Genomic DNA, 70743 nt, shown 5'->3' with positions numbered 1-70743 from the left:
TTTGATTTCCTTCAAGTATTAGACATGTGACAAGCAAATGAGCGATAGGAACTTTTGTTGTTATTGGTCGGACCACTTTGCAGCGGGACTGCATTGTACTTGACTTATTTACGTTTGATGCTGATACCTGAAACTGGAGTATAAAGATGGATAGCTGGCTAGCAACAGGGGGAATTAAAAAGTTCGGAGGTGGGCCGCGAACATTTTTGAGACATAAAAGTGGGCCCTAAGTTGGAAAAGGTTGGGAACCACTGGTCTAGAGGAAGACGTAGATGGAGACGGATGATTCACTGTGGTGACCCCTGAAGGGAGCACCCGAAAGGAGAAGAAGACTTTCCTTTACTCTGATCTGATCATTTTTATACTTTTTTTTTAGAGTTTTGCTGGGATCTCACACGTGTTTATTTTATTTAGATTTATCCACGTTAACCTGCTCCTTACTGAGATAAACTGATTCTGAATTAAGCGTGATTTTGGGGCAGCCCTCTCACAGAGCAGCGCTTTGACCGTACTTGTTTTCGTCTCTTCAATATCCAGTCCAGCTGTACGACTGCTCCGCCGGCCAATCAGATTGCTCGCAGTGTAGGGCGGTGCCAGAGGAGTACGGCTGTGTGTGGTGTCAAGGAAGCCCCACCTCCGGCTGTGTCTACAACCAATCATGTCCCGGTGTCCCTGCAGACATCTGTCCGCCTCCTTACATCACACAGGTGAGTCCACTGACGGGGCGTCTGTCTGCGGAAACCCTGTTACCATGGAAACATAAGCCTATGCATGTCTGCAGGTGATGCCGGTCTCTGGGCCTCTGGAGGGTGGAGTCCTGGTGACCATCACTGGGTCCAACCTGGGCATGAGGTACCAGGACGTGGTGGGCGGTGTCACCGTGGCAGGGGTTCAGTGTGTGCCTCAGCCTGAAGGATACTTGATTTCCACCAGGTAACGCTAATACCTGAACATCCTCACCACACACACTTCCTGTGACTGCCGACACAAAGCAGTTCACCTGCAGAACAGCAAACCCTCCCAGCATCTGCTTGAGTCTACGCTGCCACACATCAACACCTGTGATCTTCAGAGGTTCAGGTGTGGTCATCCAGAAGTTTCTATGATCCAAAAGGCAAGGCAGGTTTATTTGTATAGCACAATTCACCAACAAGGTGATTCAGAACTCTGATCAGACAACCTGAGACAACCACCAACAGCCAGTCATCCGTTACATGAAGATAACTGGCTGAAACGCTTTGCATTGTCCTGTAGTGGTGTGTTCAGGGTCTCAAGATTAGGGCGGGGAACAAGAACAGCTCGACAGTAAAGGGTTTCTCCACTGCCTTTATGAGCACTCAATTTTAACACCTATGATAAAGGTTTCACGAAACACCAAACAGTGCTATATGAATACTTTACTATTTACTATGTGAGGCTGAGCAGTTTAAAGGTCTGGTTTTTGATTTGGTCCTGGTCTGAGGTGGCTAGAGGTGAACTCTGAAGATGACCACTAGTGACCAGTCAGTTAATGGCTGATGTCACTGATCGGTGTGTTTGGTGTTGACGGCAGTCTGAAGCATTGAGTCATCAACAGAGGACACATAAATATATATAGTACATGAACACACCACAAGAACACACCACCAGGCGCCGGACAAACTCAAACAGTTCAGGCCAGCATGAATGTCAGTTGAACTAAACTGGTTCAATGGAGATGTGAACTCCAGCTTCACCTTTTGGATAACTCCTGTGAAAACATTGTACATTTATTTTGGCTTTTTCCTTTTTACCAGATGACGCTATTTTCGTTTTTTTTACCTTTGAGATATATATATGTATATATATATATATATATATATATATATATATATATATATATATATATATATATATATATATATATATATATATATATATATATATATATATACACCGTATTTTCTGGACTATAAGCCACACCTGCATATAAGCCGCATCCGCTCTATTTAAAAAAAAAGATATGCAAGCCGCAGATATTTATGTTGTTAGATTAGATATTTACTACATGTACAGAAGGATTTTGAACTGTAAATGATGTACATGTGTGTACCTAAATAGATCCTTTCCTAACAGTGTCTTTTAACACGGCAGCAACTTAGATTAAAACGGGACAGAACCAAGAGAAAATAACCGGTATTTATTTATCTATTTATCTGTTTGAAATCTGCTTCTACCTACTTCTATCTGCTAAAGAAGAAGTAGCATATTCTTCTTTGCATATATTTTGTCTTAGTTTTGATTCTAATTCCGGTTAGAGCACCCCCGAGCGGTGGTAGAAAAATCCACAGAATAGCTGCACCTTTGTATAAGCCGCATGGTTGAAAACCTAGGAAAAAGGTAGCGGCTTATAGTCCAGAAAATATGATATATATAACAATTAGTACCCTAGTTAGCAAAATCTGTTGCAGTCAGATATAAAAGCATTTTTATCTTGCAGAAAATGTTAGGCTTATTGTGTGTCGGTGTGTGTGTCTTCTTTCAGTCCTCTTTAACTGTCTGATCAAACATATTTTATAAAAAAACCTGATTCTGTCAGAGACAACTAAAATCACTGCCCTGAAGACATTCATGGTACAGTGTGTGCTGTATGGTTAGGTGGTGTGTTCTGGTAAGTCAGTGAATGTGTGTTGTTACAATAATGGCAGACTTGCAAAAAAAGACAGATTTAAACAAAGTGCAGCGATAGAAAAGAAAGTAATGGACACAAGCACTTTTTATGCACACACACACTCATGTCTCTCCTGTGTCTCTCATGTTTGTAGGATTGTGTGTGAGCTTCAGCCCAGTGGGAACCAGAGGGAGGGGCCTATCTTTGTCACCGTAGGAACTACTCCACCTGGCAAGTCGACACAGATTTTCAGATATCAGGTAAGACTGAATCCTGGCTCTCCAGATGTTGAAGTGGATCTGGTCTCAGGAGACTGCTTCTGGTCCACAAAATACATGGTCCAGTCCGTCGTTCAGCCCTGATTGTTCTCAAAGCAAAGACAGAACAGGACTCCAGGTTCTTCAGTTTAATTTTTTAAGTTCCTCAGAATAAAACATCTGTGTCAGTCATTATCAGCTGAGACATGTCTCTTTGACAAAAAGGGCTCAGTGGGGTTCAATCTAGCTTAGTCCTGCTTACTCTCGGTTAATTTAAGTTCAGAAATGTTCTCAGGATTTCAGATTGGATGCTTTTGGTTCTTTGGGTTTCTGCCGATCCAATAAAATGTTGTGCCTGACAAACTGAAGTTCCGCTCTGATCCAACCTGTGTTTAGGACCCCGAGTTGCTGGATCTGGTTCCTGATAAAGGTCCGGTCTCTGGAGGAACAAGACTGACCATCAGAGGAAGACAGCTACTGACTGGCCAGAAGTCAGACCTGAGTGCTTTCCTGGGCCCACAGCCGTGCTACATGTGAGTCTGACACCTGTGTCCCCCAATAACACCAGTACCCCCAATAACACCAGTACCCCCAATAACACCACCACCACCAATAACACCAGTATCCCCAAAAACACCACCACCACTCACACCACTATCCCCAATAACACCAGCACCATCAATGACAACTCCGCGCCATCCTGTCCCCGAAAGATGCCGAAAAATTGGTTCACGCCTTCGTCTCCTCCAGGCTTGATTACTGCAATGCACTTCTCATCAGGATCCCAAGCAAGAGCCTTCAAAAGCTTCAATACATACAGAACAGTGCTGCTAGGATCCTGATGAGAGTGCGCAAATACGACCACATCACTCCCATCCTCCACTCACTGCACTGGCTCCCCATCTCCTCCCGGACAGATTACAAAATCTCCCTTCTTACCTACCAATGCATCCATGGCAACGCACCCCCTTACCTCAAGGAGCTGATCCATCCTCAGCCCACCACCCACACCCGTTCAGCAAACAAGAACAACCTCCTCAAACCCACCAAAACTAAACTGGTCACAATGGGAGGCCGAGCCTTCTGCTCCGTTGGCCCTAAACTGTGGAACGCCCTCCCCGCCCACCTGAGAGAACCACAGACAATTGACTCTTTTAAGAGAGGACTTAAAACCCACCTTTTCAGCAAATCATACGCCAGCTATGATCAATGATCTGAAAAAATGTTGTTGTTTTTTTATCTTATAACTCTTTTTACCTTTTTCTTGTAGCACTTTGAGATTCACCAAATGGAAAGTGCATTATAAATTAAATTCATTATTATTATTATTATTATTATTATTACTAACACCATTATCCCCAATAACACCAGCACCATCAATGACACTAGAACCACCACTAACACCAGTGTCCCCAATAATACCAGCACCACCAGTAACACCAGCATGTCCTGCCTCCTTTTCTCCTGCATCCTTTCAGAGTTTCAGAGGTCAATGCCTCCCAGTTGGTGTGTCAAACTGGGTCGAGTAATCAGACTGGTGGAGTCCCAGTGCGGGTTTTCTTCGGTAAAGCTGAGCGGACGGTTCCTGATGTCACGTTTCATTACCTGGCCGACCCCGTCATCAGTAACGCCTTACCTGGGGAGAGCTTCTACGCGTAAGGACCAATCATCTCACCAATATTCATGCCAATAGTGCACATTCTAATGCTCTGCTGTCCTCCGGTCCTCAGAGGCGGACGCGTTGTCATGGTGACCGGCAGGAACCTGGATGTGGTGCAGCGGCCACTCATATCCGTGTGGGTGGAGCCTCTGGAGATTCAAAGGGTGAAACGGAAAAGACGGTTGACTATTCTGAATCCCAGGCAGCAGCTGGTCTTCAGCAGCACCATGACAACGGTGAGAAATGTTAACCAATCAGAGGGGACTTCAGTCCAGCTTAGCACCTGGTTTCATCTTCCTGTCCCCTCACCCGTCGTCTCCCAGGTGTCCGAGCAGTGCTCAGTCCTGTCTTCCTCTCAGATGACTTGTCCCACCCCAGAAGTGTTCCCAGAGCTCAAAGTTAAAGGCGTCTGGTTCCAGCTCGACAACGTCAGAGTCCACTACGAGAGCATCAAGGTACGTGTTCACAGCCTCACCTGTGTGTGCGTCCTCATTTGTCCTTCTCCTTACCTGTCTTCCTCACCTGTCTCTCAGGGTAAGAGCTTCAAGTATTATCCAAACCCGCAGTTCTTTTCCTTGAACCGAGAAGCTCCAGACGTTCCCTACCGATTCAAACCTGGAGGCGTGATCGCGGTGGAGGTACGATGACGTCATACGGTGGTCCTGATGTCTGTAGACTCAAGCTCTCCTCATCTGATGTTGTGATGTGATGGCGTCCCTCAGGGCCAGGATCTGACCAGAGCCATGTCCAGGCAGGAGGTCACCGCTTGGCTCGGGGATCAGCAGTGTGAGGTGAAAACTCTGGACAGCACTCACCTGTACTGTGAACCCCCTGAGGTTCAGCCCATGAGCAGCGACGACAGCAACGAGCTGCCAAGCCTCAAGGTAACACACACACACATACACACACACACACACACACACACACACACACACACACACACACACACACACACACACACACACACACACACACACACACACAGTTATGAACAAAAACACACAGCACCGAGCCAGAACCGGTAGGGAAATGGCTGCCACATCCTTCCATACTAGACTAGACTCAAGACTAAAGAACAAATCTGGAACTCTAGGAATGGGCGATATTTTACCGGTCACGATATACCATCAAAAGAATTCCCCACGGTAAGAATTTGTCATCTCCCGGTAAAAACGATAAATTCCCGTTGATTTTTTTTTTTCTAAAGCCGGATCTATGGTTCTGCGGTAATACGACGCACAACGTACGTGTGCGGGAAAGAAAGAAAGAAAGAAAGAAAGAAAGAAAGAAAGAAAGAAAGAAAGAAAGAAAGAAAGAAAGAAAGAAAGAAAGAAAGAAAGAAAGAAAGAAAGAAAGAAAGAAAGAAAGAAAGAAAGAAAGAAAGATTCCCGTTGATGACGTTTTTGTGTAACAAACATGGCGGATCTGAGTCATTACAGTTTTGCAGTACAGGTGTACTAATTTAATTGTTTTTTATTAATTCAATTTAATTGGTGTAGTTTAGTAGCATTTAATATTCTTTTAGAGCAGTGATTTGGGGGCTCCAAAGACTGAATGTGGTGATAGATTTATAGTTACAAAAGTGGAGTTGAATTGGTATTTTTTTTATCGTCATTTTTATCGTTATCGGGATAAATGCCAGAAATTATCGTGATACATTTTTTAGTCCATACCGCCCATCCCTAACCTGAACTTCTTCTGAAGGGATCTTTGCCATCAGAAGACGTCGTGACTCGGTCAGGCCGGAATAAACCTTGGTTTTACGTGACACGTATTCTTTGTTTGACATAAACTAAACCGGTTCAGTCCATACAAGGAGACCAGCTGAACTAAAACACTTCGTATAAATGTGTTCAGTACGTAGAACGTTGTTACTACAGTCCTTTCGGGTCGCTGTCGTTCACCACATTTATCCACTCAGAGATCCACACTGAGGCGTCTCACGCTCTTTCATCTGTCCCCCCTCTTCCTCAGGTGTTCATGGGAAACCTGCAGGTGGACCTGGGCTCGGTTCAGTACGACAGTGACTCCATGCTGTCTCCAGTCCCGTTGGCTGCTCAGATCAGCTTGGCGGCCGTAGCGGCCGTCATCATCCTGTCAGTGCTGGTGGTCATCCTCATGTACAGGTGGGACGCTGCCTCTCCACGTCAGGTGTAACCGCACAGATAATTAACGTCTGAAACCTTATTAACAAACTCCTGAATGGAAGTCCTGACCCGGGCGTGTTTCATTTAGTAGGAACCAGACCGGAGAGGAACTCAGGAGAGTCCCGGCTCCTGCTCCAGGTGTGTGACGCGCTGGTCATTAACCGCACGTGTGCATGTGTCTCTCAGGAGGAAGAGCAAACAGGCGCTGCGAGACTACAAGAAGGTTCTGGTGCAGCTGGAAACTCTGGAGATCAACGTGGGAGATCAGTGTCGCAAAGAGTTCACCGGTACGCCAACTCAGCTCCCACGCTGGTGCTGACACACGAGTCAGATCGGCCTCTGGGAGGTCGTGGGTCTGTATGTAGACGAGCAGGAAGATATGGGTTCAGGGAGAATGTAGGAGATAATCATAGGGACGTACGCTGTAAATGAACTTCAGCGGAACTCATGACGGGGAATAGGAATGCTAAAGCGGGTTCATCTGTACATCACGTTTTGTTTTCAAAGGGAGTCAAAGGCTTCACAAACGCACGGCGATGGAAGGTTTCAGTTTAACCTCAGTAACGAAGCAGGAACCTGGTTCTGACGTCAGATCTGGACTCATGCGCTGGCTTTCTTGGTTCTGGGTACAACTCTTTCTGCGCCACATTCTGTCAGTGCCCAACTATAAAACAGAAAAACTCGCTTTTAAACACCTACATTTGTTCCAGGTTTGAAAACAACATTCTTCACATTTGGACACGTATGACTTGTGCGGAACCACTTCTGGTTCTCCACAGATGCGTGCATGCGTACAGTAGAGGATGTGAGATTTCCAGCGCCCTCAGACGGACTCAGGACAAAGCCAGACTCCGGTCCAGCGGGCCGTCAGTCCCCCTGGGGACGGAAACTGCATCCCGTTAATCAAACTTGACTCTTTAACTTTGGGGATTATGGAGCTACCAAGCACCAGATGCAAAGTTATACATTTAAATCTAGTGCTAGGTAGCATATTGTAGATCTGAAGCTGTCTTTCCAAATTAAACAAATTAAAGGCAAATTAATGTAACTTCCAGCTTTTACTGTTACCTGTAAACCCTCACCTGCAGTTGAACCGTATTAGCAAGCGGTTTGTTCAGTCATTAATTTATTTTCCATACCAGCGTGAAATTCACAGGCAATTCAGAATCATCAACCTGATATCAGTGTTTCTGGACCGTGGGAGGAACCTGGAGAACCCGGAGAGAACCCACACAAGCATGAGGAGAACATGCAAACTCCACACAGAGATTTATTTCTTTATTCTTTATTTCTCTCCAGTTCATTTTAATGTTCCTCAATGAAAGATGGTCCTTTTGTGTCCAGAACTATCTGGAACATCTTGACTTACTAACAGTAACTGGCTAACAGTACATGTAACTGGCTTACGTATAAGTCAAGTGGAAGGCTTAAAAAGTTCCCCATCTCTCATCGTTTTTGGGCCCTTTTCAGCGTCTGAAACAGTTACCCTCCAAACATTTCTCACCTGTTCGACCTTTCAGATGTAACCGTTTACATTCCTGAAACAACATCTCCCTCTCACAGACCTGATGACAGAGATGATGGACCTGAGCAGTGATGTGGGAGGCCCCGGTCTCCCTCTGCTGGACTACAGGACGTATGCAGAGAGGGTGTTCTTCCCCGGCCAGCAGACGGCGCCGCTGAGCCGGCAGCTGGACCTGCCCGAGTCCAGGAGGCAGACGGTGGAGACGGGCCTTCAGCAGCTCAACAACCTGCTCAACAACCGGCTCTTCCTCACCAGGGTGGGTGCATGTGACACAAGGTCCAGGTGAGTTTGGTGGATGTCCAGGTGAGGCTGACTCCAGGTTCCTCTGTGTTCCTCTGCAGTTCATTCACACTCTGGAGGCCCAGCAGGGCTTTTCTCAGAGAGACCGAGGATACGTGGCCAGCCTGCTCACCATCGCGCTGCACGACAAGCTGGAGTACTTCACCGAGGTCATGAAGAGCCTGCTGCAGGACCTGGTGCAGCAGTACGTCGCCAAGAACCCCAAACTCATGCTGCGCCGGTATGTACAGCAAACACACCCTCAGATGATTCAGCTGCCCTCCTCAAAAGGTAGAGAGAAATTGAAATTGAACTACGTCCACACCATGAGCAACTTGGTCCAGTGCTGATCCAGCTCCGACTTGTAAACGATCAGAACTACATGCGGCTAGGCCTGTGTTTCAAAAAATAGATTTTCCCATTCTAAATCGATTCTCATATTAATTCCTAAAAATCGATTTGTATGTCTAAAGATCAATTTTTATTATTACATTTTCGCCCGGTGAAGTTTATTCCCAGTAGTCGCCTCATATAATTCACACATGAGCTGTTGCAATTTCTTTTTTTTTTGCACTTTAAATGGATATTGAAAGGCATATTTGAGTTATTTATTTCTTAGTTATTTATTTCATACAAATAACTTTTGGTATTTTTTTGTTTATGACCAAAAAAAGAATGTTTTGTTGGACACGAGAATAACTATTGCCATGTTTTTGCCTTTGAATATGTTTAAAAGTATGAAAATATTAAAGTTTTCAGTTATCATTGCTTTATATACTTTATTGGGGTTAAATGTGCACAAAATGCTAAAAACCAAATTCTCAATAATGTAAAACCTAAAAACACAGAAAATGGAAAAAAAAAATAAAATGGAATGTGTTAAAAAATAAAAAAACGATTTCATACGTTTGCTGCCCTGGATCTGTTAAGTAATTCTGCCACACGATGTTTCTGAAAGCAGTTATTTCAGCATTCTGGGAGCTGATTGGTCCTTACAGCATCATTAGCTGCCAATACTTGATGTTGAATCTCAATATAATACTAGTATTAATATGTTGCATAACTACAGTCATATAATTCATGCAACAGCTCAAAAAACATTTTTAATAACACTAACCCAAATCCATATCGGATCGGATCGAATCAAATCGTGATAATCGATTCTGAATCTTAAGAATCGGAATCGAATCAATTCTTGACATTTGAATCGATCCCCAGCCCTACATGCGGCAGCCCTTCATGTGAACTTAGACAGCCCTTGGATTGTCTACCTGTCCTGATGATGTCTCCCGTCGTCTTTTAGGACAGAAACCGTAGTTGAGAAGATGCTGACCAACTGGATGTCCATCTGCCTCTACTCTTTCCTGAAGGTGAATCCTGGCATTTCTACCTGTGTGCACCTGTCTCTGCTTACCCCTTCCACCTGTCTCACCTGTCCCCTCCCCACATGTCTGTCTGCAGGAGGTGGCAGGTGAGCCCCTGTACATGCTCTACAGGGCCATCAAGTATCAGGTCGACAAGGGGCCGGTGGACGTTGTGACGGGAAAAGCCAAACGAACGCTGAATGACAGTCATCTGCTGCGAGAGGACATTGACTATTCTGCCATGGTAACTAGATACCCGTCTGTGCCTGCCTGTGCCTGTCTGTGCCTACCTAAACATGTTACTACCTTCCTCTACCTGTCTGTGCCTGCCTGCACCTGTTTCTCAGACTTTGACAGTCCTGGTGAAGAACGGAGTTGAGGTCCAGCCGTCTCCTGTTAAAGTACTTGACATTGACACCATCACTCAGGTAGGTACCTGTCTGTCTGCCTGTCTCGTCTTCGCCTGTTTCCCTGCTTCTCACGTAACTCGACCTTCCCGGCGTGCAGGTGAAGGATAAGATTCTGGACCAAGTGTACAGAGGAGCGCCGTTCTCCCAGAGACCAGCGGCGGACAGTCTGGACCTGGGTACTCACCTGCCGACCTCACCTGTCCCACCTGCCTGTGGTCGACAGACAGCTCTGACTTCCTGCTTTCTCTGTTGACAGAGTGGCGCTCAGGTCAGGCCGGTCACCTGACCCTGTCAGACGAGGATGTCACAGCGGTGGTCCAGGGTCGCTGGAAGCGGATCAATACGTTGCAGCACTACAAGGTAACTGCTTGTGACCAATCGCAGCAGGTCTTCGCCTCCTGCCCCGTTCCTCTCCCCTGTACTCTTGGTGCTCGTTCACGTTGCGCTCTCTTCCTCCTCAGGTGCCAGACGGCGCCACAGTGGCTCTGATTCCACGATCGCAGAGTTCAAGTGGAGTCAACCAGGTGTTCCAGACCGGAGAAAGTAAGAAGACCTTGATCATCAGAACAATTCAAACATTTGGAAGTAAACATAGCTGAATAAGCAAAGAGACAATCTTCTACAAAAGGGTTCTGGATTGGTCTGTGGACGGGCACGCTAATAGGGGGGCTAGGGGTTCCTCCCCCATGGATCTATTATAAAACTGGATGGGATATCAAAAATTGCCGCCCATTCATTTCAATGCATTCTGCTCAGCCAGCGCATACGCCAAAAAAATCTCTGACTTCCGGGTTTACTTCCGCATACAGCGGCCCATAGAGCATGCGCAGTTGAGTCACCTCCCATGATGCTCTGGGGCCTCCCATCATGCCCCGGGGCAATGACGCGAATATTAATATAATATGTATTAATATAATATATTAATTAATGTATATTATTACATGTATAGTATTACATATATTATTAATGTATTAATATAATATAATTACATAATATATATTAATATAAACATCCGTGGAATGCACGGACACGGCTGTGACGTCAGCCGTGACGTCACGCCCAGAAAGAGACTTTTCTTTGACTTTTCTGGCCGTTATAAAACATCTTTGACGGATATAAAGTCCATGACTTAAAAATATAGAATACAAAGATTAGTAATTGCCGGTGATTACAGCTGGAGGTGTCCTGTGAACAGTTTTAGAGGCTTCTCTTTTAGTATTGCGGCCTATGGGAAAAAAGCTTTCTGGGCCCCATGGGATTTTTTGTTGCAGTACCGCGGCTGGCCACTGGAAAAAATCGGCGTGCCTTCTGAGCGCCAGACCCGGGGGCTGGTCCCCCCCCAGAAAATCTGCCATTTCCTGCATTCAGGTGCATTTTAACTGCTTGTTAGACACCTGTTTCAAAGGAGCGGCCTGGGCCCCATTCTTGGCGTTACAAAAGTGTCTAAAACCAATCACTGATCGATTAAACATGAAACAGCAGAATCTTATTCCCCATTTACTTGCACAAACCTGGCCAACAAGGCAAAACAAGGCAAGGCAAAGCTTTTAATTAAAGAATATTTCCTTTAATGTAACATGAATGTAACGTGTCATTGGGCTGACGTCAACAGAAGAACATGGCTGTAGTTGGACGTTTGGAGATGGTGATTGGTCGGACCTTACTGGTTGATGAATCAGGTCTTAAACTAGCTTTGAGACCTGGAGGAGACTTCCGGCGTCTCGTCTTGTCGGTCAGGTGGAGTGAACCGTGGTGACACCGATGGTTGGACTAATATGTTCACCTGGCGACAGCGCTGGCAGCTCGTGTGTAAGGAAGCCTGCTGTTGGCCGGCCTAAAGGTCGCTACAGGTTGCTAAATGACGTCATCTAAGTTGCAGAATTCACAATTAGCACACAATTGGGATAGATGATGTCGCTGAGAGAAGTGAAGTCTGAGAGGAGTTTAAAAGGGGTCAAAAAACACCCTTAATATGTTTGGATCTACCGATGAATTTTCTTCTCTTGATAGTTTTTTATCTTAACATCACAGTTCCGACCCCCCTCTGTTTACTGCTCTGAGTACAGGCCAGTGCAGCTCCATTCAGCAGTTGCAATAATAATTCAGTGCAGAGTTAGAGCATTGGCGTATCCTGCTGACTACAGATGAGAGGGGCTGTCTGATCACCGTCCACTCACTCACAGCGAGAACAATATGAGCGTTCACGGTAGTCTACAAAGGTCTCCAATAACACCTGAAAAAGTGGCCAAATTTGTCCCCAGTGGCTTTTTTGGGGAAACAAAAGTTGCTAGAGGGGTTTGAAAACTCACTAAATGTGGCAACAAAGTTGTCAAGTCAGCAACGCTGCCTGATGAACATGGGGGGATCAAACCAAAACGGGGAGGGGGGCGTCCCTCTCACATATAATGGTTTGCTGTAGAGCAAGACCTGGGAAAACCAATGAGACACCCACCTTAACTTAAGCACTACAACTTAGCTGTTTGAACTGGGGTCCTGCTAATAGATGCCCTTCTTTCTGAACAAATCTGGGCTCCTCATAGTCCTCCAGACCAGGGGCCTCAGGTACAAAGAGTGCATGGATTTAATTGTGAATCCCGGCGCAGAAATCTTGCATACGCAATAAAAATTCAGATGTTCAAAACTGTGCGTACGCCAAATTCACGTACGTTTAATTCGAGCATGACAACCAAAATGAAATTGAACACTGATCTGTGAGCACGAGACTCTTCCCTGTCTCCTCCCTAAAGTAGATCCATTTCAATATGATGATGAGGATAAATATCCATGAAAAACCGCTCATCTAAACAAAGAACTTACGAAAGCAATGTCCGCCAAACTTGATGTGTGCGTAAAGGACCGCAACTTTTCCCTTTCATGTCACTTTTTGAACCGTGAGCGTGGAAAGTGGCGTACGCATGTTTTTCGTGCGCCGCACTCTTTGTACATGAGGTACCTGGGCTCCCCCAGACCAGGTTTAAGTCTGACAGGTACCTCCAACGGTTTTCTGTATTAAATATTTCTCCTCTGAGCCCTGAGCCGCTGCTCCTCATCCAGAGGAGCCAGGGGAGGTGGCTCGGGCATGTGGGGAGGAGGCCTCCTGGAGCCTCTCTGGGGAGGTTTTCAGGGCATGTCCCATTGGGAAAACAGATTTTCATAGGTACTGTCTGTGTGGTTGCTATAGAAACACCAATGCTGGAGGGTGAGGAGGAGGAGGGATTTCGTCTGTGGCACCTGGTGAAGAGCAGCGAAGATCCAGAAATCCCCAAACACAGGAAAAGCAGCATGAGGGAGAGGGAGCGGGGCAAGGCCATACCTGAGATTTACCTGACCAGACTGCTCTCCATGAAGGTAACACATTCAATTCAATTTTATTTATATAGCGTCTATTACAACACAAGTTGTCTCCAGGATCTTTCCAGAAACCCAGACCATGACCCCCGAGCAACACACACACAGTGCAGACACACCTGAGCTGCTGACAACACACCTGTGCCTCTCTGCAGGGAACGCTGCAGAAGTTTGTGGACGACGTCTTCGTAGCCATCCTCAGTACAAAGCGTGCTCCTCCCATCGCTGTCAGGTTTTTCTTTGACTTCCTGGATGACATGGCTGAGAAACACGGAATTGATGACCCTGAGACTGTCCACATCTGGAAGACCAACAGGTGAGACGCACACCTGGACAGCTGACAGACACCTGTCCTCACACAACCTAAGACCTGCCTGTCTGACAATAAACTAACCTGAACTTTAAAGAACAATCTGTAATAGCCAGACCGACCTTTAGTAACCTAAACTAACCTGAAATAACCTTAAATAACCAAAACTGATCTAAACTAAGCTGAAAGAACCGAAACTATCCTAAAATGACCTAAAATAACCTGAACAAACCTACTAACCTAAAATAACCTGATCTACCTTTAATAACCTAAACTACCTAAACAAACCTGAAAGAACCTAAAATAACCTGAACGAATCCCAACCAACCTAAAATAATCTAAATTACCCGGAAAGAACCTAAAATAGCCTAAAATAACCAGACCTACCTTTAATAACCTACCCTAACTTGAACAAACCTAAACTATGGTTTTTCTGCAATTTGACATATTGTTATGTGTCCTGTCAGTGTACGTCTATATTGTCAGTGTCTTGTCCAAATGTATATACACAGTGGGCCTGGGGAGCATTGCAATTTCGAATCCTATGTATAAACCTGTACATATGGTTTTGACAAATAAACTAACTTGAACTTGAACTAAGCAAAAATAACCTGACCTACCTGAACAAACCTTGTGCTGTTCTCTCTCATGTAAGTCGCTTTGGATAAAAGCGTCTGCTAAATGACAGCAGTAATAGTAGCAGTATTAGTAGCAGTAGCAGTAAACTAACTTGAACGAACCTAACCAAACCAAGCCAAACTAACCTAAACTAAATTAAACTTACCAAACTAACCTGACAACAGCCGCGTAGACAAAGACAAGCCTCCTGCTGCCTTGCATTACATTTCCCAGAGTTATCTGTTTTCCGTGAATCGAACAACACAAGTTAAATTGTTTCAGCTCTGGTCAGATGAATTGATTATTGATTAGCCGATCCCACAGCACTGCTTTTGTATGTTTCTCCTGAACATACCAGCAATTCTGGTACCGGTCAACTTTTCCTCAACACAACAGCAGAACCTGAATCAGGTTTCCATCATGGTTCAGTGTGACTCCAGTTTCTCCCTGTTTAAATGCAGACTCCACTTATATGGTGCACACACCCACACGGCCGGGTGGGTGGAGCCTCTGTCTGTCTCTGACCCGTCTGTCGTTCTGCAGTCTCCCTCTCAGGTTCTGGGTCAACATCCTGAAGAACCCTCAGTTCGTCCTGGACGTCCAGGTGACGGACAGCATCGATGCCGTCCTGTCGGTCATTGCTCAGACCTTCATCGACTCGTGCACTACCTCTGAGCACAAAGTCGGACGGGTAAAACTTGTCTTGTCTGTCTGTCTGTCTGCTCTGTGTGCTGTAGTCATGTGACTTCATGGTTCCTTTCTGTCCAATCAGGACTCTCCTGTCAACAAGCTGCTGTACGCCAGAGAAATCCCACGTTACAAACAGCTGGTGGAAAGGTAAGACGTCTTCCTGTCACTGGTTTGTTCCCGTAGCAGCAGTGAATCTCCTGCTGAAGCCTGTGTCTTTTATCTTGCAGGTATTACAGCGACATCCACAGTGCTGCATCAGGATGTTACCAGGAGATGAATTCCACCCTCACCGAACTGTCTGGGGTCAGTACACCGGAACCAGAACCATCTCAGATATGCCCCACCTGGCTATGAACAGTACTCAAGTTGAGGGGGGATGAGGGGGGATGGCATCCCCCCCTGAAATAAAAACGGTCAAAATCATCCCCCCTGTAAAACTGCCATCCCCCCTTTCCATCCCTTATGTCATTTCATCATGAATGTGGTATTACTGCTATTTCCACATTTAGAGTCATCACCAGAAAAATAACTTATTTGACAATTTTCACCTGTTTCAAGTAAATTTTCACTTGAAATAAGTAGGAAAATCTGCCAGTGGGACAAGATTTATCTTCTTATTACAAGCAAAAAAATCTTGTTCCACTGGCAGATTTTCCTACTTATTTCAAGTGAAAATCTACTTGAAACAGGTGAAAATTGTTGTTTTTTCCAGTGACGAGTCTTGTTTTAAGTGTAATGAGATTTTTTTTACTAAAACGAGACATTTTAACTAGAAATAAGACAAATATTCATGTTAAGATTTTGAGTTTTTGCAGTGATCCATTTTACTTATCCTGTGAAGGACAGAGTCATATTGATAAGTTCAGAAAACTGTTTTTCATTGTGTTTTGATGTATTTGATGTAAGCCCAGTGGATATGTAAAGCTTACAGAAGGCTGCATTTAACTGCTGCTATGTCATTCCTGCAGTATTTCCGCAGGTGTTTTGGTCAGTGCTATTATTTGTAATATATTATATTATTTGTAATCAGCACAAATTATCTGTCCCCATATGATAAAATCCACCATCCCCCCTGATTTTTTTTCACAACTCGAGTACTGGCTATGAATATGAACATGAACCCACATACCTGTCTGTGTTTATTCCTACTTGTCTGTATGTATTTATTTCTACCTGTCTGTGTTTATCTTTACCTGTCTTTTTACCTGCAGAGTTTTGCCTCAGAGCTGAACGGTGTTGTTGCTCTTCATGAACTTTACAAATACATCAGCAAGTATTATGACCAGGTAACACACACACACACACACACACACACACACACACACACACACACACACACACACACACACACACACACACACACGTAATTTTGGCTTCTTTGCAGGTACAAACATTGTTTCCAACCATCTTCATATAGCACCTTTATTTGTTCTTTTTAAATGTTTTCTTGTTACTTTATTGAACGTATTGTAGATATTCTGTAAATGTAATTGTTGTTGCTTCTGATAAAATGTTAACCTGCTTAACAGAAAATGCTCTCCACCTGTCTCCCTCTTCCTATCTGTCTTTCCACCTGTCTCCCTACACCTGTTTTTTTCTACCTCCCTGCGTACACATGTCTCCCACAATCTCACTGTCTCTACCCGTTTCCCTCCACCTGTCTGTCCCCCCATGGCTGTCTTTACCTGCCTGTGTCCACCTGTCTACCTGAACATGTTTCCGTCCACCTGTCCCCCTCCCTCCGTCTCAGATCATCATGTCTCTGGAGGAGGACTCCTCAGGTCAGAAGATGCAGCTGGCGTATCGGCTGCAGCAGGTCGCCGCCCTGGTGGAGAACAAAGTTACTGATCTCTGAAGAGGAGGGGATGAAGAGGACAGCTATTATCACGTCTTCCTGATGTTTGTGTTTTTACAGTCGGACTCAGGAGATCAGCAGCAACAAATCACACAGATCTGATCTAAAACTGATGATGAACTGATGATGAACTAACCCGAACTAACCAAACCAAGCTGACACCAGCCCGCATAGACAAAGACAATCTAACAAAACGATCAGGGAGCTTCATCGTCGCCTGCTGCCTTGCACTACAGTTCCCAGAGTTCTCTGCTGTCTGTGTGTCGAAAAGCACAAGTGAAATTGTTTCAGGTGTGGTCCAATCTATTACTGGTTCTCCTGAGCATCCGAACAGTTCTGGGATTGTTCAACTTTTCCTCAAGGCAATGCCAGAACCTGAATCAGGGAGCGTTTCCATCACGGTTCAGTGTGACTCCAGTTTCTCATTTTTAAAAAGCCGCCTGCACTTATACAGCCCACACACCCATACCGCACCATGAAAGTGCTCCACCAGGAACAACTCTGGCTTCAACAAAGAGGGACGACTCTGAAATTCTGTGCTAACTCTTATTTGCCCACTTTACATCAGTGGGCACATTTCCAGCCCCAGACCGCCTGGCTGACTCCCAGAGGTGGTAACCGCCCTGGCGACACCGCGACCTGACTCCTGACTGTTGGGTTGTGTCAACCTGGATCACTTTAAGATGCTCAGGCTATGTTGAACCTGCAGGTTCTACAAAGTGTCAGGAGAGCTCAGCTGTTGGAGCATCTTGGTTGATGTTCAACAGATCTCAGAACACACAGAACAGAGCTCTGCACAAATCTACCATCTACTAACTAGAACCAAACTGGGCCCAAGTGGTCAGGAGGATGGAGCTGAGGCAACAGATCAGGTTCCAGAGTTTCCTTGCTTCTCATTGACTCCACATGTCCTCAGGTTCTCTTAAGAGTCCTTCTTCAGCTCTGTCTTTGGTCTCTGGGTTTGTTATGTTCATCCATCCATTAACTCCCACCTATCTGAGTTTGGGTGACGGGCGCAGCAGCTTTAGCAAAGCACCCCAGTCCTCCTCCCCAGTGTTCCGGGGCAACCCGAGAAACATAACCCCAGCACTGTGTCCTGGGTCTTCCTCGGGACGTCCGTCTGGTTTTACATGCCTGGAACACCTCCCCATGTGTCTAGGAGGCCTCATAACCAGGTGGCCGAAACACTTTGGTTGGTAGCGCCTTGACCCGAACCTGAAGAGGGATTTCTTTTCCAACTGAGAGTCAGACACTGGGCTGTGAATGCACCAGTGAGGGGTGAATATCTTCACTTGATGACCATCTCTTACTGGAAACAAATAGAGATGCAGAACCCTCCCGGATGAAACTGCAGTCAGCGCCTGTTCACGAACCCAGAAGCACAGGGAAGCTAGCCTCTGGCCTGCTGGGAAAAACTCCAAAGTACATGCTCCAAGTTGGGGGAAGTAAGTCATCCCTGTCAGCCGTTATCATGGGCAACTCTAGAGTGGATCAGGGTCCAATCTCTCTTGAGGAGGTTGGTTCCAGAACCCATGCTGTATATTGATGTGAGTCTGACTTTGTGTAGTTGGTAACTGTCTCCATCTCAGGCTCCGTCCCTCCGAGAGTGAAGGGGCCATGTCAGAAGCATTTTCGTGGCTGAGGGTTGGGACATTGAAGCCAATAATTTCGACCGCTGCCTGTCCTACATAGCTCCCCACTCTTGTGGCCGCTCCTGCAGGTGACGCGTCCACAGAAAGTCAGAGCCACTTTGTCAGTCAGGGTTGGGGTTAGGGTGGAGCACCTGTTGGACCCTCTTTCACTGGTCAATGGTGGTGCTGTTTTATCTTGAACATGAAAATAGGAGGCGGAGTCACACTGAATGTGAAACGGAAACATAAATGTCAAACCTGCTGAGAAAACAAAGAGCTAATCGATGATAAAAACAATCAATAACAAGTAAACAGAGTGTGTGTGTCAGGAACGCATGTGTAAATACTGTAAGTCTTCTTTATATTTATTTGTCCCAGCTGTGCCTTCACTCCTGCAGCTAGGTGGCGCTGCCCGTTTTACAGGCAGCTTCCTGTGTCCCAGTGCATGATGGGACGATAAAATTATGAACTTTAACTGAACAAGGGAATAAAAACAGCAGCAATAAACCCAAACCCTGATGGGCAGGACCACCGGTGTGCAGGTGGGAACCGTCTGGGTCCAGTAAGAGCTCCTCTTCATCACTCTGGGGGTCTCACAGACTCAACTCAGAGAAGACTCACCAAACTCTTAGTGGTTTCCTGCTGCTGGTACCAGGCTCACCGGAGAACCTTTTGAGACCGGGGTAACTGGAGCGGGCCATCTCCAGCAGCTGGGCCAGAGTCATATAATAAGCCAACCCTATCTCCAGGGTTGGGCTCGACTGCAGTGGACCCTCCTTTTCCATCATGGACCCTCCTGAACTGTCTTATACCCTTCTGGGCCGTCTTGAACCCATGCTGTTCCCATTTCGGACTCCCCATGGAATGTCTTCTACCTTTTTGGACTGTTGTGAACCCTTTTGTCTCCTCACAGACCATCTTGGACTATGCTGGACCCCCCTGGATCATCTTAGTTTTTACAGGACTTCTGTGGACCCTTCTGAACCATCACATATGCTCCTTTACTCCCATGAGCCATTCTGGACTTATCTGAAGTCTCATGGGCCAGCCTGAATGACCATAGGCCCTCGTCAACTACCCTGTACCCTCCTGGACTGCCATGGACCACGTTAAACCACTACTGACCTGCCTGTTCTCCTGTGGCTCATCCTGGACCCTCCTAGACCCCCCTGGACTCTGCTGTGTGTCCTCGCTGTAGACTGACCAGCCGGACTGAACCCAGCAGACTGGCTGTGGTGGTTCCTGCTGTGAAACTGAAGCAGAGAACTGGACCAGGTTTGGCTGAACGCTCTTTTCCCTGCTGGCAGATTCTGGATTTTCTTCTTCTTTTCTTCTCCGGACCGTTCTGACGAGTCTTCTTTCCATACTTTTGCTGTGTTGGTTCTTGATCCGGTCTTAGATCCGTTCTTGTAGTTCTTAGACTCCTGCATGCTTGTGATGATGATTTCTGCTGCTTCTTCCTCATCCTTTTCAGTGTTTACGTTTAAGATAAGGGCGTGGCCGTGCCCCTGATGATGCGCTGGTCACCTGAACTGTGTGCAGTCTGACCCTCAACTCTGATTGGTGGAGCTGTTTGTTACTGTTTTCTACGGCCATGTTAGAAGCTCAGCTGGCTTTTCTACTGAATGTGTACAGTTTGCTAACAATGTGTAAATGTTATCTGTAAATACCTGTCTGAGGATGAGGATGATAAAGACCAGCCAGTCTCCAATGAAAATGTGCTTTTATTGTGAAAAGGCAGGAAGCCAAACACAGTTTGTATTATGTAAAAATAAAATTTTAATTTTAGCGCTCCTCTGTTGTGTCATCATGTCAGTGGCTAGTTTTGTCTTGACCAGGAACAAAAACATGTGCTGAGAAAGTCCTGCAGGGGGTTCCCACCGGGGTTCTCACAGGGTTTCCGTGGGGGGTTTCCTAAAAACAGAATTCTTGGGTTTGATGCTCCGGCCGGAAGATTTTTCCAGATATTTGGTTTGACTTTAGGGGGAATTCCCTGAAACTCTTAAACACTGTAATGTGTGTAAAGCTAAGTTTTAAGTTACTCACATTGCAATGATTGTAGTAGTAGACAAAATAAATAAACCCATACAAAACAACTGTAATGAAAATGTTACTGAAATAATATTTGTGTAAATGTGTTTGAACACCAGGAACATTCGTCGTAGCTCACCATGGTGGAGGCTAGTGCCCCTCCGATCGCTCCGGTTTGAGGGAATTGTTTTATTCTTTAATTGAAACCAAAGCGGGTGGTGAGCTCTGTCCAATGACAATGTTCTATGGTGGTCCAAAAATGCTCCTCTTTTCTACAACTCCTGTCCTTTTTTTTAATGGAGTAATTAAATCTCCTTTTAGTTAATTTTCTGGACACCAGAGTTCAATTGTAGTCAGAATATCCAGTTATCAGATTAAAAGATTTTCAGGTGTATTACTGAACCACAAAACCATTAAACCATCTCTTATTTGTTTAAGAGTTGTCCTGATTATTTTGTTTTATATTATTATAACGTTTCCCATGATGATCATTTCCTTCTCAGGGCAACATTCACTACGTTCAGTATAGCTCAGAATATTTCACAAAGACCGTTGTTTAGAGATGGTTGGGCGTTAATTACAATAACAAGGAAAGGTGCTTGTAGTGATATATAAATCCCATTCACTGACCAAACGAGTTTTGTAACACTGGAAGCCTTCTTTAATATAGACCACCTCGGCCTCAACTGGGGAGACCTCGAAAGAAAAGCTAAAAGCTGAGTTGACATTTGTCAACGGCCTATGCAGCCTAGAGGAGCAAAGGGCTTAAGTCAAGTAAGTCAAGTCATGACACCACCTTCCTTTGATATTACCCTCACCAAAACTAAGAAAGTGGACCACATCAGTCCGGTTCTGAGGTCCGTATACTAGCTCCCTGAACCTCCGAGAATAGACCTTAAAATACTTCTGTAAGAAAAAAGGTCCTCAACTGATAACATGCGAAGGCTCACACATCTGATGCATATGAACCGCTCTAATCCGGTACCAGTGGCGGCTTTTTCACTTGATGCTGAGAAAGCTTTTGACTGGGTGGAGTGGGAGTTCCTCATATCGACTCTCTTGAAATTTGGGTTGGGTCCTGGTTTTTGCAACTGGGTGAAGATACTTTACTCTAACTAACCCAAGAGCAGCTGTGCTGACAAATGGGCTGATATCTGATCTTTTCTTTCTTTCTAGGGGACAAGACAGGGATGTGCCTTCTCACCATTGCTGTTTATCATGGTTCTTGGTTAGCTGTAGCAATGATGTGAGGATTAAAGGTGTGCAAGCGGGGGCTATTTATGTACGCCGATGATATCTCAGTGTTAACGGACCCTGGGGACTCCCTGCTGGCTTTACTTGACTGTATCAAGTCATATTCTAGATTATCAGGTTATAAAATAAACTGGCATAAATCTGAATGCATGCCGATATCGCATACGTGTCACTCTGGGGTTATCACACCATATGGTTTCAATTTCCTACCTTCTGGTATGAAATATCTAGGAATTCAACTAAATCAAAATCTGGATGATATAATGCTCTCAAATATGGAACCGCTCCTCCAGAAAATAAAAATGAACCTGGATAAATGGGGAACATTGAAGCTCACACTGTGGGGAAAAATTAATGTAATTAAAATGGTGGTTGCACCACAATTCAATTATATTTCCATGTAATGATACTGTCAGTTAATATAGCACCACAGCTGTTTAAACAATATGATGGAATTATTAAAGACTTTTTATGGGATTAAAAAAAAGACCAAGGATTAATATAAAGAAGATGTGGTCACCTAGGGAAATAGGAGGCATGGGTCTACCTAATGTAAGATTATATCGAGGGCCGAGAACATAACCTATCTGAAAATTTCACTTTTTTGGGAAAACACAAAAAACTGTGTTGAATGCTATTTTGTTTTAAGGATACCTATATGGGTGGAAATAACGTACAGACAGGCTGATTAGGTGCAGCCCACCTTGTGATGTCATCTAAAGTGAAAAACACCAGTCAGACAATTTTGCAGATAGGAGGTTATGTTCTTCGGCCCTCGATATAATCTATCATTTGAAATGTCTAGATTGATAAAACATTGGAAGGGGATAGATCAGGTGCTGAGCTGGATCAAAATTGAACAGGAGCTAACTAGCCCATTTGAACCTCTGGAATTCTCTCACATGATTCAACAACTTCTGGACATACTTTTTTTCAAACCCAGGGCTGTATATATCTAAAGGGGGTATAGAAAATGGATGGATGGATGGATGGATGGAAGAATGGTTCAGGACAAAAAAACATCAGACGTGTTGTTGCCATAGCAACCATACAGATCTCTCAGGTCTTCTGGTTCAGGTCTGCTCCATGTCCCCAGAACCAGAACCAAACCTGGTTAGTGGTTTTTAGGTGTAAAGACTGAAGCTCTGTGGTGACCTGTAATCGTTTCTCTTTGCTTTTGTTTAGCTGAAGAAAGTTGTGGCACATCTAGTCATTAATCTCCTCAATGGGGAGCCTGTAAAGGGCCTCAGTGTCCTGGTGACGTGATATATACAGGGCGCTCAAGTCTCACGCATTTCAACAAGTTAACACGCTCTCACACCACACATGACATTTCTCACGCTGAGAAATTAACTTCACTGCCCAGAAACTCCAACAGCCCGTCTTACGAATGAGAGGACTGCTGTGGCTGAGTGTTTGTGTGAAGGAAGAGTCAGGAGACTCGTTTGTGTTTGCTCTGTTAAGTATTCATCACATAAAAAATGATCTGCTCTACCCATCACTCACCATGTCTGTATTTATTTATTTGATTTATATTATACTGTTGCTGCTGTGATAAGGGAATTTCCCCAATGTGGGATAAATAAAGTATATCTAATCTATTCATGAGGAACGAACTGCAGAACACGAAGACAACACTGATTAGCGGCTTCTGCCGGGACGTACAGTATCATTCATGTACTCCAATGGGAAGGGGGGGGAGGTCGCAGACCTATCAGTAAATCAGAAAATAGAATCTGTTCTTGCCAGGAACGGTCTGAGTTTCAGCTTCAAGCGTTCCATGAACTCGTAGTGGAGGTAACCTAAATTACAAAACACACACACACAAAAACAGCGGCAGAATAAACACCACCATTCAAGGGGCCCATTTGGGGCTACATTTATTTTGCTTTATTTAATGTTTTTGTTTGTTTAGAGCAGAATGAGACCGCTGCTCCAGTTATTTTTAATTTTTATTATTATTATACATCACTAAAACAAATTATTTAACATAGCATGAATATTGTGAAGTGTTTTCCTTTGTTATATACTAAATAAAACATGTGTATTTGATACAGTGTAATTAGTTTTTTCTGAAGAGCCCAAATGTACAGGACTATCTCAGAAAATTTGAATATTGTGATTTTCTGTAATGCAATTACAAAAACAAAAATGTCATACATTCTGGATTCATTACAAATCAACTGAAATATTGCAAGCCTTTTATCATTTTAATATTGCTGATCATGGTTTAGAGCTTAAGAAAACTCAAATATCCTATCTCAAAATATTTAAATATTCTGGGAATCTTAATCTTAAACTGTAAGCCATAATCAGCAATATTAAAATAATAAAAGGCTTGCAATATTTCAGTTGATTTGTAATGAATCCAGAATGTATTACATTTTTGTTTTTTTAATTGCATTACAGAAAATAAAGAACTTTATCACAATATTCAAATTTTCTGAGACAGTCCTGTATATCTGCGTGTCATCTGCATAGTTATGGTAGTTTATTTTATTGTTTATTATAATGTGGACATTGGATGGTTGGCACTTATTTCTTTATCTCTCTCTCTCTTTCTTCCTTTGAAGATGGTTTATGGTTTATACGATGGTTGTTCAAATTCTCATTTATGAAACTAGTTTTATTTTTTGTTTTAATCGTGGCTCAGCTGATTTCACTCTCACCCATTACGACGCAGCAAGCTCTGAACCAATGAAGGAAAACCTGAAACTCAAAGCCAGGTCACCTGAGCGCTGATTGGCTGAGTTGTGGAGGGGAAACATGTCAGCGCCTGCGGTAACGCTGCTGCTGCTGCTGAGCGGGTCCGTGGCCCCGGGACTCTCCGGTCCCGGTCCCGGTCCCGACTCCGAGCCCGGCCGGCTGCAGCTGCGGCGCGTGCGCGGCCTCGCGGCTCATCCCCGCTACGGGGAGTGCTGGTCGCGCGCTCTGCAGATGCTGGACACGCGCTGCAGGGACATGACGTCAGAGGTCCAGGGTCAGCTGGCGCTGCGCTTCACCCACTGTCACCTGGAGAGGTAGGACCCCACAAACCCACCTAACCACCTAACCCACCCACGCTCCACATGGAGGTCTAAAAGATGTCCAACCCTGTCACATCCAGGCTGAGAAAACGCGCAGTTTTCATCTGAGGGCGTTTCCATGGTCACGAGTGGAGAACTTGTTCTAACTTGTCTAAGGTTTTTTTTTCTGCTCACTTGACTCTGTATTAGTTTCCTATTTCCATTTATGAATTACTGCAATATAATGTCTGGTCTGCAATTTATCCAACTTTTCTCAACAAATTACTGATAATCCAAAAAAGATTCTTAAGAACGATCTCTCAGTCTGGTAGACACACTGATACAAATATTGTCAAGAAAGACTAGTCTTTGTATAAACTACTTAAATTTTTTTTATGTAAATAATACATTTTGCAAGTACAGTCAACTTAATTGTGTTAAAGAGCATATTGCAGGTTAGAATTTTTTCAAAAATTATACCTGACCTTATGTGAAAATGACTATGTGAGAAGTTAATGTAGGATTTAATATGTTTTACAAGACATAAGGGCACTTATTCAGAGGAAAAGGTGGCTGATTTTAGCCAAGCTCCTACAAACGCTTTTTTTTTCGAACACCGCGTCATATGACGCCACACCAGGGAGCAGACCCGGCTGCAGAAACAAATGAGAGGGGGGGCTTTACATTTTTTCGGGGGGGCATACTTTTTCAACTTACATTTTATCTGCCTCAGGCTGCACAGTGGCTCTGTGGCCACTCCTACTGTATTGTCAAATCATTTTCTCTCAATAAAACGGGCAGTTCATCCCAAAATATATTTTAAAAAAACAATACAGTAGTGTAGTGCTGTCCATTTATTCCAATCAAAGTCAAACATTTATGTAACAAAGAACAGCAACGGGGGCTGTGGCGTACAGAGAGAACAGCACCATACAGCCGTCTCCTCCACTCTCTCCTCCACTCTCTCCTCCTCTGTAGTCACCGCTGTCACTATCTCCCCTACAGTCTCCCTTGCCGTCTTCTCCATTGTCTTAGCCACTGTCTCTTCCACCATCTCCTCTGACCTGGCAACCTTTTTAGGGGGCTGACTCTTTGCTGCCCAGAATGACAGAATGCTCTTTTGCTTCTTCCCTGACATCTTTGAAATAGACAAAGGCAAACAGTAAAAAATAGGCACACTTTCTGTTCATCGTTTACTCTTTACTCTTCAGACTAAAACTATAATCCAGTGGCGGACCGTTAGGGCCGTCTAGACCTCCTGAAGGCCTAACTATTATCAAAATAATGAAAAAATATGGTGTCTTTAATAATACTTTAGTTTACCTATTGTTAGACTTATCTGAGTTTATACATATTGCTGGCTTGCATTAGAACAAATAAGCACCTGTTTATTTACTTTACAATGAGTTGACAGTGTGGCTGTGGCTTAATCCACAGACATGTAGCATTGTTTCGTTATGGTTTTTGGAGAAAGCACTGGCTTATAATAGGGGAGAGCTGCTCTCCAAGCTCAAATAACGTTATACACAATTGTGGGCTATTTGGGTAGACAAACTCACATATGAGGATTGGAAGAATACATGATTACCTTTTTCTAGGGCTGTCAAGCGATGAATTTTTCTTTAATCGTGATATAATGGCTGAATTTCAGTAATTAATCACATATTTGCATGTATAAAATTCTATTATTTTGCATTTCACAACAGTTTTTAAGACCATATTAACAATGTAAAGCAACTCTTACCAGTGTATGTTGATTGGGAATCAAATGAATGCAAAGAAAGTTACTTTATGAACTCAACTTCCAACGCGTCTGCAACCTGTGCGTGCACGCGCATTAGGGCTGGGCGATTTTGGACAAAAATAAAATCCCGATTTTTTTTTCTCTGAAAACCCGATTTTCGATTTCGATTTCGATTTTTTTGGTAAAACTACAAAAGAAAATGGAATAAATTGTTTCAAATATTTTATCTTTATTTTTAAAGAAAAATAGCAAACAAATTTCCCTATTGGGAAGTGCAATTGAAAGATACTGTAAATCCTCCTTGAGTTTAGTAAAGTGACAACATTTACAATTTTCTTGACCAAACAAAGATGACTAGACGAGCTGTCTGTAATGCAGCCAGCTGCAAAAAAGGAAAATCGATTTTCCGATTTTCCTTTTTTAACATCGATTTTGATTAATAAATCCGATTTAGATTTAAAATCGATTAATCGCACAGCCCTAACGCGCATCCACGGAACGAGCACACAGCGGGGAAAAAAACTGCCCAGCAACAAGACATACTATTTTCTGATCGGCTGACTCCGTGGGCGGGCACGGCCCCCCAATGCCCGCCCATGCCGCCGGGTCTGCCAGGGAGACGTCTCCACAGCTCTGCCCCATCTGACTGCCCAGACCCCGTACACACGTAGCCGGGTATCTGCTAAACCGAAGATATTTTCCTACGTTTGGACCTGTCATCCACATGAAAACGCAAATAAACGAATGTTTAAAAAAACTCCAGGCAAAGGGAAGATTTTTGAAAACTCCGTTTATGTAGATGCATCTAGACCTGGTGTAGACAGAGACAACCGGAGTTTTGCGTTTTCGAACGTCACATTATGCTCCAAAACAACAACAAATCTGCTCTGAGTCTGACGTCTAACGTGCGACCCAGAACTCCTGATGATCCACCATCTGTCCTCCAAGCTATTTATTAAATAAATGGTCTCTGCTCTGGACACCGTTACACCGACGCAGAGCCTACGCCGTAGGGTACGCGGTGATGCGCAGCAGGGCTGCAGCTGGGCTGCGTCGATTAACGCAGCAGCTCCGCGGCGGACACCGGGGGGACTCCAGCTCGTTACCCGAGGAGGAGGCGCCACTCCCGGGGAAGCGGCGCAGCAGGGCTGCAGCAGGGCTGCAGCAGGGCTGCAGCAGGGCTGCAGCTGGGCTGCGTCGATTAACGCGGCAGCTCCGCGGCGGACACGGGGAAACTCCAGCTCGTTACCCGAGGAGGAGGCGCGGATCCCGGGGAAGCTGCGCCGCAGAGGCGGCCCGGAGGCCGGAAGACCAGATGATCTACAGGTTTGGAATGCTTATGAAAGTGGTCGAAAACGCATATCTTCGGTTCTGTGTGGAAGGTTTTTTTTTTTTTTAACAACGATGTAATGTGGATAAACGAAGGGGGGGGGAAGTATTCGGTTTTAAAAATACCAGGCTATTTCGGATGCTTTTAATCAGAAAAAAGAGAAGATAATAAGCCTGTTTTCTGTTTAGAAAGTACAAACGTAGACAGATTACAAGTACTCACCCATTTTTAAGGAGTTTCGGAGTTTCTTTCAGGAGCACGGGCGGGTGCTGCAGTGAATAAAGGCAGATTTATGGTTCCGCGTAAAATCGACAGCAAGCCTACGGTGTAGGGTACGCGGCGCACGCAGCGTTCTGTGCGTCGCCGCGTAACCTACGCCGTAGGGTCTGCGTTGGTGTAACGCGGACCCATAAATCAGCCTTTTAAAAAGCGAGTTTCAGCTGTCAATCAAAAGAACGTGGGGGCACTAACGGGTAACGTAATTATAAGGCTGTGGCCTGTCATATTGGTGTGAATACACATTCACAACCTCTTCAGTGTCACAACTAACATTAAGATCCATTATTTTTCCTATTGTTGAATTCACCGCGCTCCCCAATGCGACGTCACTTCCGGTTCAACTTTTTCAGATGCGGAAGTAAAATACTCTCACAAAAACAACTCCGGAGGTCACTGTAGTATATATTTATGCGTATTTCAATGAAAATTCAGTTCCTACATTATTTTCCTACACATTGATTCACAGGGGTCTCCAACCTGCAATATGCTCTTTAAGTTTATTAACTTTATTTACCCAAATTAAGTTTGAATTTACTTGCAAATTAATTTTGTACATACTAAAAATTAAGTAGTTTTTATTTTATTTTTTTTCTTTTTACTTTTTTAATTTAATTTAATTTTTTTCTTTTTTTAATATATATATTTTTTAGTTTTTTATTACTCATGCTTGTTTGTGCATAAGTTTATCAATAGAAAACAAGATCTTCCTGTCACTTTCCAGCAGTTTTTTACTTTTTCATCTGATTTTAATTCATATCCAACTAGACAGTGGCAATCTTCATTTACCCTTCTGTCGAACAATTCAATATCATCAATTTAATATTACATTTAGAGGTCCAAAACTCTGGAATGACTTGAATGTGTTCCTGAAGTCAACATTATCTTTTACTTCCTTCAGAAAGTTATTAAAAAACATCTTATTCTGTCTTAACCTTCAATGTCTTTATCTTTAATGTAATCCAGACCTTGTATCCATGTTCTCTTTTACGTTTATTTTTATAATTTTTTTAATTTATTGTACATTATCTTTGTTATGTCATCACAGTTGTTGATGGGAGGGGAACTCTGGACAAGGGCTTCGTTCCCCCCATGAACTGTTTTTAAAAAAAATTGTGCTAAATAAATAAATAAATGAAAATGAAATTAACTTGTCCAATCTGTACCAAGATTCATACGTATGACGAGGCTTCCAAGCTGAACAAGTGGATATAACAATCTTGGATGAACTCCATAGCGCCACCTTCTGATGCAATGAAAATTGTTTTTGCCACATTATCCTGTAATTACGCCGTGCTTCATCAGATCAGCCTGGTATTTGTAGTGGATGTGGATGGTTTTTGCCACACATGGAAATAAAAATTCTTTCAGAGGGGAGATTCAAGGATCTGATCCCTTTTACAAAGGCAACATTTTCAGCCACTGCAACGTAGGGTCTAGTAAGAAGTTCATTATATTTTTGAAAATATTAAATTGTTGTGGAAAAACCTATTAAAGGCTCACTTAGATGAACTAAATCCAGAAAGTCCAGATATTCACCTAGTTGGAAAGAACTAAGTTACCAAGGATAAGACTTGAGAGATGAATCAGATTTCAGTAGATTTAATGAAGCATTTGTATGACATTAAACAAAGGGAAGCATAATGGTTTTAAGGCATTAAAGGATGATTTATTCTTACTATTCTGATACACAGATCATTGTAACGTCGGAGCTCATCTTTTAGGGGCAAAGTATCAGTCTGCACACTCTGTACTCAGGCCAAGGCAAAAAATGCTCCTCACAGCAGTGTTGGTTTAATTAAGTGGCCAACGCTAAGTCCCATCACAAAATCATAACAGATGTGCATATTTCTGCCATACTTTGTCCAAGCAACTTCAAACTTCAAACTGATGACACTGAGCTCAGTGAATCTTGTGAGTTATTCAGATCAGTCAAATGGTACACGTACAGTGACACTTTTAAATCTTGAACACTAAACGTATATTTTTTTATGACAAGTTATTTTTCAGCCAGTCACCCAACATTGTAGACATATAAAATAGACATATACGACCTGAACCTGGATAAGAGCAGGATGATGGATTTATTACGAGTTATTGGTTTTAACCTGTACAGAACGTGGTTCTATTTTAGTTGTTTAAATTATTATATATATTTTTTTTTTATTGCTATGCTGATGATACGCAGCTGTATTTCTCCATGAAGAAACAAACGTTGGCTAAACTTCAAGCGTGTCTCAGTGATATCAAGGACTGGATGTCCACTAACGTTTTGCTTCTAAATTCTGATAAAACTTATCACAATTGTTATTATTTTTGGTCCAAACATCTTAGGAAGGAATTAGTGGCATTGTGATGGCCTCCAGTGCAACTGTGAGAAAGCTTGGACTTATTTTGATGAGGATTTGTGGTTTAAACGGCATATTAATCAGGTTTGTAAAACACAGTTTTTCCATCTCCGTATTATCTCAAAGATTAGGAACATCCTCTCCCAGAGTGATACGTTTGTATCTTCTACGCTAGATAACTGTAATTATTATTTGCAGGATGTCCAAGTCATTTTCCAGCTGATCCAAAATGCAGCAGCGCTGTGCTGACAGGAATCAATAAGAGAGACCACGTCTCTCCAGTGTTAGCCTCCCTCCATCGGCTCCCCGTAAAACTCAGAATCCAATTCAAAGTTCTGTTACTTGTGTATTCAATTTCAATTCAATTATTTTCGATATACTTTATTGTCACACTTAAATTTGTCTTGGACTCGACAGCTGAGCCACAAATGCCTTGACAGCTACAGTGACAAAAACAATACATCCCCGGACACATAAAGTCCTAACTGTCCAAACTCCTGGTTTCTCCAAGACCTGATTGTTCTTAACAGAGTTCTCTGTTCTCAGAGTGCAGGTTTACTCCTAGTTCCTAGAGTATCCAAATGTAGATTTGGAGGAAGGTCTTCTGCTATCAGGCACCATTACTATGGAACCAACTTCCAGTTTGGGTTAATGAGGCTGACGTCACCTCCACCTTTAAAACCAAACTTCAAACCCTAGTGTTTAGTAAAGCTTCTAGTTAGTGTAAACTCTAGTGTGTTAGGGCCAGTAGTCATAGCTGCAGCTACAGGACAAGACTAGACTTTTTACCTGTCGTTGTTTATGTAATTATTGATCAGAGGTCATTTTCTGGTCTCTGGAAAGAAACAACTTGTACTATAATAGATAAATAAATAAAATAGAATTTGCTTTCCTGTGAATAAATCCACTTCCTGTGTGTGTGTGTGTGTGTGTGTGTGTAGCTCAGGCAGGGATTTCCCATCATGCCCTGAGGGCTCAGAGGTCAGCAGGTGTACAGCTGGGATGGACGCCGTGGCCTTCAACACCTATACCGAGTTCTTCACCCACACCCACTCCATGTGCCAGTTCCTGCAGTCGGAGGCCTGGCAGAGCCGAGCAGAGACCACCATGTTCAGGTGAGACTGGACGGCCCCCGAACTCTGGGTCGTCATGGTTGCCCTGGTAACGTATGCAGGAGCAGCTGCAGGTGGGTCCCCCCTGTTACAGGTTTCTATACTCCTTCATGGACAGTCTCAGTTCCTAGATCTCCTTTGTTCCTAACTGTATTGTTCTCCCTGACCATCAAAAGGAACCTATGATTTTCAGTCGTCTGCCGTACGTCAGCTTTAATGTCTGCAGCATCATTGTAACCAGAGATGGAGATCAGGGGGGTTTGAGCTCCTCAGAACCCAGACGTAGGCTGGAATTGAGAACTTCTACGTGGGGATAGAACAGAAAATGTTTAACTGCTAAACAACAGCTTGAGGGTCGACGGCGGGGAGGAGTCACTGATAAAATGATGGAGAGGAAGTTGGGTTCAGAGTCAGTTGTCACAGTAACAGACCTAAAGGTACCTTGGGTCAGTATAGGGTTAGAGAGTTAAGGCTGAATTATGGTTCTGCGTCAAAACGACGCCGTGTCTACGGCGTGTGGTTTTTGTACACGCAGAGGACACGCCGTCACAAGCGCCGTCAGTGACGTGCACCTCCCGAAAATTGTAACTACGCGTCGAGGAGACGCCGACCACACGCAGACCGAGAGGGCTGTGATTGGTTCGTTTGAAAGCGAAGCATTTCCGGTTTCCGGTTTGAATCAGTAGTGAACTTCCAGGGCTTTTTTCTTCGTTTATATGTGATTTTTTTTGTTTTTGTTTTTTGCACAATAGTTGTCCTTATTTCTTTGATTTACTGTGACCGGAAAAAGTCGGATAAACCATTCAGAAAAAGATCGCTAACTAGTGGCCGCGGGGGGTACTGCACCGCGACCAAATGGAGAGACGGAGAACTCTGAACGATTCGTGACGGCGTCACGGATGCGCCGTGTGCTCTGCGTGTGTGTGACGCAGAACCATACCCGCACCTTTAGAGTTAACAGCTGTGACCCGTGTGTGTGTCAGGCTAACGGAGACCTCGGCAGGTGTTGCAGAGGAGCTGCAGTCCACCAGAGAGATGGCCAAAGACCTGATGGAGGCCCAGATTGCTGCTTTAGAGGCACAAAAGGAAATCCTGTCCAACGGAGAAGAGCTAAGAGAAGCCCTGAGAGACTCTACGCAGGGTAAAATACGCACCAGAGATTCCAGCTTCTTCCTTCAGGGGTCTCCACCGCACATCTGTGTCCATCTTCCTTCTTCACAATAATCAGCTGCATCTCTTCATTCATCCAGAAATCCTCTCTTTGTTGTTTCTCCCGCCTGGCAACTTCATCTCCAGCTTCCTTCTACCACCCAGTTCACATCGACCTTTGTGCTCTTAACCATCTCTGTCCTCTCTGGCTTTATCTCCAGACGTTTCCATCCTTGTCAGATCCTTCATGCAATCTCACCTCCACCTGAAGCCTCTCTGTTCCTCCTACTGGTGCCTTCACAATCCCGCAATTCCTCCTTTCTGTCGGGCACTTTCTCACGGATGGTCAAAATACACATCCCAAGCCCTGAAAGACAGCAGGGACAGCAAGTCTTGCTGAACTGCAGGGTTTTTTCAGTTAGTCTGGCCCTTGCTGGGAGCAGACACACCCACCAGACTGCCCTCACCTGTCCTCACATGTCTCCAGGTCTGCAGTCAGTGTTCTCAGACCTCAGCAGTGTCTCCAGGGAGCAGCAGGTGGCGCTGTCTGAGATCTTCAACAGAGTGGCATTCCTGCAAAGCTTCCTGTTGATGGAGGCTCACAGTGTGAGCTCCTGCTGTTACAATGCTGCTGCGCTTTGCACCTCCTTCCTCATCACCTCCACTCCACGCTCCTCCAGAGCCAGGTAAACCCGCTCGGGACCAGGAACCTGCCTGAGTCTGATAAACACGGCCTGGAGGGACTTTTCTTAATTTGTGTGTCTGTGTCCAGGTTGGTGTTGTTGGCTCTGGTGTGTTTGAACTTCTACCTGGAGAGGAAGATCTACCAATTTGTGATGAACTCAGATCATCCTGAACACTTGCATCTGGTCAGTACGCCCACCTGAGGCTCACCTGAGGCTCACCTGATGCCACTGATTTACTGGTGTGATGCAGGACGCCTGTTTGTGTGTGTGTCCAGGAGCTGCTCTCCGTCTATGTGGGGAGGTTGCGACGGTTCATGGTGTGTGTGGGGGTGTGTGTTCTCCTGCTGGTGTGTGTTCGCTACAGAGACCCGGTACAGCAGAGTCTGCAGGTACTGCAGCAGCTCAAAGAGACACAGCGAAGCCTGCAGGAGGCGCTGCAGCGTGCAGGTGGGTGCCCTGGGTCAGCTCAGGTGGGTGTCCTGGGTCAGCTCGGGTGGGTGTCCTGGGTCAGCTCAGGTGGGTGTCCTGGGTCAGAGCAGGTGGGTGCCCTGGGTCAGCTCAGGTCAGACCCGGATTAACAGTGTGGTGCCCCAGGGTGACCACACTTGCAGTGCCCCCCTCCTCCCACAATCTACAGTAAAATAAGGGAAATTTACTATGCTTATAAAGACCATAGATTTACATGAACGTATTGCTGAAGTACATGCTCAACACTCATACTAGTTTAGTTTAGAGTTTATTTACAAATAATTAAAAAACACAAATACAGATAATAATCGAGGTTTGTAAAATGGGACTCCCCAGAAGCTACTGTAGCTTATGAATAGGGGCCCAGTCACACAGCAGAACAACTATAAATTACACATATAATACATATACATACAGTATAATAACCTTATAACCTAAATAACAAAAAAAAAAAACAGATACAAGATACAAATATATTCTTATAAAAATAATACATCAGGTATTGGTACATAAAAAATTTAACAAGAAACATAATTTAATAACAATTTTTGTTTTAATCTTTTTTTTAAAATTGAGAGAGATCCAGACTCTTTTATAGCACTACCAAGCTATACTACAAATAAATGTAAGACAAGCAACCAACTAAGAATACCACCACAGATAGACATGAGTCTACAAACGCCAAATTACACTGATGCTCCAATCAGAATGCAACACCACATGTTAACCATCTTCATTTCCACCATATATGGCCTGTCTGAGGACTACATGTAAAACTATTAGAGGATATGACTAAACAATCAAACAGGCCTACTGAATGAGCTGATGTGAAGGTAGGGAACAGCACATTTATAAAATAGGAATGTGTAAGCTGTTAGATTTAAGGTTAAGTTGTTAAGGCAATCACTCAAACTTTTTATTTTTTTATTATTATTTTCAAGTATTTTTATTATATCATTGGTTACTGCTGTACCTGTTTCCTCATCTTCCAGCAAATATATAGAGAAAATAACAAAATATGACATATATGGTCCAGTTAGTCATTTGATTTGTTGCCCCCTCATTGGCTGGTGCCCCTGGGCGCTCGCCCGGGTCAGTATATGGATAATCCGGCTTTGGCTCAGGTGTGTGTCCTGGGTCATTGTCTGCAGAGAGTCTGTGGGAGAAGCCACGGAAAGAGGAGGAAGAGGATCCACGGCTTCATGTGAAGGTGAGAGCAGCATGAGGCAGCACACCTGTGCTCACCTTAAGAACCCCACTGACACTGCTGCCTTCTAGAGGAGGCTACAGAGCAGAAAGGAGGAGGAAGAGGAGGAGGAAAAGGAGGAGGACAAGGAGGAGCACTGCGAGTCACCATCTTCAACATCAGACGTGTCTCACATTCAACATTTTGGTGAGCGTCTGTCCTTCAACCAATCAGCTTGAGATAGACTGAGCTAAAGATGCTCTTCATAGATGAGACACATCCAAGTGCTTTGCCTGTGTGTGATGGCCACGCCCCTTTTGGGTGAAAGCGACAGAAGTTCAATTTTTCAGATGTTTGCTCATATAAAGTTGTTAAAAGAGAGAAGTGCAGCTTTGTTAGGATTACATGACCTGCTGGGTAAACATGTTAGGTTAGGGTTAGGATCTGGACAACTGTGTACAGCATTTGATCACCAAAGTTCCAGAGGTCAGGAGGATCTGGGAACGTCCCTTCAGTCAGAGTGGGCGGCTGCTGCCACCTGGTGGTGGGAGGTGGGACTGCACTCTCCAGGTGTTCAGTAATCCAGCAGGACAGGATCAGCTCCTGAAACCTGGGGGTTTGAAAGAAAACTACTAAGTATTAGACCCAGTCAGACCAGATCCAGATTGAGGGGTGAGGATTACTTTCATCCCAAACTTCAGCATGATCCGGATCCCACCTGGATTACACAGGAAAAATTAAAAAAAAAAAACTCAAAAAAAGTTGTCAAACAATAAAATTAGAGGATGTAATGAAGATGTACCTCAGAGTTCTGAACATTGGCCATCGTTGTCTCCATGGTAACCGTTGGAAACCAGCAGACTGTTGTTCAACGCCACCCCGTTGTTGTTGTTTCAGTCAAGGAGCAGCCACGACCACCCGAATGCACCGGCATGCACATTTCCCAAAATGCATCAGTGCAGAATGCCAGCAGGCGTCGCCCCCGCTCCTCCCCCACCTCCCCCCTCGTCTACAGCATCCTGGTGGAGGACAAACAGGTGAGTCCAGTCTGGTCATTGATGAGAGTTCCTGCCCCAACGGAACCCATACAATCTGATGGCCATCATCCACATAAACACTTGGTTATTGGGGAGGGTTAGATATTGGTTAGTTATTGGGGTGGGTTAGTTATGGATGAGAGTAAGTTATTTGTGAGGGTTAATTAGTGGGGAGGGGTAGTTATTGGTGAGGGTTAGATATTGGCGAGAATTAGTCATTGGTGAGGGGGAGTTAATTATTGATGTGGGTTAGTTATTGGGGAGAGTTGTTGGGGAGGTTTAGATATTGGGGAGGGGTAGTTATTGATGAGGGGTAGTTATTGGGGAGGTTTTGTGTCGACAGTTTTGCGTCACTCGGTCACCTTTTTGTTCAGTGTGTGTCACGGTAGAAATTGTGGTGTCCTTTTTCATAAATATTTAGTTTTGTCTGTAGCTTCTTGTCAGTTTTAGTTTTGGTTAAACTTTGGTGTTTCGTTTCATTGTTCAACAGTGTGTTTGCTCTGCTCTTTTGTTTCCTGTCTGCTCATGTCTTCATCCTCCTCTTCCTCACATTCAGCCTCGGTACAGCCTGAGAAGCAGACGGTCGGACGCCCGCTTAGGGACATCGCCCTCGCAGAAAATTTAGCGTCCGCCGCCTTCTGCTGCCGGGAACTCGATTTTATTCCAAACTGTCTTAAAGTCAATAAAGTGTTTTTAGATTGAAGCATGTTGAGAGACAGTGTTGTGCATGAACGAGTTCAAATGAACACGTTCATTGAACACGTTCATTTCTGTGAGAACGTTGAACTGAACGCAACATATTTACAAATAAAGAACTTGAACTTGTTCATTCTGCAGATCACGAACTGGAATTTGAACTGTTCAGATTATGTGAATTTTAGCTTCACTGTTTAGGTCCAATTATTACCGAATACAATTCAACAGCGGGCGGCGCGCACATTTAAAATACTCGACGAGGCGATGACTTCACACTACATTACCCACAATGCAGCGCACACACTAGCATAGCAACGGGCACAAGCTCCATGGCAACGGCGGCCCAAGCCCGGTGCAGACTTTACATGACCAGTGAAGAGAGAGACGCAGCGTCAGCGAGCCGTCAGATGATGATCCGCTTATCATTATCTGCAGGAATTTTACACATTGTCTCCCAAAGAGTCCGATGGTAAAAAAATCTAACCTTTCTGTGCAAATGATGTCCCCCTGCGCTGAGAAAACAAGTCTGAGCGTCTGCCTCTTCAACTTCACATTTGAAACGTCATGTGGAGTTAAAGCATCTGTCCAGTGTGAGAAAATATCTGCAAGTCCTTGACAATCATAAAAAGTCATCAGGAAAGACTAAGAAGACCCAACAGTCCCAAACGACCTCAGTCACACCGCTGCACCTTCAGTGGTTTGATCTCCCAGCAACAGGTAGACACACTGATAATGGACTACATTGTTGGAGATTTACAGCCTCTGAGTAAAGTTGAAAAGCCACTAGGACAATATAGGATTGTATACAGTGAACAGTTTTAGGATAGGGTGGCGTTTCATTCGTACTTCTCACCTAAAAATATTGAAATGAACTGAATTTGAACCAATTCAAAATGAAAATGGTGAACTATGAACATGAACTGTTCATTTTTAAACTATGTGAACTGAACTTTGAACTAGTTCACGAGAAGTATGAACTTGCACAACACTGTAATTGCCCCTCGGGGATAAATAAAGTTTTTCTGAATCTGAACTGTTGAGAGAATGTGGCTCTGCATCTGCTGCCCCCCCACACACACACACACAATTGACGGAGGCGGAGCCTCCACCAGGATGGAGGCGGAGCATCTGCGGCCCCCCGTCCCCACTGGGACAGAAGTGAATACTGCAACATGGAATTTCTCTTAGATGATGAAAAAAGTACTTTTGAAATAAAATTGAATGTAAAAGGCTGCCTGGGAGCGCTGGAGTGACTGAGCAGCCAGAGCCGGCGGCTGCCAGGTGTGAGGATCTGAGGTTGTTCCTTGACTTGATAAACTGTGAACTTCCCTGGTCCAGATCTCTGTTCCTGCATTTTGTTTAGCTATTTTAAAGGATAACATGACATTTGTCAAACGCTACTGTTGGTTCATGGGAAAAGAATCAGGGTTCTGATTAAAACCTTGGACGGAGTCCTGGTGGAACATATTCACGTCGTCCTTTCTTTGCTGGATATCCTGACTGCTGGCGAGAATTACGCCTGAAACGTTCAAGTCCTGAAGTTGTAAGTGGACGTCAAGATGTTTCTTCTGATCCGGTCTGTGATGTCACAGAACCCAGCAGCTGTAAGAGGCAGGCCCGGACTAGGTGACACATTTGCTCTGTTGGAGTTTTGTGTGGAGGGTAAATTCAGACAGAAAAAAAAAGCTCCACTTAAGGTTGTCAACCTCTGAAAACTGCTCCTGGACTGGTCTCAGGAGGTGGAGCCCCCGTGTGCAGGAGACCCGGCACTGCAGTTGAACTTCAGGATCCAGGATAGAAGTTAGTGGAGTGTCTCATGGAAACAGTCCCGTCGGAATTCCTCCAGAGTTTTCCTTTTGCCTCAAATTTCAACGTGAAAAAATGGAGAAAATGAGAACCAGACGGCAGATCGGAGACGGAGGGAGGAGGGGAACTGGTCTGGATCAGATGTCTGGAGGAGGAGGAGGAGCTGTGGTCTCCCTCTCTGAGCTCTGAAGCTGCACAGAGCTGAGCCGCCGGGCTGAGCGTCCGTTTGGACAAAACCGCTGCTCAAGTAAACAGGAAACTCTCCAGAAGGAGCTGAAGCAGGAGGAGGAGGAGGAACCAGGAGAGCCGGGCCCTCCTTCAGGAGCACAGCTGACTCGGCACATTCAGGAAAAGAAACGGCAGACGGATGGCGGGCCGGACCCTGGACTTTCTCTGATCCGATCGGTGCCGGGGCCTTCAGGCAGCAGATCCAGACCCCTTCCAGTCACTGCAGCCGGATTCATCCGGTCGTTCCTGACGAGACGGAGATGGAGGCGAGGAGAGACGGGACATTGTTGGAACTCTGACGGACGGAGGGAGAGATGGGAGAGAGGGGGGCGGGATGAAGGAGGGGGAGACGCTGCTGACCTCCATGTGAACCGCAAGACCCACATCCCTGAGACCGGATTCACAGAACCCAGAGACCAAAACTAAGCCCTCAAACCGGACTTGAAGAAACACACTCATTGTAACCACTGAATCAGAACCTGCAGACCCAGAGACCCAGAGACCGGCACCGCTGACCCAGAGACCAGGAACGCAGACCCAGAGACCGTAACCGTAACCCAGGACCGCAGACCGAGACACCGGGACAGCAGACCCAGAACCAAGAAACCGGGAGCAGGACCACAGACTGGAAACTGCCAACTGAATTTGCAGCGCTGGAATCCAGAGACAGAACTGTGTAGATCCAGACACTGGAACCACAGATTGACCCACAGAAGTGGGAACAGAACCCAGGACTTGCAGACTGGACTGGTACCAGGACCTTGATATTAAAACCTCCTACAGATCAGCAACACGGTCTGGCCACAGTGGATCTTGCAGACCCAGAACCCAGAGGCCGCCCCACTGAAGCTGAACCCGGGTCTGGATGGAGAACAAAGCGAGGCCAGTACCATCGCGGTGTTTCTGTGAAACCCAAACGTCTGAGGCCAGAAGCGTCCCCACCAAGTCCCTGGATTCTGATGAGCTGAGTGGGAGCAGCGACCTCTGAGCTCCACAGGTGTGGACCTGCAGACCCTCTCAGGTGCTGGGATGCAGCTGAACCGGGCCTGCAGTGCCATGCCCGGGTTCAGCTGCCCTCCTCCTCCCCCGCCGCCACCGCCTCCCCCCTCCTCCTTCTCCAGCAGGTTCAGCACCATGAGGTTCTCCTACCACCTCCCCACAGCGGCAGCACACGGCAGCGCCACCTGCAGGACAGGTGAGTCCTAAGCTTCTCAGTGTGTCGGGTCTCTTTAAGTGATGTGGTGTGATGATAGTTACCTGCTAGCGTCCTGTGTCCTCCCGTTGCCATGGTGACATTCAACACATTGAACATGAACGTTATCTCAGCTGCTTAACACAAATGTTGCTTTAACCAGTTCTTTTGGACTAAATCTTCGCAGTAAAACTGGTTCCAGATCAGTTTCAGGTGCCCACATTTAACAGCAGATTGTGAAGCATTTTCTGATCTCCTGATTTAAGAAAGAATGAAGCCTGGGCTGGAACCAAAACCAGTACCAGCACCAGACAGCGATGGGAGGACAGGGCTTCATACTGGGAATACAGTCTGGGTCTTGGTTCTACACGAGGAACTTTTAGTTGTTACAACCGACATGACAGATAATACATTTTATTTAATGGTGCCTTTCAAGGTACTCGGGGACATTTTTCAGTAAATGAACAAAATAAATAAAAAAGGAAAGAACAGTATAAAGTAAAGGAGAGATTACATCATAATCTGAGTGCTAAAACTGCAGTTCCTTTACAGCCTAGACTGTACAAGGGAACTTTATTGTACCACATCAGGTGATTTTTTTTTATTATTATTATTATATAAAGCAACACATTTGTGTAATTTGTGGTCATTCTGATCAAATCTGTCCAAACCTCTTCATCTCAAGTGTCGCTACATGTGTCTGCCCTTTAAAGGTGGACATGGTAAGCTAGACTGTTGATCTGATCGTCACCTCGTCGGTGGGTCCATTAATCGGTGGTTCAGGGTTCCGGCTCCAGTTTCTGGAGTTTCTGGAGCCTGGTTCCGGTTCAGGCTCTTCATCGCATTAGACTCAATCTAATTAAATGTGGAGCTCGTACGCCGACTTGGTCTCTGAAGCTAAGGTCACATGACGTTTCCAAGTTTAGCATCAGAGCTTGAAAACTGTCATGTGACGCTGTCTGCAGAATAATCAAATGATGTGGACACACAAGTGTGTGGGGTTTGTGTGGTGTGTTCATGCATGCTCCTGTTACTTTTTAAGATTCTGCTTTGGTATAATCACCAAACCTCCTGACACCAGCAGTTCTTGACACTAAGAGATTGTCTTTTTCTGGGGTCCTGGGGGCGTTGGAGCTCAGGTGTTAGCTGAGGGGGGTGAGGTGTAAACCCACTACACTCTGGTTTAGGGTTGGTTTAAGATTATGAAGGTCTGGTTTGGGGTTGGGTTTAAGCCACTGATGGTCCGGTTTAGGGTCCAGTGCATGGATGGAAGTGTAGCAGTGCAGATGTTGGGCAGTTGGGATTGACTGAGATTAACCCCAGAGTTCAGGTAAGAACCCGGTTTTGGTTCTTGTTCTCGGCTCAGGAGGAAGCTGCCTGGGACTGAGGGTCCTGACAAAGATCTGAGACCTGTTCTGAATTCAACTTATCTGCAGTGATGGGATTCGATAAATCGATCACTTTGTCAGATACTGGTGGACGAGAAGAACCTGATTGTAGAACACCAACAGTCCAAATACAGTCACGTGACCAATGAGTGATCATGTGACCAGTCAACCTCCTGCAGCTGATTAAGTGATGGCTGCTATCAAGCGTCTGGGTAGAAGTTCAAGGTTTTGCTCACGTGACTGAAGGTCACTGAAGCCGTGTTGTGGCTGAGTGAGTCAGGACCCGCTGACATCAGTGATAAGAAGTATTCTGATTTAAGTTGGACTTGGAGAAACCAGAAACACCCGTGACTTTTGTGGTGGTAACCATGACAACCAAGATCGTCCATCCCTCATATTTATTTTAACTCATTCAACATCATCAGAGTCAGACAGATTTATGAGAATATAACGACATTTAAGGAAGTACAACTGCATCACCTTTGATTACTGTTATTGAGTTTTTATCTCAATACATTTGTACAGATTTAAACTTAAATATAGTAATATGGATCATTCAATTCCATTTCAATTCAATTTTATTTATATAGCGTCTATTACAACAAAAGTTGTCTCTACGCACTTTCAAGGGGACCCAGAACATGATCCCCGAGCAATTATTACATAACCATAACATAAACAATGGCAGGTAAAAACTCCCCTAGTTGGAGAAAAAACCTTAAGCCAAAACATGCATCTTGCAGATAAGAAATATGGAGAATAAAAAGACATATTTAAATGGTCCAAAAATGTTGATAAATGTCAGGATAAAGAAATTAATCAAATAAATTCTGAAATATCTAAATGCTAAATAATTTACAACCGATACGAGGTTAAAAAACACCAGATCCCACGTATCAGGGAGGTTTATTCTTTTTTGTTCTAAAAAAAAAAAACCAATATATAAGAAGTTAACGCATCTAATGGGACCAAGAAAATCAGAGTTAGGTAAGTGCACCAGATCCTAGGAACTAGAACCTGGTCCTAGTACAGAACCCCGGTTAGTCACCGGACCTGCTGTTCCTGCGGCGTAAATGCCAACAACCTTCTGTACAGAGGCCAACCCAGAACCTGCTACCGACACGCAGGGTCTGGATCTGGACCTGTGGTTCTTCCACCGACTGCCAGGGTCCGGAACCGGACCTGCGGTTCCTCTACCGAACGTTAGGATCCAGTTCCTCTATCAATCACCACCAGAGTCCGGACCTGCGGTTCCTCTACCACAGGGGTCCCCAACCCTGGTCCTGGAGAGACCTATCCAGCATGTTTTAGGAGTCTCCCTGCATGAACACACCTGATTCTAATCAATGGTCGTCATTAACTTGTCATCAAGGTCCGGACAGTTCTGTTGTTGACACAGCTCCTTGTATCATGGTGTGCTGAAGCAGGGAAAGATCTAAAACATGCGGGATAGGTGCTCTCCAGGACCAGGGTTGGAGACCCCTGCTCTACCACAACGTCAGTTTCCGGATCCGCGATGCTTCTCTTGAACATCTTCAGGAGAAGCATCTTGGACGTAGACTGGACGGACCTGGAGGACCTGAAGGACCTGAAGGACGTGCTCGGCCCAGGTCAGGTGCAGATGAGGTTCTGCTGACACCAGTGACTGGACTGAACTGAGAGCATCATCCAGGTGATGCTGCTGATCAGCTGTGGCACCACGTGACCAGCTGTCACTGATCCATTTACCGTCGGCTCTGGTCTCACTCCTAATTTGTTGTCATGGAAACCGAAGTGGAAGGAGATGAGAGAGAGGGAGAGAGGGAGAGGGAGAGAGAGGAGAGCGAGCGAACGAGCGCATCCCCGCCCCCTCCCTCTCTGCTGCCGCACGCACCGGGCAGCGGTCGGAACCGAGCTCGGCGGATCTGCTCTGATCCTGCAGCTGTGGGTCCGTCCGGAACCGGCCCGGAACCGGCCCGTAGCCCGTGTGCGCGCGTGCGTGTGTGACCCGGTTCCTCGAGCAGCGGACGGGGGGGCGCCCTCCTGCCACCACCGTCTCTTTCATGACCGGATTCGTGCTGTGCTGCGCGGTGTACATGGACAGAAGCAGCCTGACCAGAGGTGAGCGCACCTGCACCTGCACCCGCACCTGCACCGCATCCATGCAGCATAGGGAGATCAGTGGAGGTCTCTGATTTCAGAACAGGATTATTATGGGGATGGGGATGGGGATGGGGGGGGGGGGGGCATGCGAGGACTCGCACACACTGACCGACATTTCTCCGCAGTGAATCTAGGCCAGCGTGGCCGCGCACTGCAGCGCGCGCCAGATGTGTCTGATCTGCTGATCAGCTGAAGGCCTGGTCACGTGACCGCCCCCGATGGCAGTGCAGGGGGGGGTTAATGATCAGGGATCGATCACCGACACTCGATCAGACTGACAGCAGCGGTGCGTGCGTGTGCGCGTGCCGTGTTCCGCAGACGGACGGACACGCCCCCTTCCCCGCGCACACGCGCACACGCACGCACTGCAGCCTCCGAGGCGGCTGCAGCAGCGGTGCTGCTGTCCGAACCAGAACCGAACCAGAGCCGAACCAGAGCAGATCCATGCGGCAGGAGGAGAGACGAGCACGCGCACAGACGCGTGCGCTTCTGTCTCCATAAGGTCCAGTGCTGGCGAGCGTGGGGGTTCGGTCCAGATATTGGCAAGGACGGGTCCCCCCCCCCCCCCCCCCCCCCACACATACACACACACCGATCAGGGGGACAGATGCGCACACATGTTACCAGAGGATGGATGTGAACACAGATGCTGCTAATGCTGCAGCTTATTCTGGTAGTAGTGCATGTATGTACATGTACACATGTCACCCCGGTCATGTATACCAGGGGTACACCTGACTGCAGAACTGGAAGACTGGTCATGTTACATGTTAGGTATATTTGTCAACTGCATCTTTCAGGAAAAATCTGGTGTTAAATCAAACCCTGGTCTATTTTTAGACTCAAGTGTTAACTTCCAGGAGGGATGAAAGTCATTTTAACTTCAGACAATCTAACTACTGGACTGAATCTAATCTGAAACAAGAACTGTTCCTCTACTGACCATAGAGGATGGGTGGATGGATTAATGGAGGTGTAGAGCAGTGGTCCTCAACCTTTTTTCAGTGATGTACCCCCTAACCAGCGCAAAGCACTTTTGGTTGTAAAAAAAAGACCTAAAACAGAGCACTGTGCCATCAGTAACTGATTTATTAAACATAAAAATATTGCTGCTATGCTTCAACCACGACTCCATCGTTGGTCCAAGTGATTGACAGGTGAAGCCAGGTGATTGACAGGTTAGGTGGAACCATCCTGGTGTGGGGGATACTCTGGGGTTTTAGGATACTAAGTTGAATAGCCTACTCCTGAAGATACAATTCATTTTATGAATTTAGACTTATATTTTCCTCAATTATTTATGAAACATTTATTTTTAAAGGATTTTTGCATGGATGCTACTTTTTAAATATGTATATTTTAAAATCTCACGTAGCCCCTAGAGTGCCTTCACGTACCCCCATTTGAGAACCACTGGTGTAGAAGATGGGTGGATGATTGATAAATGGTGGTACTAGTGTTGAAAAAAGGACTAGTAGTGCTGAACCCAGGACCACTAGAGGGGAATTTGGGACTAGGAGAGGTGGACAAGAGGAGATGAACCCAGGACCAGTGGAGATGAAAAAAGGACTGGTAGTGTTTAAACCAGGACTAGCAAAGCTGAAGGGGAGACCAGTAAAGCTCAACCCAGGACAAGCAGAGGTGAAAACAGGATTAGTAGAGCTGAACCCACGACCAGTAGGGGTGAACCCGGGACTAGTGGAGGTGAACCCAGGACTGGTAGAGTTGAAACCGGGACTAATTGGAGCTGAAACCGGGACTAGTAAAGTTGAACCCAGCAATGGAGCTGAATCTGGGACTAGCAGAGCTGAAAAAAGGACTGGTGGAGCTGAAACCAGGACTGGTAGTTTTGAAACCAAGAGTAGTGGAGCTGAATCCAGGATTAGTGGAGCTGACAGTGGGACCAGTAGAGTTGAAACTGGAACTAGTAGAGGTAAACATTGCACTAGCGGAGCTGAAACTGGGGTTAGCAGAGCTAAAAAGAGCACTAATGGAGGTCAACCCAACAATAGCAGAGCTGAAAAAATGATTAGTAGAGCTGAAACTGGGACTAGTGGAGCTGAAACTGTGACTAATAAAAGGTCATACTGAGACTAGTAGACGTGAACCCATGACTAGTGGAGCTGAAACCTGGACCAGTTTAGATGAAACCAGGGCTAGTTGAGCTAATACCGGGACTAGTGGAGATGAAACTGGGACTACTAGAGCTTAAACCAGGACTAGAGGTGCTTAAACAAAGACTCGGAGTCCCCCTATTTTGCAGGTCTCTTTGGACATCTGCTTGGAATGGTCAGAAGTGATCCATCAGCCCTGATGGATGTGTCTTCACCCGATCAAGAGGAGCAGCCGAGTTGCTCACAAACATTTTTAATGAGACCTCCCATTTCAAATGTCGTTTTGACACTGAAGTACCATTTGCCTTTAGCTGACCCCCAGTTTAGCTGCCTGCTTTTTTATATATATATAGTTTATTGCTTTTCAGAATTTCAGAAATACAGTACAGAGCAAACAAATGAAAAAAAAAGATGAGATAAAAGAAAAACCCTCCCCCTACACAAACAAAACTTGAACAGATTCAGCACATCTCATAGGAAAATAATAAAGGTCACAATCACTACAATAAACTAATCATATTTAAAGAAAACTGTACAATGTAAAAAGTTAAATAAGTAGTACACACAGCAGAGGTTCCCATAATATATTAGTCTTTTCTTTGAAACAATTGCAGTAAAGGGTCCCACATTTTCTTAAACACGTCTTCCCTGTCTTCATTACAAGTATCAGTCTCTCCAGGTGAAGCATACCTGCCATTTCTCTCAGCCACAAATCATATGTGGGTTTAGTGTCTGCCCTCCAAGTCCGGAGGATAAGCTTTTTTGCAATCACAGTTCCAAATAGAACAGCCTTTTTCTGATGTTTGTTGGCAAAAAAAAACAAAGGGGTAGTTGCCCTGAGAATGGACACAAGCAGATCCGGCTCCCAACATCTCCCATAAGCCATAGAGAAGCAATGGAAAACACCTTTCCAGTATGTATGAAGTTTACTGCATAACCAAAAAGAATGTATTAAATTACCAGTCGCAGACTTGCATCTGTTGCAAGTGGGTGAAACGTCGGGAAAGAAACTGTGCAGCTTTTCTTTAGAATAATAAAGTCTATGTAACGTCTTAAACTGTATAAGACAGTGCCTGACATTCACAGAGCAGTCATGTATACTTTTTCTTCCAATTCTACATTCAGCTCATCCGTCCATGTCTGCCTCTTGCTGTGTTCGATGAAGTATTGCTGTGTAGAATCTGGTAAAAGAACGAAACCGCCCCTTTAGCAGTGGGATTGAATTTGTTTATTGCCTCAAGGGCCTCATGTTTTACCAGAATTTCAAAATTGGGTAAATGCGTCCTGACATAGCCTCTGATTTGAAATAATCGAAATAGGCCCGATTTGGGAATGTCGTATTTAGCTACAAGTTGTGAGTATGATCCAAAAGTGCCATTAATGTACAAGTCAAATATGTTGCAAATGCATTTCTTTCTCCAGAGGAGAAAAACGCTGTCAGTCAGACCTGGTAGGAAAGAAGGGTTTTCACATATTGGAGCATCGAAGAAGGTTTTTTGGAGCCTTGGTGTAATGTCTTATCTGCTTCCAGATTGTGCTTCAGTTTTGTCATTGGTGTTACCCATGACAAAACTGTTATTAAAGTAGGTCTTTTTAACAGAAGTAGGACTGTTAAGGAGAGCAGATAATGAAGTCTTTTTGCAAAGTATTCTTTCTGTACGCAACCAAGCAGGACAGGAATCTGCCAAAGAAGGATGGCCCCTTTCCCACCATGCAAGAATAGCGTGTGCAGCCAAATAGTATGACTTAAAATTTGGAAAAGCAAAACCTCCTGCATCATTTGGCTTTGATAGGTGTTTTTTACAGATTCTAACAGTTTTATAATTCCAAATGAAAGGTATAATAATCAAGTCTAATTTTTTGAAGTATGATGGCGCAATAAAACATGGAATGGACTGGAAAAGGTGGAGAAAGCAGGGAAAAATACAATCATCTTGATTGCATTCATCTTCCCAACCATGGATATTGGAGGGTTTTCCAAAACTCTATTGATTTTGAGTTGCTCAATTCTGCTTTGCCAGTTTAATTGGAGGAGCTCATTTGGGTTCTTGGTGACAGTCACACCTAAATACATAAAAGCTTTGTATGATTTCTTGAATGGAATGGATTGGAAACATTCTTTATTAACCGTAGTGGTCACCAGTAGTTCACTTTTCTCCCAATTGATAGAAAATCCTGCGAGATTGCCAAAGGTATTAATGAGAGACAGGAGAGGAGGTATTGATACCTGTGGCCAGGAAATGTACAAGAGAACATCATCCGCACATAGCAAAAAGATAGTGTTTATAGCCATAAATGTTAATGGGGCAGATTAAAGGGATTTTCGGATTACCAGCGGCGAGTGGTTCATAATCGTAAACAAGAAGGGGGAGAGGGGGCAACCTTGGCGGGTGCCGCGGTGAACTGCAAATGGAGGGGAGATATTCTGATTAGTGATAACTGATGTGGTCGGTCGTGAATAAATTATTTCAATCCATTTCATGAAGGAAGGTCCAAATCCAAACTTTTTAAGCACAGACATCATGTAGGGCCACTCTACCTGATCAAACGCACACTGTCCATCTAGTGAAATGACAACAGCCTCTCCTGAATGCTTGGCATACAAAATGTTGAAAAGGCGGCGTAGATTGAAATACATATGACGGCCAGGCCTGAAGCCAGTTTGATCTGGGTGTATAATGGAACATATGCACCTATTAACCCTATTAGCCAGAATTTTTCCAAGAATTTTGGTTTCGATGGTGAATAGTGAAATGCAATATGATGACACTAATTGAGGGTCACAAGGACAGACAGACCACCCCGCTTCACAAACAATCATTGAAAAGAGAATAAAACTGATCAATCCTTACGCAAACTAAACTTGAGCATATCCCACGAACTGTCTTAGACTATGTTAACTTACACCATCCTTCAGTGCGGCAGTTTTCATCACACAACGTGACCAGCATATTAGTCTGTTTATCGGCTTACAGCATCTCCTGTGCTGCTTTCCAACCCTCAGCCTCACAGCTAAGGAACTCTTCGGCTTCTGCTGGGGAGGTAAATGTGCCGCTGTTGTCATTGACCGTGACCGTGACCGCGACCGCGACCGCGAACCGCGCTGGGTGTCGGAATACACATCCAATGGATATTGCCCTGCATTTCTCCCAAATGGCCTGAAAGGCCTGACGTTTCTTCATGGTGGCCGAAGTGAGGTCCGGGACAATATAAAAATATATACTGGCCGGCCATCATATTGCAGAGGAGCCTTCTCTCTTCTGAGCCGCAGCACGAGCTCCTTCACCTGGTAGTAATGTATTCTGGCGATGATGGCTCTTGTTCTGCCGTCCGTAGCCGGAGCCAGGCTCCGGTGGGCCTGGTCCACTTCCACTGGAAGGTTGAATTGCTCTTCTCCGAGCAGTTTAAGAAGCAGCTTAGACACAAACTCTGTAGGCCTTCCATTTTCTGAGTTCTCCTTTATCCCGACAATACGGATATTCTGCCGACGAGAACGGGCCTCGAGGTCCTCCAGCTTGGCTTGTTGCTGCTTGCATTGGGAGGCTTCATACCGCTTCTCCAGTCGCTCTGGTCGCCTCTCATGTGACTCGGTGGCGGCCTCAGTAGATGACACCTGCTCGCTGACTTCGGTTAGGGCAACAAATCTGTGACGACTCCAGTGAGCTCCACGAACCTCGTGTCGACCTTGCCGTGTAGCGTTTTTATGGCCGCCAGGATGTCTTCCATAGTAGCGGGAGCCGGGGACTCAGCCATGCTAGCGCCAGGTTCACACACATCCGCTAGCATGCGACCGCGGTCGTCAGAGTCATCCTCCACAGGACAATTGTCTTGCTGTTTCTTTTTACCTCTGGTCATCATGGCAAAAATGTTGTATGTCACTTCAGGCACGTGAAATGTTAATAAAATATGGTGTGCGCAAGGTAAATGGCGAAGTCGGAGTGGAGCTCCCCTCACACACTCCTCACACACCAGCTGCCTGCTTTTAACTAAACTTAACCCTGGTAACTCTGACCAACCTACAACCAGTAACGGTGGTCTGTTAGTAAAAGTAACAACACAACAGTATGTACGACAGCTAATCGCTAACCGTAGCTCCAGCCAAAGGGCCAAACCCCTAATTTTACATGGATGTGCTTTGCAACAGTTCAGTAGAGGAACCCCAGGTCGGGATCAGGGCCCAAGTGGTGGGTAGAAGAATCCAGACCCTCATGGTCAGTAGAGCAGCCGGGTAGTCTTGAGAGAATATTGTTACTGGGTATGAACTACCAAGTACACACATTTACAGTAAAGTCTGATGTTAGAACCAGCAGCTGTAATGACCATTTGCATGGATGTCAATGATCTAGTTGTCTACTTTATTTTGCTTAACAAAATGTCATCAAGGTGTTGCATGAGTTGGTTGAGGAATATGAAATCCTCAGTGGCGGGCAGAACACCTGTTCTGATGTTTCTAGTTACTCTGCAGTGTTTTGTTCCTGATTTTACAAAAACGTCATTCTTACTGTAGAACTTGATGAGCCACGAGACGTTTATGAAAGATGCTGGACACGTTTGTATTCATATGCAATGATTATTTCAATCAGTTATTTAGTTAGTTTGTGGGTGTGACCTCCCTCTCTCTGGCTCCTCCTCTCCACAGGACCCTCCTCCTCCTCCAGTTCCAGCGTGCTGACAAAGAGCCTCCCTCTGGAGCCGTCCTGCTCACCGTGCGGCCACCAGGTGGCGCCTGATGGGGACGTCCCCGAGCAGTCAGGCTCCGACCCTGGACCCGGCTCCCCATTTTCAGGCCCGGCCTCCCTGAAAGAAGGGGCGGGTCTAACTGAGCATTGCAGCTCTGTGAATGACACGGGGCCACCGGAGCTGCCGGTTACCCTGGTAACGCCACCATGTCGGAGCAGACCGCCACTACTGGGGCCCAAACCTCTGGGTGAGTCGAGAGATTTCATCGCCATTCCTCTAAAACGTGTCCACGAGTTATCAGACTTGAACTTACGTGGTGAAAGGACGACATGTTGGTGAATCTGTGAGTAAACCTACGTATAAAAACCTCCGGATTCATGAACATCTACTTCGAACATGCTTGGTAAGAGGTCGTGAATGTTCCTGAGTGGTGGACGATTGGGAACTGGGCGTTTGCTCCAGTATCCCACCCAGGACCTCCAGCTGAGGAGGTGAGCAGCGTGATCCTCCTGTAGGTCTAGCTGTGGACAGGAACCAGGTCTGTGGACAGGAACCAGGTCTGTGGACAGGAACCAGGTCCAGGGCCGTGATGTCTTTCAGAGCATCTACTAAATGTAGCAAAGGTCCGTTTAAACATTTGTCTTCAAAAACCTGGTAAACATGTCTGACCCACGTCAGGAATTTCAGTCCTGGTCCAGTAGATGCAGAGATGTTCCAGGCAAGACTTCTCCAATGTTCTGGTTAAAATCCATGAATCCAGACCAGAATGAGCTCTAAAAGAGGAACATTTAGTCAGATTCCTCCTCGTTTACTCTGATCTGATCCCATTTCTAGGTCATTCTGTCTCACGCATTTCCTGAAATACCAGCTGTATTCACGTGAACCTGCTTCTGAGGTCAGACTTTAAGAGGCGCTAACCTTTGACTCTGCCCTCCTCAGTGCCACCGAAGCCCCCCCACCTCCAACAACAGGCCGGAGGGTCAAGGCCACGGCCCCGGGCCTTAGACAAGCCCCTGCCACCTCCGCCCCCCTGCAGACCCCTCCCAGCAGACCCCCGGGGAGGCTGGCCCCCGCCCAACCAGGCAGACGACACTACCCCCCCCAGCTGTGTCCTCTCGCTTATAGAGAAATTTGAGCGGTGAGTTGTGATTGGTCAGATGGGCAGTGATGTCATCAGAGGTGTCAAAAGTATTCACATTCATTACTCAGGTAGAAGTATAGATACTAGAGTTTAAAAATACTCCTGTAGAAGTTGAAGTATCAACTCAAGTTTTTTACTCAAGTAAAAGTATAAAAGTACTGGTTTCAAAACTACTTAAAGTATAAAAGTAAAAGTAATGTAAGGGGGAAAAAAGCCATTAAGGACAAAAGCCATTGAAAATGAATACATCTTAGTATAATGCAAATATATTAAAGAACCATATATGTGTACTATTGAGCATTAACATGTGTTTCAGGGAGCAGCAGATATGATGACTAGTTGCCTATAAGTATTGTAATGGTGCAAAAAGTCAAACTTCAGAGGCATGTTATCATTTATCCTAACCTTTATTGGAATGTACATCCAAGTTAAGTTGCAGGAATCTGAGGGAACGGATGTAAGAACAAAACTGGACAAGAACATCTGAAACAACCACAACCAAATTCACTCTACCCGGATGGCGGATTTTAACTGGATAGTTTTTTTTAAAGGCCAAAATGAAATAGAGTAACAAGGCTGTTTTTAAAATGTAAGGAGTAAAAAGTACGGATAATTGCGTGAAAATGTTAGGAGTAAAAGTAAAAAGTCGTCTGAAAAATAATTACTCCAGTGAAGTATAGATAACCAAAATTTCTACTTAAGTAAGGTAACGAAGTATTTGTACTTCGTTACTTGACACCTCTGGATGTCATCACTCTGGTTATTTATTGTTGTTGTTGTCGTTCACAGAGAGCAGATCATTGTTGTTCCTGACATCACCGGGGGAGCTCTCTGTCCCCGCCTCCAGGACCCCCCCTCCTCCCTGTCTTCTTCTAGACCTTCATCCCCGCTGTCATCATCGGTGCTCTCCCCTCCCCCGTCAGAGAGGGAGCCCCCCAGTGACATCACATCTGATGATGATATCACTCAGGAGGGGGAGGGAGGGGAGGAGCAGGTACCTGCTGATGACGACGATGATGAGGATGATGAGGATGAAGAGCTGGCGGCGGCGTGCTGTGACGAGCTCCACCAGAAGCGTCTGTCCATGGAGTCAGGTTACAGCCCCTCAGAGAAACACCTGGAGGACGAGGCGGTTGCCGTGGAGATGGGCGACCAACAGCAGCAGCCATCGCTGCTGTGTGACCAATCAGAGCTGCCGTCCGAGCGTCTGTCCCTCCCGTCCTCGCAGACGGACGGGAAGCTGGCCAACCGCGACAGCGGCATCGACAGCATCAGCTCGCCATCACACAGCGAGGAGCTCTGCTTCGCCAGCGTGGACGACGGGGGCGTGGCTTATCCCTGCAGCCCCGCCCTCCTGCCCCGCCTGTCCAGCTCCTCCTCCTACGCTGGGGAGGGGGAGGAGGGGGAGGCCAGGGCCGGGGGCAGGACGAGGAGGGAGTTCTCTGAGGAGGGAGACAGCGACCTGGAGGAGGAGGAGGAGGCAGAGCTGACTCTGGTGCTGGAACCCCCGAAGACGGACAGGCAGGACTCTTCAGAGGTAAGAACCAGACCAATCAGAGGAGAGAGGGGGAGGGGGTGGAGTCAGCTTACTGCAGGTGTCCGTGGTGAAGACGGTAGAAAAACATCTGTGGCACCAACCAGTAGATCTGTGGGCGGAGCGAGCAGCCAAGGTATCGTCAGCTGCAACACGCCCAACTTAGCTCAGTTACTACAGGATGGTTCTTTAAGCCTGCTTGGCTTCACTTACACTGACCTCTGATGGGGACTGATGCTGAAACCAGGACCAGCAGAGAGACCACCAGGACCACAGGACCTGAAACCAGGACCAGAGGACCTGAAACCAGGACCAGCAGAGCAGCATATATAATAATAATAATAATAATGACTTGGATTTATATAGCGCCCTTCAAGGCACCCAGAGCGCTTATATATATATACAAGACTAGCTGACCCAGTTTCAGGTCCGCTGGTCTGCTAGTCCTCTGGTCCCGGAGATGGAGGCTGCAGAATACCAAGGAGTGATTTGTGGATGTGTAGGAGGAAGAGCATATAGATACAGATATATTTCTGTATTATTTGTCCAAATAAACGCTGAGCAGTGTTCCAGGTTGTCAGTCTGGGAGGATGTTTGGTGGCTGATCAGAGCCTGCGGTCTTCATGAACATTCATAACGCTGCGTGACCACCTGAACTCTGTCTGTGTGCAGCTGTCCGTCCACCAGAGAGTCTTCAACATCGCCAACGAGCTGCTGCACACGGAGACGGCCTACGTGTCCAAGCTCCACCTCCTGGACCAGGTGAGTGGTGGAGGGGGAGGAGCTGCGGAGCCCCGCCTCCATGTCAGGCCTCATTCTGTTCTGGCCATACCTGTCAAGTCTCCCGTTTTGGCCGGGAAACTACCGTATTTCCCCCCTCTTTCCCATCGTCCTCCTGTATTAGTATTTTCCCATAAATTTCCCCTTTTATAATATAATAATTTTTAAACTGCAAACTGAATTGTCACTAACCTCATGAGAACTGCCCCCTGCTGTAGCCTGGGGGGCAGTTCTCACGAGGTTAGTGGCGACAACGGGAGCAAACTAGGAACAACAAATCAGAGATGGATGGATGGAACGAGAGAGAAGACATTTCTGCTAAAAAAAAATCAAAGACTTCGTATAAATATCTCTAAAATGGGATATTAAATTTACTTTAGTAAAGAGGAACAGGATGGGATGATTAGTGTCTCTCACGGGGGATTGACCGATGTCCGTCAGCAGCACCAGCCAGAGAGCCACATGAGTGGAAATGACAAACTAAAAGAAAATTCACTTTAAGACAATCAATGTGTATATAAACTGAAAATATTTAAAATAAATAAGTGTGGTTTAATTCACTTTTGTGTTTTCATTTAGGCTCTATTATAGGAATTACAAACAGGAATGTCCACAGTATTTCAGTGTCAACAAAGGTTGGCCGATCAGGATATGAGCTCATATTTGTAGTTTGTAAGTGGTTGACAGGTAGTTATTTTAGATTTCTTGTAAATCTGTCTTAAAATGTAAGATACTGGACCTCGGTTGGGCTGGTGGGACAGCGGCGGAAAATGTCCCGTATTTTTAAATCCCAAACTTGACAGATATGGTTCTGTCATGTGGTTGATCTGCGTCTGTATCCATGGAGACCAGGCAGAGACGGCTGTCTCTCCTCTCCCTCCTGCAGGTTTTCTGTGCCAGGCTCCTGGAGGAGGCGCGCTGCCGCTCCTCGTTCCCCTGCGACGTGGTCCAGGGCATCTTCTCCAACATCTGCTCCATCTACTGCTTCCACCAGCAGTTCCTGCTGCCAGCGCTGCAGAAGCGCATGGACGAGTGGTCAGAGTTCTCATCCCCCTGCTCTTCTTCTCACTCCACATCCTCCTCCTGAGCAGCTGTAGTGACTCCGTCCATCTGTCCTCCTACAGGGACTTGAACCCCCGCATCGGTGACATCCTGCAGAAGCTGGCTCCGTTCCTGAAGATGTACGGGGAGTATGTGAAGAACTTTGACCGGGCCATGGAGCTGGTGAACACCTGGATGGAGAGGTCGGCTCAGTTCAAGGCCATAATCCAGGAGATCCAGGTACAGGTGTGGTCGTGGCTTGGGGGGGGGGTCAGGGCTGTTCCCGTTACCCCCTGGGGCCTCATCAGGGTGTGTTGGTGTCTCTGCAGAGGGAGGAGCGCTGTGGGAACCTGACTCTGCAGCATCACATGCTGGAGCCGGTCCAGAGGATTCCTCGCTATGAGCTTCTGCTCAAAGATTACCTGCATCGACTGCCAGAGGATGCGCCGGACCACCGAGACGCCCAGAGTACGAAGCCACACAAACATGACTGCACACATCTGAGTCCACAACTGTCCAGATATCATGTTTCCGCAACTACAGACGATGTGAAATCGAATCTTTACATGCCTGAACATCTGCACCTTTAAAACACACATCACCGATTCGTCTGCGGTCGGGGTCCAATGTTAGACACACCAATAACAACTTAGATGTACAACTATTTTTACTGATATTAAGACTAGGAAACTCCTCACGATGGGCATCGAAGGCAAGCATCTTGTGTGTGTGTGTGTGTGTGTGTGTGTGTGTGTGTGTGTGTGTGTGTGTGTGTGTGTGTGTGTGTGTGTGTGTGTGTGTGTGTGTGTGTGTGTGTGTGTGTGTGTGTGTGTGTGTGTGTGTGTGTGTATGTGTGTATGTATGTGTGTATGTATGTATGTATGTATGTATGTATGTATGTATGTATGTATGTATGTATGTATGTATGTATGTATGTATTTATTTATGTATGTATGTATATATAAGTACAGACCAAATGTTTGGACACAACTTGTCATTCAAACAAATTGGTCTGTACTGTATGTATATATACATATATGTATAAGGCTTCGGGTCGCGTGTTCAGCTGTCCTAACATGGGTTTTTTTTGTCCTCCTTTTCGTTAAATGAGTGATTTAATGTTTGCAAAGTTATTCTGTTTTCCAGTTGAGGTTGTGTTTGTCTGACACCAACATCACCTGTGCACATGCCTGTACGGTGAGGACAACTCTGCTGACATGGCCTCCACACAGCAGGGTGGGCTCTTCCCTGACAGCAGAATCACTGACCAGCTTGCTGTCCTTCTGTCTCTGTGCAGAGTCTCTGGAGCTGATCGCCACAGCAGCCGAGCACTCCAACGCCGCCATCAGGAAGATGGTAAGACGGGGAGGGAACAGGTTGTTCCTCTTTAAAATCAGTGCAGTGGGTTTGTGCCGCCCCACCGTAGAGGTCCAGCAAATACCGCAAGACTTGACATTAGGCAGAGATAAAGAGGAGGAAACTGGGTCGATGATGTCACAGTGCCCTCGCACTTTCACGTGATGTGTCCCCTTTTCAGAGATTCGGGTGGAAGCTATTCCTCAGATGTTCTTGACTGTCCAGAGCTGACGAGCTGATCTTCCTGACTGTTAGAAGTGCAGAATTATCTGAAACCGGCGGAGGAAGTTTAGGCCCCTCCATATGTTCCCCTGCTTCTACACACCTGAGTCACACTACTGGTCGTCCCCAGCTAGTCGTCGCAGTCGCTCATTAACAGTCGTGTCCATCAGGTGTGTTGAAGCTGGAAACATCTAAAACTTGAAGGACAGCGGCTCTTGAAGACAAGGTTTGTCCACCTTGTCCTGAACTATCATGTTCTTGGTTTTCAGGGCGCCTCCCTGTCATTTAAGAACTGCACAACTGATTTAGTGGTTTTAGAAGCACAGTGGGCTCAAGTCTGGTCGGGCCGACCCCCGTAGAGCAACCATCCGCGGTTGGCCCGTCTTCATGGCATTGTTGTGTTCAGTTTACTGATCCTCGGAACTGCCCCCATGACTCGATACTACCCCCATCACTTCAGTCGGCGTTGCTGCGTCCCGTCTGATGGATGTATTAAAAAAATCAGTCAGGAATGGATACGGATGAAAGGCGCCGTCTCCAGATCCGGTTGAGGGTCGAGTGTAAACTGACTGACGTTCACTTCCTGTTTCTGTCAGGAGCGAATGAGGAAGTTACTGAAGGTGTATGAGCTGTTAGGAGGCGAGGAGGACATCGTTAATCCAACTAATGAGCTCATTAAAGAAGGACACATCCTGAAACTGTCCAACAAGAATGGCACCACGCAGGACCGGTACCTCATCCTGGTATGTAGCTGTTCCTTCTCGGCTCCATCGTTCATGTATAACTGCGTTCGTGCCACAGCAGTAACGAGCTTCTGTTTCTGTCCACAGTTCAACGACCGCCTCTTGTACTGTGTCCCCAAGCTGCGTCTGATGGGTCAGAAGTACGGCGTCCGCACTCGCATCGATGTGGACGGCATGGAGGTGAGACTTGTGTCTGCTGCAGGGACCGCGCTTTGTTTAAGGCAGGAGACTGACTCCGCCCACCGCCGCTTGGTAAACGATCAGTAATTGGGTGCAACCCCCCCCGAACCTTGCTCATGTGAATCTGTGGAGACCAAACTACAGGTCAGGGTCCGGACCCTGTGGGTCAGTAGACAAAATGCAGGTTTCTAACTTCCGTGTTTAACTCGGCCCCTAAAACCAAATTTTGTCTCTCGGAGTAGATGTACACATGTGGGCGGAGCTGTATCAGTTCTCTGCAGTTGACCAGTCAGGAAGTGTGGCGGTTTTCCAGGAGGGGTGGCAGCTTCCCTTTTGTTTGTTTTTTGTTGTTATTTTACAATTAACATGACTATAAAGATAAAGCTGGATCTCTGACGATGGTGAACTGACAGATCAGGTCCAGCCGCTCAGTCTGAACTCTTTCTATTCAGACCAGCAGCACCACCCGTAGTCCGACACACCTGAGCTCAGCTCGTCTGCAGAACCTGTTAATGACTCGGTAATTAACTCCTGAAGGGCTGGTGGTTGAAGGCTCAGTTCCACATGAAAGATGGTGGCACTGAGCATGCTCAGAAGTGTTTGCACGCAGACTTATTCCAGGCTGGATCCAGGAGGTCTGGGGGGTCTAGAGGTTGTCTGAAGTCCTCCACAGCTCCTCACTCTCGTCCCGATGAACTAACATGAACATGTGTGTCCACAGCTGAAGGAGACCAGCAGCGCTGCCGTCCCCAGAACCTTTCTGGTGTCAGGAAAACAGAGGTCCCTCGAGCTGCAGGCCAGGTACACACACACACACACACACACACACACACACACACACACACACACACACACACACACACACACACACACACACACACACACACACACACACACACACACACACACTGAAGTAGAACCTTCAGCTGCTCTGTAACCGATCATCGTTCAGAACAGTTCAGTTTGGTGTTGGATACGAGAGGACGACTGCGTTTCAGGACTGATATGAGAGTTTCAAGTTTGAGACAAGAACATCTCAGGATGCAGATGAGAAAGTTTCAGGTTAGAGAGGAAGCATAGGTCTGGATCCAGACCCTAGGGGTCAGTAAAGGAGCCGAAGGTTTTGCCACTTCTACCTTTGTGGCAGTTGTAGCTGCTTGGATAATACTGTCGTCATGACGACTGTGTAACTCTGATCATATGACTGACTCCATGTGTGGTTTTATGTCTGCAGGACAGAGGAGGACAAGAAGGACTGGATCAAGGTGAATACACAGCCTGGTTTTGACGCTGATGGGTCAGAGACCAGCAGCTCACGTGAGGTCCGGTCTTCTCAAACCAGGCTCCGTCAGCGCTGAGGTGTTCAGAGAGAAGAAGAGCAGTTTCTCTCTGAACACAACCACCTCACTGCTCACACTTCACTAAAGTCAATGGGCCCACAGAAGAAAATTACAGACTTTGAACCCTATAATGCGGGATGTATCAAATTGAATACACACATTTCTAATTGATTGTTTGATAGATTGCTTGACTGTTTTTGCACCAGTAACGTGACAAACTAAAACTAATTATAACAATAATAAAATATCCATAAAATGCATGGAATGGATACCCAATGTTTGAAAATTGTTGGATTCATTTCATGTCAGGCATTAAAGGAATTTGATAAAGAAACTGCATTAATTAATAAATAATGAGTTTTATTCCAACACGACTTCCTTCCTGCAGGGGACCGCTAATCTTTATCAAGATAATGATGATACTAATAACTGTTCGGGGACTAAAACCTTTAATTCTGTGTTCAGGCCATCCAGGCGACCATCCAGCGCCATGAGCAGACGGCCGAGAGTTTCAGACACCTGAGCTGTTCCCTGCGAGACGACGAGTCCACGCCGCCTCACTCCCCGGTATTAAAAACGCTGTAAAACACTGCTCCCTCCTGGTGGTCAGTGGTACTGCAGCTGTAAATACTGCTCCCTCCTGGTGGTCAGTGCTACTGCAGTTGTAAAACACTGCTCCCTCCTGGTGTTCAGTGGTACTGCAGTTGTAAAACACTGCTCCCTCCTGGTGTTCAGTGGTACTGCAGCTGTAAAATACTGCTCTCTCCTGGTGGTCAGTGGTACTGCAGCTGTAAATACTGCTCTCTCCTGGTGGTCAGTGGTACTGCAGCTGTAAATACTGCTCCCTCCTGGTGGTCAGTGGTACTGCAGTTGTAAAACACTGCTCCCTCCTGGTGTTCAGTGGTACTGCAGTTGTAAAACACTGCTCCCTCCTGGTGTTCAGTGGTACTGCAGCTGTAAAATACTGCTCCCTCCTAGTGGTCAGTGGTACTGCAGCTGTAAAATACTGCTCCCTCCTGGTGGTCAGTGGTACGGCACCATGACCCTCAGACATGCTCAGAGCTGACTCCTGTGTTCTGTCTGCCTCTCAGAGTTGTGTCGAGTTGGGAAAACGAGCTCCGACTCCCATCAGAGAGAAGGAAGTGACTCTATGCATGAAGTGTCAGGAACCCTTCAACTCCATCACCAAGAGACGGCACCACTGCAAAGCCTGTGGACACGTACGTGAGCACCACCTGAGCCAGTACCGACCACCTGTCGCCGTCTCTCATCTCTGACCCTCTGTGTTTGTGGTCCATCCAGGTGGTTTGTGGGAAGTGCTCCGAGTTCCGTGCACGTCTGTCATACGACAACAACCGAACTAACCGTGTTTGCATCGACTGCTACGTCACCCTCGTAGGAGCGTCGCCGTCGCCTGCTGGACTGAGCAGCAGCAGCCAGAGGAGGCGCTCCATCCTGGAGGTCAGTATGACGTCACCACGGCATCAGCAGAGTCTCTTCTCCGCTCGTCAGAGCTACGTGCAGTCATGTGTTTTTTTTTGTTTTTTTTAAACAATATTTTTTATAAATTTTTCACTTTTACAAGTAAAGAATGGATACATAATATGATCCACAGAAATAACAAGCAAAACAGGCAAACAAACAGAACAAAAAAAAAAAAAAAACACCAGCTCAGATCCATATAAATAATACCCTGGGTTACAGTAAAAATGTACAGTATGACAAGCCCAAACTTTATAGAATTGGTCTGTTTTTGAATGTAATATACATGTAAGGTACTCTTAATGGCACTCGATCAAACACCACTCTTTGCCAGCCTTTAAAGGAGCTTGAGGCAGGATTTATGAAAAAAATGTGTATACGTTTTAAGTTTTCTAGTAATAATGTCAGATGAAGCGTTCCAAACCAAAAAGAATGAGCCCTCTAGCGTATCTCTCCGTTGCCTTGAACAGGCTGTGTGCTGCAAAATGTGCTGCAGTGCTGGGCCCGAATTTCCCGCGCTGTACTGGGGATGTGACGTCAAATGACGCTGCATGCGCGTTCTCCCGTGCCGGCTTCGCTGTTGGCTGCAGTACCCCCAACGGCCGTCGTGGCGCTAATGAGTCTCATTTCTTATTCTTGCCTCAAGCTCCTTTAACAGTTGATACTTTTTCATTGATCCACTGCAATAAAATATTCTTCCTCGCTGCATAAGTAAGAATAGAATACTGCCTCCGATTATGTTTCCAGTCCAATATCTTTTCACGTGCAGTCATGTTGACATGCACGTGTTACAGACATCTGCCAGATACCAGATAGATGGAGGTCATCTGCTAACTTTAGTTAAAGTTACAGTTGGTCTCCACAGGTGCTGTTTGGGATCATTTCCTTCTCCCAACTAGGGCTGTAATCTCCCAGTTGACTGGTCGACTTATTAGTCGATGCAGGCTGGCTCGACCAAAATTCTGATCGATTCTTCAAAAGGTTTAATTTCATCAGGAGGAAAGTAGCAAGTTCTATAGGGGGTGTTTTCAGACCACACCTCTTTCACAGGTAACAGTCTTTGGACACCTCCTTGTTTTTGCTATTTTGGATTAGCCCCACCCACTGACTTGTAGAAGGACAAGGTCAGTGATGATGATCATCAGTTAATCGATGAAACTGATCACCTCTTCAGTGATGGTGATCAGCTGATCAGTGATGATCACAGCACCTGACTGAAACTTATTCTGTTGTTGCTCATAAGAGTTTTTCTTTCTGGGATTCATTTAGTTAAATGGCATTGTGGGAATAAACGATAATATCATTTATCTAATGTCTATTGTCTGAAGTGCTCTTCATCAGATGTTACAGTGTACTCCGCCTGCAGTGTCACTCTGAACGTCTCCTCCCTTTCTGTGTTGTTGCCATAGAAACAGGCCTCGCTCGCAGCAGAAAACAGTGTGATGTGTAGTTTTCTCCACCACATGGAGAAGGGAGGGGGGCGGGGCTGGCAGAAGGCGTGGTTCGTCATCCCGGAGAACGAGCCGCTGGTGCTCTACATCTACGGAGCTCCACAGGTGGGTCCCCTGCAGCTGAGCCCAGCAGCACGTCTGAGGTGGGACGTTGAGTAAATCTGACAGAAGGCAACGACCTTCAAGCCTCAGGAACTTGTGTTTCACTCTGATGTTTTCAGTTAGGGAGTTTATTCAAAAGCTGGTCCCAAAAAACGTCTGTTCGCATTAATCTGGAACTTAGAAAAGCAGCTGGACCAATGGAGAGGAACGCTGTCCCGTTCCGGTCGGGTCTCAGACGGGAGCTGCTCACCAGTCCTGGATCTGGTCTTTTCTTTCGTGATGCTCCAGATGTTTCCAGGTGGTCCGAGGTCCAGAGCAGTTCAGCAACCACAACAAAGTCGCGCTTTAGTGTATTAATGCAGTCCATGGTTCGGTATCGTCTTTCTGAACGATGCAAGACGTTTCCGGTCTGAATGGAAGCAGATATCGCTCCTGGAGACGCCGTTTTTCTCAGAGCAGTGAACCTCCATCCAATCCATCTCTGCACTACAATCACTCCCATCCTGAGAACCTGGCCTTGACCTGAGAACGTTGACCATTTCAGACCCGGAAAGTGCGAGTGCTCCGTGACGACGCAAGTTCATACAGTTGAAACCAGACGTTTACAGACTCATACACATTTTTTGTCTCACTGTCTGAAGTTAAATCAGAGGTCAGTCAGGATGCCTCAATGCCACAATAATGAGAGAGAGAGAATGTATTTCTTCTTTCTTTGAGGTCAAAGGTTTACATACATTTCCTTAGTATTTAGTAGCATTGCCTGGGAACTGCGTGACTTGGGTCAAACGTTCTGGGTCCACTGCTCGAGTTGTGGCCCATTCCACCTAACAGAACTGGTGTAACTGAGTCAGGTTTCTCGGTCGTCTCGCTCGCACACGCCTTTTCAGATCTGCCCACAAATGTTCGATGTGATTCAGATCAGGGCTTTGTGATGACCACTCCAAGACATTGACTCTGTTGTCCTCAAGCCACTTTTCAACCATGTTGGCAGTATGTTTCGGGTCATTGTCCCTTTGGAAGACCCATTTGTGCCCAAGTTTTAGCTTCCTGGGTGATGTCGTGAGATGATGCCTTAATATTTCCATGTACGGTAATATTCTTTCTTCATGATGCCGTCTATTTTATGAAGAGTTCCAGTTTCTGCTGGAGCAAAACAGCCCCACAACATGATACTGCCACCTCTGTGCTTCACAGTTGGTATGGTGTTCTCAGGTCTACAAGCTTCCCCCTTTTTCCTCCAAATGTAACTTTGGTTATTGTGACCAAACAATCTCCACATTAGCTTCTTCAGACCACAGGAAATGTCTCCAGAAGTTATGGTCTTTGTTTTGGTGTCTTTTTGCAAACTGTAATCTGGCTTTTTTTTATGTTTCTTCAGTAGTAATGACTTCTTTCACGCTGAGTGGCCTTTCAGCCCATGTCAGTGCAGGAGTCATTTCAATGTGGATAATGACTCTTACCAGCTTCATCGAGCATCTTCACAAGGTCTTTAGCTTTTGTTCTGGGGTTGTTATGCACATTTCGGGCCAAAAAACGTTCATCTCTGAGACACAGAGTCCGTCTCATTCCTGAGTGGTGTGCTGGCTGGACATTCCCATGATATTTATACCTGCGTATAATTGTTTGAACGTGGCACCTTCAAACGTCTGGAAATTGTACCCATGGATGAACCAGACTTGTGGAGCTCCACAATTCTTTCCATGATTTCTTGGTTTATTTTTTTATTTTTTGTAATTTTCCCATGAAGGAAGCAGTGTTGATGTGTGGCCTTAAAATACATCGCCAGGTGTGCCTTCAATTAACTCACATGTTGTCAGTTAACCTATCAGGAACTTCCAAACCCATGACATCATCATCTGGGCTTCCCCACGTAATTAAAAGACAGTGTACTTTTTTCTGTATGTAAACTTTAGACCTCAAAGAAAGAAGAAAGAAATTCTCTCTCTCATTATTGTGGCATTTAACAAAATGAAATAATTTTGGTAATCCTGACTGACCTGAAACTGGAGAAGTTTAGTCTGATTTAACTTCAGACAGTGAGACAAAAAATGTTTATATGTAAACTTCTGGTTTCAACTGTATCTCCACCTCCTGCCAGCTTGTCGAAAAGCTTGGATCCGGTTTAGCTACCCACCGCGTTTGTCATGAGGTGGTAATGAGGTGTCATGAGGTGGTAATGAGGTGTCATGAGGTGTCATGAGGTGTCTGTCAGCATGTGACGTGTTGTCTGTTCTGTCATAAATGAAATATCCGTTTAGGAGATTTGGAGCTCGTTTATCTTTTACAGTTTGCACAACGTCCCACCTTTACCGTCTTTGGGTTTGTATGTGGTAACTCACAGACCAATCAGTCGGCTCCATCTAACCGCCCTGATGATTAACCTCTGTCTGTTTTGCAGGACGTGAAGGCGCAGCGCAGCGTGCCTCTCATTGGCTTTGACGTTTCTCTGCCCGAGTCATGTGACCGGCTGGAGCGACGTCACGCCTTCAAGATCTCCCAGAGTCACCTGACCCTGTACTTCTGCGCTGAGGGGGAGGAGCTACAGCGCAGGTGGATGGATGTCCTGTCACGGGCCGGGCGAGGGGAGGAGCCACTGATTCACCAACCAATCGCGGAGAGTCTGGAGGAAGAAGGGGAGGAGCTTGTTGCTGAAGCGGAGGGGGAAAACACGTGATTCTGGAAGACGCAGGATGACGATGAAGACGATGAAGGTGGGGTCTTAGAATGAGGATCAAACTGATTGGAAACCAGAACTGATTCAGAATTAATCCAGAACCTATTCAAGACAAAACGGGATCAAATCACAACCAATCCAGGGCCTAAACAAAGAACAACTAAAACCAATCTAAACCAGACAACTAAGATCCTCAATCCCTCCAAAATAAAACAATTTAAATCATCAAATTCAACTTTTCTGCGCCTCGCGGGAAGTGTGTATGGCCTACGTGGGTGGAGTTTCTTCTGATTGGACTCGCATGTGAGACAAAGCTTTCCTTCTCACTTTCTAAATGCTTCATCAGCCTCCGCTGCCATCGCCATGGAAACGCCCCATCCAGAGCGGCGACATCACACCCAGAGCAGAAGTAACTGTTCTCATCTGGTCTTAACCCTACCACAGTTTACAGAACATCTTTGAGTTCTGGCTGGAGACCCAGGTGAAAACAATCGTCTCTGATTGGACCGTTCCTGCTGTCAGTCAACATGAAGCACATCTACCAAACTTCGTTCTCTGGTGGAACCGGATTTCTGCAGCTGTGGTCTAGTTCCCACCAAACCTTCACGGGTCACTGAGGAGGTAGAGTCCTCCCTGGTCCCTGAAGGAAGGTCCTCGAACAAACACGTTTACATTCATAAGAGACTTTAAACTCTTTGATCCAACATGTTCCTGAGCTGAACCCGCTCAGGAGGATTTCACAAAGTTCCCAAAGTATGCTGCCTTGTCCAGGATCGGTTCCTGGTTCCTGCAGTTTGAATGAAAACACAAAAAACCCTTGGTGCTGTCAGATGATGGACTGCATATTTGACTCAGAAATCTTCTTCTTGCTCTTGTAGTTTTTAAACCACAGAAGAAGAAACTATCTAGTCTGCCTCGATGTTTCATGTCAACGTTCCACAATGTAAAAAAATCTTCTTCCATGCTGCGGTTGTTTCTTCTGGAGGTAACTACATTTCCCAGGAGCCTCTGCTCTGAAGCTTGGCTGCCCTCTGCTGCTGGAGTGGGGTACTGCAGGATATACAGTTCTTCAGAGCCCTGCAGGACCTCTTCAGTTCTCAGTGTTTTATCTACAGAGGTGGTTTTGTCCCTCAGACACGCGTCCCTAGTTTGTTTCTTCTGTCCAACCAACCTTTCAAACGCAGACGGATGAAGCAGAAGCTGAATCCTAAAGAAGCAGAGGAAGAGTCATCGTGTCTGGGTGACGTCCCTCTCTGTGGGTGACCAGGATCAGGACGGGAGACCAACGTTCCTCGGACCTACAGGTTTCTGAAGACGGGTGTTTCAAGTCCCGTTGATTCCAGCCAGAAATGGGCCTGTGGTTGGAAGGAGCAGGTCTAGAAACTGGTTGGACCGGGCCCTCCTCACCTCGGTTAGCATTAGCTAGCTAGTTTAGCTCAGTCCATGCTAATCATTGTTAGCTTACATCGTTCTGATCAATCCATCAATTCTGTTGCTATTGACCCATCTGGGACGAGGATACCCAGTGCTCAGACCGAGACACCTTTGCTCCCAGACTGCCCTAACCCCCAGCCCAGAACCAGTCCAGCCCAGAACCAATGCAGAACCAGTCCAGCCCAGAACCAGTCCAGTCCAAAGCCAGTCCAGCTCAGAACCAGTCCAGCCCAGTGCTCAGTCCGGCCCAGAGCCGGGTCAGAACAATTATAGCAAACCTGGGTCTAGACACCAACAGCAGTTTCGGCACCAGGCTGTCTTCTCACCTCTGCCGCCGCCAGGAAGTTCCTCCTGCTGGGGTTTTTAGAGCGTTGTTTGCTTTCCCTATTGAAGATGTCACCTCATCATTAACGGCGTGTGAGCACATCGTGAATAAAAAACAAACTTATTGTATTTGTTTGTTGTGAAACTGTACAGGCCGCAAGTGTAGGCGGTCTCCATGGCAACGACCAGTTTGGTGTTGGTGGTTTTTGTATCAACATGGAGCCAACCCATCTTTAAAGAACTGTACTATCTTGTATTGAACACCAGGGGGCCGGATCCACATGTAGGGGGCCGGTTGAAATGAGGCTGAAGGGCATTTATCTCCATTTTAACATGGAAGTCAATGGAGATCTCTCTGTTGGATCCGGACCCTAGTGATCAGTAGAAGAAACCCAGGTCTGGATCCGGACCCTAGTGGCAGGTGGAGGAACCGCAGTCTTCCTTATTGGCTTCAAAAAGGAAACTTCAAAAAATAAAACTGAAGGTTTCATCCTTCCAGTCTGAAGAATAACACAGTTTATCTCCTCAGTTGCCTGAGTTTTTTCCAAAATGATTTCGAAAGGATCGGAGCTCCTAACTTCCAGCCGGGATCTCTTTAACAGCAACAAGCAGGGTTTTTGAAGTGAGCTTGTTATTTTGAGCCAGTCTTCAGTAAAGTTAGATCAGACCGGACCAACCAAGAGGGACTTCACAGAAACCTTCTCCACATGGATCCTGGTCCAGGGGGTTGGGTCACTTCAATCAGGAACGATCCCATCCACTGACAGGAAGTAGAGCGTCAGACGTTGTTTTCTTTTCCATTTTTGGATGCAGGAGGTGAATCCATTAGCGATTAGACAGAGCCACTGTGAAGTGACCTGGCTCGCAGACTCTGGCTGTTCGTGGTGTCGCCTCGCAGAGGTTCGGTACTTCTTGTTTCTCCCATTGCTGCAGTGTTTTTATGGTGAAACACCTGAATCTCCTCGTTGTTTCTCTGCTGCGGCGACGATCCCATCAGACTTGTCGTAGGATATTTTCTGTGTTCGTGAGTCTGGCTTGTGTTCATGTTGCAGAAGAAAACAAAGTGCAGATTTTGTAAATATAATTTATTCTCCCGCGACCCGCCGGTCATGTGACTGTGTCTCATGATCAGCGGTCCAATCAGAGCCAGGCAGGCGGTTCGAGGTCGGTGAAGGTTAAGTTTAAGGAGTCTTTTATGAAGATGCATGTTGTTTCATCTCTGACACACACACACACACACACACACACACAAGATGCCGCTCTGGTTGCCACTCAGAACCCGTCACCATGGCAACCCCTGGCTGCTGCTCAGAACCCGTCACCATGGCAACCCCTGGCTGCTGCTCAGAACCCGTCACCATGGCAACCCCTGGCTGCTGCTCAGAACCCGTCACCATGGCAACCCTTGGCTGCTGCTCAGAGCCCATCACTGTGGCAACCCTTGGCTGCTGCTCAGAACCCGTCACCGTTCGGCCATATTGATCTCTATTCATGTTAATCAGCACCATGACAGACTTCTGATAGTGACTGAAAAACCTGTTTCTGTTTCCTATGTGCTCTAGTGAGCATCGTGTTAGTTCTCGTTGCCCCACTGCTCCCCGCTCACTCTGTTGTTACTGGTTATCTTCCTAAACCACATTGCTACATGTTACTGGTCTGAGGGGGGTGGGCCTGACCCCGCATGGGGGTCGTAGACTGTAGAAAACAATGGACCACATATCCAGACATGACCCATTGAGTCCCATAAGGGCGGTCAGTATGTGGTCCTGCGTTGAACCAGTGACCTCTCCAGGGCAACTCCCGAAGAGAGCTGGGAGGAACTCAAGCAGATCCCTGCGACTCGGAATAGGGATGGATGGATGGATGGATGGATGGATGGATGGATGGATGGATGGATGGATGGATGGATGGATGGATGGATGGATGGATGAATGGGTGATAGATGGATGGACGGCTGGAAAGACCCATCCTGCAGATCCCGTGTCGCAGGTTGTTGAACCATGAGCCAGCCCAGTCTGAGAACCACAGCCTTCATCTAATCCTCCCAACACCTGAACTCTAGGTCTGACTTGGACCCCAGAAATGATTTCAGCCTCATTAAGACGGGTTCTGGTCCAAAGAGGCTTGTGATTTTACCAAACATGCAGCTAAACGCGGCTAACACTTTCACGAACAAAGAGATGAAACGCCTGGAACATGCAGGACACTCTTTAAACTACACCTCGCTGCCTCAGGAACCGGTTCTGAGTGGTCTGATGTCCTCGTGTTCTCAGCAGGTGTCTGGAGAACAGCGAGGATGGAAGGAAATGGCCAGTAACCCGGTTCTGCTGGTCCTCATCAGCAGGAAACACCTTGTTTTGTTTCGGTCCATTTTTCAGTTGGTACCACCGCTGTGGAGGTTCTGACTGGTTATAATTGGTTTACCTGGTTCTAGCTATCCTGATTTTATCTGGTTGTATCCTGACTGGTAAACCCAGTCGGTTTTGACTGGTTCCAGTAACCAATATTTCTCACTTGGTGGCTTAAAAGGAACATGTGAAGGGTTTTGCATCTGCAGGCAGTTTGAACCAGTCAGAACTAGTGTGACCCAACAAGCAGTCTCAGCTCCACCACAGCTGGTTCTGTCCGGTATCCTCCGGGTTCTGTGTTACAGAGTGAAGTTCTCACGCTTTTATGTTCATTTTTGTCTTAATCTTTTACTGGTTTAACTAACTAGCCCCCTGTCCCTGCTGGGAACGCTGGTCTCCAGCACACTTTTTTTCTTTTTTTAAGTGCTGTTGCCATGGAAACATTCAGATTAAGCACGTCAGGCAGATAATGAGGATCTTATGAGTTATGTTACCATAGCAACCAGCTGACAGTGTAAAAGGCGCTGTGTTGCTATGGCAACCACAAGTTCTAGAGTTGCGATCTTACATTGTTCCTGAACCCATGTTACCATGACTACAGCAACGTGGCGGGGTCTTTGCCTTTATATTGTGTTCATTCTCTCTTGTTGTTGATTATTAAAAACTGACTGATTGATTGCAGGTTATCGGTTAGTGGCCGGCCACTGCCTTCCATGCTGTCGTTGTCTGTTTCCCCTCATGCACCTCTATCAGAAAATTAAGTGACAAATGTTATAAAGGAGGTTATAAATGAAATAAAACAATAAAAAAGATTAAATGACCCAGTGTCTGTTTACATCCATCTTTCCATTCATCCACCCACCCATCCCTTGATCATCCATCTTAAAATAAAAGACCTGCAGGATGTTGGGCTCCTCCTGACTATCATCAGACTCCACTTTGTCTGATTTATTATCCTAAACTTAACCATGGCAGACACTTTCTCACGTTCTCAAAAAGACACTGAACGCGTACGCGAGCTGCAGTTCTGGCTCTGCTCGCGAGTGGCGCTGGTCCCGGTCAGATACCAGCTGGCCACAAGTGACGACACGGAGGTCGCTGGCGCCGTTTCCTTTGCCGAGATCGCAACCAACGCAATGTTTTAATCGCCTACATCATCCAATGTTGTCATGTTAACTTGTTCGTTGTTCTAATCTGTTACTGCTACTACCGCTAATACTAAATATTTAATCACTTTTCCAACTGTTACTCTGCTTACTGCCCCCTATCGGTCACCGCCGGTACGACGCGCTCTCCTCGCGTACCACACGAGCGACGTTGCGGTTGGTGGTGCACGCGAACGCACGTGAACGGACGCAAACGCAAGCACCAGGAGCAAGTATATCCCAGGCTTTAACCAGACTGGCTTCCCAAACATCTCTAACACAGAGCCAGACCTTCTTCCAGCCCGTCAACATATCAGACCACAGACTCAACGGTCTAATAGGAACCACAACCCCGACCAGGAGGGACCCTTACAGCTCGTGGTGGTTAAATGGTGCGTCACTTGTGGAGACGGTGATTACTGCCCCCTGCTGTGCAGGTTTATGTACGACAGGCAGTGAGATATTACCCTGATCCGAAATGCTGGTCTGAAATAACTTTGATTCCTGTCATTTCTTTTTTTTTTCTTTTTTTTTTAATAAACTTGACACATGCACTAATTGACAACAATAAAGTGCATGTAAATAACAGTAACATAAGATCCGAAAAACAAACAAACAAACAAAAAAATAGACAAGTCGGCTTGGCCATATTTCACATATTACAGTGACAATAACCTCACTTTTCAGATCAAAATAGAAATAAATAAATAAACGACAAAAGGTAAATAAAAATAAAGTGGAATCTTATTCAGGTGAAACTGGGAGGTGACTTTATCTGCATAGGCAAAGAAAGGTCCCCACATTTCACAAATTTTCTGGAAGAGCCTCTCAGAGTGTGTCGGATTTTTTCA

The 70743-nt window shown here is 45.9% G+C and overlaps 3 protein-coding genes across 5 annotated transcripts in view; all 3 read left to right on the top strand.

Moving 5' to 3' along the window:
• The window catches only part of plxnb3 (plexin B3), an 88274-nt gene extending 67144 nt beyond the window's left edge, over nt 1-21130 (top strand). For both annotated transcript variants that reach the window (XM_061735716.1, XM_061735717.1), the window contains 26 exons: nt 538-707; nt 782-933; nt 2784-2889; nt 3283-3419; nt 4365-4541; nt 4617-4782; nt 4870-5001; nt 5080-5184; nt 5269-5430; nt 6521-6672; nt 6880-6980; nt 8257-8474; nt 8560-8738; nt 9801-9867; nt 9959-10105; nt 10209-10289; nt 10369-10447; nt 10528-10631; nt 10733-10814; nt 13453-13619; nt 13775-13935; nt 15091-15238; nt 15320-15384; nt 15465-15540; nt 16449-16523; nt 16988-21130. In XM_061735716.1, coding sequence (XP_061591700.1) covers nt 538-707; nt 782-933; nt 2784-2889; nt 3283-3419; nt 4365-4541; nt 4617-4782; nt 4870-5001; nt 5080-5184; nt 5269-5430; nt 6521-6672; nt 6880-6980; nt 8257-8474; nt 8560-8738; nt 9801-9867; nt 9959-10105; nt 10209-10289; nt 10369-10447; nt 10528-10631; nt 10733-10814; nt 13453-13619; nt 13775-13935; nt 15091-15238; nt 15320-15384; nt 15465-15540; nt 16449-16523; nt 16988-17092 — 3314 coding nt within the window. In that variant the 3' untranslated portion in view covers nt 17093-21130. The remainder of the gene's footprint in view (nt 1-537; nt 708-781; nt 934-2783; nt 2890-3282; nt 3420-4364; nt 4542-4616; nt 4783-4869; nt 5002-5079; nt 5185-5268; nt 5431-6520; nt 6673-6879; nt 6981-8256; nt 8475-8559; nt 8739-9800; nt 9868-9958; nt 10106-10208; nt 10290-10368; nt 10448-10527; nt 10632-10732; nt 10815-13452; nt 13620-13774; nt 13936-15090; nt 15239-15319; nt 15385-15464; nt 15541-16448; nt 16524-16987) is intronic.
• A 3644-nt stretch (nt 21131-24774) lies between these two features.
• Nucleotides 24775-38028, top strand: LOC133456361 (uncharacterized). The gene is made up of 10 exons (XM_061734842.1): nt 24775-25028; nt 31653-31826; nt 32807-32964; nt 33460-33658; nt 33745-33841; nt 33934-34105; nt 35278-35336; nt 35405-35519; nt 36210-36349; nt 36906-38028. Exons 1-10 carry the CDS (start codon nt 24775-24777, stop codon nt 36972-36974), a joined length of 1437 nt encoding a protein of 478 aa, XP_061590826.1. The 3' UTR covers nt 36975-38028.
• Nucleotides 38029-39123: 1095 nt separating this feature from the next.
• Nucleotides 39124-69543, top strand: fgd1 (FYVE, RhoGEF and PH domain containing 1). 2 transcript variants are annotated; one of them, XM_061735714.1, is made up of 18 exons: nt 39124-40274; nt 50555-50842; nt 51535-51733; nt 52526-53273; nt 53943-54032; nt 54937-55085; nt 55175-55331; nt 55421-55559; nt 56389-56447; nt 57266-57412; nt 57500-57592; nt 58314-58393; nt 58827-58857; nt 59398-59499; nt 60024-60152; nt 60235-60393; nt 61824-61970; nt 64366-69543. In XM_061735714.1, exons 1-18 carry the CDS (start codon nt 40109-40111, stop codon nt 64639-64641), a joined length of 3159 nt encoding a protein of 1052 aa, XP_061591698.1. In that variant the 5' UTR covers nt 39124-40108; the 3' UTR covers nt 64642-69543. The 2 variants fall into 2 exon arrangements, with proteins under 2 accessions (XP_061591698.1, XP_061591699.1); XM_061735715.1 differs by lacking the exon at nt 39124-40274 and adding an exon at nt 43531-43759.
• The last annotated feature ends 1200 nt before the right edge of the window (nt 69544-70743 follow it).

Source organism: Cololabis saira, chromosome 12, assembly GCF_033807715.1.
Source record: "Cololabis saira isolate AMF1-May2022 chromosome 12, fColSai1.1, whole genome shotgun sequence".
Classification (NCBI taxonomy): Eukaryota; Metazoa; Chordata; class Actinopteri; order Beloniformes; family Belonidae; genus Cololabis; species Cololabis saira.
The sequence above is the reverse complement of the archived record's forward strand: the minus strand, read 5'-3'. Positions and strand labels throughout refer to the sequence as shown.

Bases quoted from the DNA above. Each gene is read 5' to 3' on its own strand.
- fgd1 (XM_061735714.1), top strand. From the start codon at position 40,109: ATGCAGCTGAACCGGGCCTGCAGTGCCATGCCCGGGTTCAGCTGCCCT. The intron at 55,086-55,174 runs GTCAGAGTTCTC...GTCCTCCTACAG, and splicing joins CAGAAGCGCATGGACGAGTG to GGACTTGAACCCCCGCATCG. The intron at 58,394-58,826 runs GTACACACACAC...TTATGTCTGCAG, and splicing joins TCCCTCGAGCTGCAGGCCAG to GACAGAGGAGGACAAGAAGG.
- LOC133456361 (XM_061734842.1), top strand. From the start codon at position 24,775: ATGTCAGCGCCTGCGGTAACGCTGCTGCTGCTGCTGAGCGGGTCCGTG. The intron at 25,029-31,652 runs GTAGGACCCCAC...GTGTGTGTGTAG, and splicing joins ACCCACTGTCACCTGGAGAG to CTCAGGCAGGGATTTCCCAT. The intron at 33,659-33,744 runs GTAAACCCGCTC...GTCTGTGTCCAG, and splicing joins CCACGCTCCTCCAGAGCCAG to GTTGGTGTTGTTGGCTCTGG.